The sequence below is a fragment of the Drosophila subpulchrella genome, unplaced genomic scaffold, assembly GCF_014743375.2.
Source record: "Drosophila subpulchrella strain 33 F10 #4 breed RU33 unplaced genomic scaffold, RU_Dsub_v1.1 Primary Assembly Seq90, whole genome shotgun sequence".
NCBI lineage: Eukaryota > Metazoa > Arthropoda > Insecta > Diptera > Drosophilidae > Drosophila > Drosophila subpulchrella.
This window is the reverse complement of record NW_023665724.1, coordinates 345,081-416,158: the sequence shown is the minus strand read 5'-3', so window position 1 is coordinate 416,158 and position 71,078 is coordinate 345,081. Positions and strand designations below refer to the sequence as shown.

At 41.1% G+C, this 71,078-nt stretch overlaps 4 protein-coding genes and 2 long non-coding RNA genes across 11 annotated transcripts; 3 read left to right on the top strand and 3 right to left on the bottom strand.

Annotated features, from left to right (window-relative positions):
• Positions 1–22,971: 22,971 nt before the first annotated feature.
• Positions 22,972–25,885, top strand: LOC119562743. Its single transcript, XM_037875950.1, has 3 exons — positions 22,972–23,213; positions 23,495–23,620; positions 23,798–25,885. The coding sequence occupies exons 1-3, from the start codon at positions 23,135–23,137 to the stop codon at positions 23,968–23,970; spliced, it is 378 nt and encodes a 125-aa protein (XP_037731878.1). The 5' UTR covers positions 22,972–23,134; the 3' UTR covers positions 23,971–25,885.
• Positions 24,366–26,803, bottom strand: LOC119562741. Of its 2 annotated transcripts, none has more exons than XM_037875946.1 (2): positions 26,094–26,803; positions 24,366–25,821 (listed from the first exon to the last, which is right to left on the bottom strand). In XM_037875946.1, the coding sequence occupies exons 1-2, from the start codon at positions 26,662–26,664 to the stop codon at positions 25,799–25,801; spliced, it is 594 nt and encodes a 197-aa protein (XP_037731874.1). In that variant the 5' UTR covers positions 26,665–26,803; the 3' UTR covers positions 24,366–25,798. The 2 variants fall into 2 exon arrangements, with proteins under 2 accessions (XP_037731874.1, XP_037731873.1); XM_037875945.1 differs by lacking the exon at positions 24,366–25,821 and adding an exon at positions 25,894–26,028.
• Positions 26,804–27,474: 671 nt separating this feature from the next.
• LOC119562744 lies at positions 27,475–31,124 on the top strand. Of its 2 annotated transcripts, none has more exons than XR_005222003.1 (3): positions 27,475–27,702; positions 29,695–29,806; positions 30,657–31,124. It is a non-coding gene; the product is annotated as an uncharacterized LOC119562744 (long non-coding RNA). The 2 variants fall into 2 exon arrangements; XR_005222002.1 differs by having other exon boundaries at positions 27,491–27,660; positions 30,657–31,123.
• A 3,157-nt stretch (positions 31,125–34,281) lies between these two features.
• Positions 34,282–37,033, bottom strand: LOC119562742 (INO80 complex subunit B-like). Of its 3 annotated transcripts, none has more exons than XM_037875949.1 (2): positions 36,328–37,033; positions 34,282–35,737 (listed from the first exon to the last, which is right to left on the bottom strand). In XM_037875949.1, the coding sequence occupies exons 1-2, from the start codon at positions 36,896–36,898 to the stop codon at positions 35,715–35,717; spliced, it is 594 nt and encodes a 197-aa protein (XP_037731877.1). In that variant the 5' UTR covers positions 36,899–37,033; the 3' UTR covers positions 34,282–35,714. The 3 variants fall into 3 exon arrangements, with proteins under 3 accessions (XP_037731877.1, XP_037731875.1, XP_037731876.1); XM_037875947.1 differs by lacking the exon at positions 34,282–35,737 and adding an exon at positions 35,789–35,985 and having other exon boundaries at positions 36,304–37,033; XM_037875948.1 differs by lacking the exon at positions 34,282–35,737 and adding an exon at positions 35,810–35,944.
• A 12,360-nt stretch (positions 37,034–49,393) lies between these two features.
• On the bottom strand, positions 49,394–50,361 carry LOC119562740. The gene is made up of 2 exons (XM_037875943.1): positions 49,537–50,361; positions 49,394–49,468 (listed from the first exon to the last, which is right to left on the bottom strand). Exon 1 carries the CDS (start codon positions 50,110–50,112, stop codon positions 49,738–49,740), a length of 375 nt encoding a protein of 124 aa, XP_037731871.1. The 5' UTR covers positions 50,113–50,361; the 3' UTR covers positions 49,394–49,468; positions 49,537–49,737.
• Positions 50,362–59,243: 8,882 nt separating this feature from the next.
• Positions 59,244–60,554, top strand: LOC119562739. 2 transcript variants are annotated; one of them, XR_005222001.1, is made up of 3 exons: positions 59,244–59,554; positions 59,609–59,830; positions 59,885–60,554. It is a non-coding gene; the product is annotated as an uncharacterized LOC119562739 (long non-coding RNA). The 2 variants fall into 2 exon arrangements; XR_005222000.1 differs by having other exon boundaries at positions 59,249–59,554; positions 59,891–60,552.
• The last annotated feature ends 10,524 nt before the right edge of the window (positions 60,555–71,078 follow it).

The following is a 71,078-nucleotide window of genomic DNA, read 5'->3' as shown; positions in this document are numbered from 1 at the left end:
GCTGTGCCGCTGTTGACGTCAGCAGAGAAGTCGGCGCAGCGTAGAAGACTGCCTACGAAAACGATCGTGCAACACAGAGGGGCAGATATTCGGAAGTTCCCTCTCTTTCTTTGTCTTATAATCTGCCTGCACTCGGCGCTCTCAGAGACAAATTTCGGCCGGTCCTTTTTTTTTTTTTGCGTCTCTCCGTTATGTTCGGCTAGCGACTAATATTTCGGCGGAACAATTTTCGTGGCGCAGCAACATGTGAATGCCCTAATATATTAGAATATACAATAATATATCGAAAAAAACAACTAATATTGTTTTATAAAAGTAAACTATTTGATTATAGTAAAATTTAGTAAATTGAATTTACTTATAATGTTATGTTTTCTTATTATACATTTTCATTAAAATATAATTTTTTAGTTTAGTTATAAAAATTTAGTCCGTTAAAATTGATTTAAATATTTAAAAAAATTCAGTATAAACATTTTTAAAAATTCGTATTGTATTTTTTACTCAAGAAGTAAAAATTATATATATGCAGTTGCATGCGCCAACAGCGGAGAGAAAACAAAAGAAATCAAGTAAAGGGGTGAGAAGAAGACTTGGTGCATTCTGTTTGAGTGATTGAAAGGGAAGCATCCATCTTAATTGAGCGCAGCAGAGTTTCTTCAATCGTTTCTTTAAGTTAATATAATTAAGTTTAAGATGTTTTGCATTGATCTTAATATAAGGCACGTAAATTTGGAAGGTATTCCAATGGGTTCCGTTAGCCGAAAGTGGATGATAAAATTTTTTGTGCCAAAAAAAAATCCGGCAAAGGGTTTATACACAGCTCTAAAAGGTAAATATACAAATAAACAAGTAAGTATACATTTTTTCGGGAGCGTTGGTCAAGGACTCCGAAGACCCGGACAAATGTTTAAGAACGGCGATGACTAACGTTAAAAATAAGCTTACGAAACAATAATTGACCAATTTTTGAAAATTTAAATAATACCATCTAATTAAAATGAAATTAAATATGTATGTATGTATATGTATGTGTATTAAATATGTATTTAAATATATGTAAATATGCGACAAACTCACTCACTTGCGGGATTTCGAATGGTTTGTTGATCCACATCGTGAGCAGAAAGTTGGACCAGAAGACACAAGAGAAATGGTAAGAGAATCTTCCTAGCGCAAAATTGTCAACATGGACAACAATGGCTTTATTCTTAAGGACTAGATGCCGTATGATGGAAAACTTGCCCTTCAGTTCTGCAGTAGGGACGCGGTGACATGGCTCAAGGCAAAAGGCTTTTTATACCCGTTACTCGTAGAGTAAAAGGGTATACTAGATTCGTCGGAAAGTATGTAACAGGCAGAAGGAAGCGTTTCCAACCCCATAAAGTATATACATTCTTGATCAGGATCACTAGCCGAGTCGATCTGTCCGTATGAACACTGAGATCTTGGAAACTATAAGTGCTACAATACTGGGATTAGGCATGCAGATTCCTGAGATTCCTGCGCAGCGCAAGTTTGTTTCAGCAGAGTGCCACGCCCACTCTAACGCCCACAAACCGCCCAAAACTGTGGCTCCTACAGTTTTGATGCTAGAATAAAAATGTTAACTGAAATGTATTGTTCTCATCAATACCTATCGATTGACCCAAAAAAACGCCCACAAACCGACCACAAACTTCAAAAAATCGTAAATATGAACGCGGATATCTCGGAAAATATCAGAGATAGAGAAATGGGCTTTCAGATTTAGATTCCGTAGGCTCGAGCGCAGCGCAAGTTTATTACGCGAATATGCCACGCCCACTCTAACGCCCACAAACCGCCCAAGCCTGTGGCGCCCACAATTTCCATGCTAGATAAAAAATGTTAACTGAAATGTATTGATCTCGTCAATACTTATCGATTGATTGAAACAAAATTTGCCACGCCCACTCTAACGCCCATAACGCTTAAATCTGTCTACCGCCGGTAGGTGGCGTATTTAAATCTCGCTTTGCTGTTTGCATATCTCCCTTTCCCTTTGGTCCCTTAAGCTGAGTAACGGGTATCTGATAGTCGAGGTACTCGACTATACCGTTCTCCCTTGTTTTTGTTTATTTTTGTGCCTAAGACACTGTGCCGCTGTTGACGTCAGCAGAGCAGTCGGCGCAGCGTAGAAGACTGCCCACGAAAACGATCGTGCAACAAAGAGAGGCAGATATTCGGATATTTCCCTTTCTTTCTTGTCTTATAATCTGCCTGCACTCCGCGCTCGCAGAGACAAATTTTGGCGGGTCCGTTATTTTTTTTTGCTTCTCTCCGTTATGTTCGGCTAGCGACTAATATTTCGGCGGAACAATTTTCGTGAAGCTGCGACATGTGAATGCCCTAATATTTTATGAGCATTATTGTGTATCGAAAATATACAACTTATATTGTTTTATAAAAGAAAATTAGAAAATTAGTCCGTTAAAATTGATTTCAATATTTAAAACATTAGAAGTATTAGTACTAACATTTTTAAAAAATTCGTATTGTATTTTTTACTTAAGAAGTACAAATTATATAGTCGGATATATTTCGCCTTAGAAAGGGTATAAGTGTTTGGCACGCGCCAACAGCGAAGAGAAAACAAAAGAAATCAAGTAAAGGGGTGAGAAGACTTGGTGCATTCTGTTTGAGTGATTGAAAGGGAAGCATTCATTTTAATTGTGCGCAGCAGAGTTAATATAATAAAGTCAGGTAAGTGCTACGTTAAGTTTAAGATGTTGTGCATTGGTCTTAGCTTAAAGTACGTAAATTTTGAAGGTTTTCAATGGGTTCCGTTAGCCGAAAGTGGATGACGAAATGTTTTGTGCCAATAAAAATCCTGCAAAGGGTTAAACACAGCTATAAAAGGTAAATATACAAATAATCAAATAAAACGAATTTTTAAACATATGTTTTTTCAGGAGCGTTGGCCAAGGATTCAGAAAACCCGGACAAAGGTTTAAGAACGGCGATGACTAACGTTAAAAATAAGCTTACGAAACAATAATTGACCAATTTTTGAAAATTTAAATAATACCATCTAATTAAAATGAAATGAAATATGTATGTATTTTAAATTCTATATTTTCATAATTGAAAACTCATGGAAAAATTCTGATTTTCACAAGTGATTTCACTTGGGACGTGTCACTTGCAAGTGATTTCACAAGTGAAAACTCATGGAAAAATTCTGATTTTCACAAGTGATTCACTTGGGACATGTCACAGGCACGTGACAGGCCATACGAAAAATGAGTATAAGGAACAAGTGAAAAGGGACTTCGAAAAATTTTCATTTGAATTTTCACTTGTGAAAATGCGGACATCCCATACAATTTGCTATATGGAGCGTCACTTCTTCTTTACATGTGCAAGAGGACATGTCCCACGTGATTCCCAAGGTGATTCACAAGTGAAACTTTTTTTTGGAACTAAAGGGTGGATTCGGCTATGGTGTCAAAGGTTCCTAGCAAGTGGGAAGACAAACCCCTATCGCTCCAATCAACTCCATTAATGGTCGGCTTTCACACATGTGTACTTATTGCTTACTTATTGTCTTCCCCCGTTGTAAGCCTAAACCTTCAGCCAACCCATCACGTTCTGTTAGCTACTGCCATTGTCTACATCAGAAGTCGTTATGGATCATTTATTCTTCTTCTCAGGTTGATTTTGTAACACCCAGTTTAGCTAACCAGCTGCAGTAAGATCATCGGCCGACGCGTACCCACATATCCGGCATCGGAGACTCCCTTATATCCTCTACAAAATCTGAAAACCTAGTTGCCTTTAATGCGATTGTCACTAATTCAATCACTTGAATCTAGCAGACCTCGAATTCTATAATCCCCTTGTGGTCGGTGGAGGATTTTTCCTTGATTTGATGTGCGTCGGGCAAATAAGATTATCTTCGCTGTTAACAACATTACAGAAGACCAAGTTTGGCAGTATAGTATCTAGAAATATTTGTGGCCTCATTAAGAATGCAGCCTTTGAGGATTCTTGAGGATTTTGAGATAATCTATCTCCCAAAGGCATCTCCTTCGGCATATTTAACTTCGGAGGAAGACATTCATTGTGAGGAACATTTTCTTGCCAACTGCACTTTCCTAGCCTCTGATGCCTACTTAGTCCATTTGCCACGTAAATCGACTATAGAGAATCAAGGAAAATCTTATCAGCAGGCGTTGCGTAGATTTTTGAATTGGCAGAGAAAGCTTGCTAAAAACACACAGCTCAAAGCAAAGTATTCGCCATTTCTTCAGGAATATTTTGACTTGGGCATCATGTCTCACACCATTTTGTTTAGAGGCTGGACAGTACAACAACCAAATTGCGCGTTGTGTTCGATGGGTCGGCGAAAGCGACGTCTGGAATATCACTAAATGATACACTATTGGCCGGGCCGACAATTTAACCTAAGATCTTGCTCACTCTTCGGTTTCGCAGACAGAGAAAAATAGCTCGACTTTCACGACGGCACGGAAGTAACTCGAGCGCCTTTGGAATCCCTCAATGGCCAATCTTTTGTTTAGTTTAAGTCACGTCGGAGCCGCGACAGGACCAATACCGAACGGATCTTTCATCTCGACTTCAGCTAGATTCTACGACTTCTTGGGACTCATCTCTCCCATCATCACTAAAGCTAAGATCTGTATGCAGTCGTAAGCCGCACATTATCCGGGTATGAAAGTCTTTCACAGGATTTACAACTGTCTTTCCAACTGTCAATGGTTACGAACTTTAAATTTCCTCGCTGTGTACTTCGACCGCACGCAGACGGCTTATGGGGCTTCCGTTTACATACGCTCTGCAGCATCTGTTATCGTTCGTAGTCACATGTTATGTTTGAAATCTAGAATTGAACCTATGAAAATGATTACCATTCCCAAGCTCGAATTATCAACCGCCCTCGTTTTAGCCAAGCTAGTTTCCACCATTAAAGAAGGTTTATCCTTGAACTGCAAGTTGCATTGTTGGTCAGATTCCACTATTGCCATTTCCTGCATTCGAGAATTGTCCATAAGCTTCAATGCATTCGTAGCAAACAGAGTCAAACGGATTTAGGAACTCACAGCTGGAATGATCGGTACTACGTGCCCATAAAATCGAATCCAGCGATATTGCATTTACCTTTATTTTCGATTTTGTCTTTACCTTTGACATTAACTGTGCTGCGCTTGACTGTCCTGCTAAGATAAATAAACCAATTGTCGAATATTCTGTTATCAAAAATAACATTACACAATACTGAAGTATTTTTCATAGATCGTTGATCTGGTAACACTTAAGTTCTCTCTTCCCTTTTTGCTTTTGACTGTGGCGTGCGGGTGCGACGAGAAGAGCTATAAAACAAGAAAGAACGCATAATCGAGTACCTCGACTATCAGATACCCGTTACTCAGCTATAGGGACAAAAGGGAAATGGAGATATGCAAGCAGCAAAGCGAGATTGAAATGCGCCACCTACCCGCGATGTGGGCGTGGCAAACTTTTTTTGGTTCAATCAATAGGTATTGACAAGACTAATACATCTTAGTTAAAATTTTTTTTAGCATGAAAACTGTGAGCGCCACAGTCTTAGGCGGTTTGTGGGCGTTAGAGTGGGCGTGGCACACTGACGAAACAAACTTGCGGTTAGCAGGAATCTCAGGAATCTGCATGCCTAGTCCCAGCATTGTTGCTTTTATAGTTTAAATATATAGACGGACATGGCTAGATCCGCTCGGCTAGTGATGGTGCTCAAGAATATATATATACTTTATAGGGTCGGAAGAAGGAAGCGTCTATCTACCTGTTCCATACTTTCCGAAGAATCTTGTATACCCTTTTACTCTTCGAGTAACAGGTATAAAAATTGTTTAAAAAGAAAATAAACAAGCTCAAGTCGCAACGTCGCTACACGGTGGTTGCGACTTCATGCTAAAAGCAAATAACTCGGTGCCGAATAAGTTCGGATTTATTATTGATTCTGGAGCCATAGACCACATAATCAACGATGAATCGCTATTTGCTTTTAGCGTGGAGCTGTAGTATCCGATTAAAATATCTGTGTCCAAGGAAGGCTCGTTTATTAACGCTACTTAACGTCGCAATGTGCGCCTCCACAATGGCCATGAAATAGCGTTGGAAGATGCTCTCTACTGCAAAGAGGCTTCCACACTTGATCTCTGTGAAGCGACTTCAACAGCCCCAAATGTCAATCGAGTTTGACAAGAACGGAGTAACTATATCCAAAAATGAAGTTATAGTTTTCAAAACTTCTGGTATGATGAATAATGTACCCATTATTGAATTTTTAAGCCCTTACGGTTACAAATAAAGCAGTGGCAATATATTAGAAATATAAATAAACAAGGAAGAACGCCTATTGTCGAGTACCTCGACTATTAGATACCCGTTACTCAGTTAAAGGGACCAAAGGGAAATGGAGATATGCTAGCAGCAAAGCGAGTTTGAAATGCGCCACCTACCGCCGGTAGACAGATTTAGGCGTTATGGGCGTTAGAGTGGGAGTGTCAAATTTTTTTTGGGTCAATCGATAGGTATTGATGAGAACTATACATTTCAGGTAAAACTTTTATTCTAGCATCAAAACTGTAGGAGCCACAGTTTTGGGGGGCGTGGCCCTCTGCTGAAACAAACTTGCGCTGCGCAAGAATCTCAGGAATCTGCTCGCCTAATCCTAGTATTGTAGCTTTTATAGTTTCCGAGGTCTCAGCGTTCATACGGACAGACGGACAGGCGAACTGACAGACATGGCTAGATCGACTCGGCTAGTGATCCTGATCAAGAATATATATACTTTATGGGGTCGGAAACGCTTCCTTCTGCCTGTTACATACTTTCCGACGAATCTAGTATACCCTTTTACTCTACGAGTAACGGGTATAAAAATGTATTTAGCGACAACAGTCTTTTTAATAATTTGCAATTGTCCGATGAAATATGTGAAGCTTGTTTAAATGGTTAGCAAGCCATATTGTCATTTAATCAATACGAAGATAAAAGCTATATAAAGAGGCCTTTGTTTGTAGTTCACTCAGATGTTTCTGGCCCAATTACACTTGTAACAATAGAAACCAAAAATTATTTTGTCATTTCTGTAGATCAATTTACACGTTACTGTGTAACATATTAAATAAAGAATAAATCAGATGTATTTTCTATGTTAAAGATTTCGTAGCAAAAACCGAAGCATATTTATACCCGTTACTCGTAGAGTAAAAGGGTATACTAGATTCGTGTAACTGAAATGTATTGTTCTCATCAATACCTATCGATTGATAAAAAAAAAAGTTTGCCACGCCCACTTTTAGGCCCACAAAATTCAAAAAATCGTAAATATGAACGTGGATATCTCGAAAACTATCAAGGATAGAGAATTGGGATCTCAGATTTAGATTCCGTAGCCTTGTGCGCAGCGCAAGTTTGTTACGCAAATATGCCACGCCCACTCTAACGCCCACAAACCGCCCAAGCCTTTGGCGCCCACAATTTTTATACTAGATAAAAAATTTTAACTGAACTGTATTGGTCTCGTCAATACCTATCGATTGACCCAAAAAAAATTTGCCACGCCCATTCTAACGCCCATAACGCTTAAATCTGCCTTCCGCCGATAGTTGGCGCATTTAAATCTCGCTTTGCTGCTTGCATATCTCCATTTCCCTTTGGTCCCTTAAGCTGAGTAATGGGTATCTGATAGTCGAGGTACTCGACTATAGCGTTCTCCCTTGTTTTATCTTAAGATTGTGAATCCTTACATAGACAATGGGAGGGTATATTTGTCCAACGAGATGCGTGGTTTTTGTGTTCAAAAAGGGATTTCTTACCATCTAACAGTACCACATACACACCTTAATTAAATGGGGTTTCAGAACGAATGATAAGAACTCTCACTAAAAAAGCTCGATTAATGGTGCAAAGTTACGTAAATGCTTCTGGGGTGAAGCTGTATTAACTGCCACTTATATAATTAACCGAATACCAATTAAAGCGCTAGATTTAATTGAAAAAACGCGATACGAAATGTGGCATAACAAAAAGCCTAATAGAACACACTTGAAAGTATTTGGTTCTACTGTGTAAGCTCACAATAAAACAAGAAACAGAAAATGTGATGTTAAATCCTTCAAAACCATTCTTGTTGGTTACGAACCAAATGGTTCTATGTTGTGGGATTCTATTAATCGAAAATTCATTGTTACAGGAGGTGTTGTTGTAAATGAAACCAATATGTTTAACTCTTGAGCTAGTCAAAATGATACAGAGTTCCCAAAAGACAGTAAGGAACTTGATCATGAAGAAATCTTGAAAGAAAGTAAGGATTGCGATAAAAAAGAATTCCTGAAAGATAGTAAAGAGAGTAAAATTGAAAATTTCCCGAATGAGAGTAAGGAATGTGAAGAACCAAATTTCAGGAATGAGAGTACGGGTAATGAAACAGCTTAACAGCCAAGTGAGATTGGTAATATCGACAACAACAATGGGGATGTCGAAATAATCAGTAGAAGATGTGTTAGATTAAAGAGCATGCCTTGGAAAACCTATAATGAGGAAGATATAACTTTAAATAAATATATATTAAATGCTCATAGTTTTTTTAATGATGTTCCAAATACATTTGATGAAAAAACAAGGAAGAACGCTATAGTCGAGTACCTCGACTATCAGATACCCGTTACTCAGCTAAAGGGACCAAAGGAAAATGGAGATATGCAAGCAGCAAATGCGCCACCTACCGGCGGTAGACAGATTTAAGCGTTGTGGGCATTAGAGTGGGCGTGGCAAAGTTTTTTTTAAATCAATCGATAGGTATTGACGAGACCAATACATTTAAGTTAAAATTTTTTATCTAGCACGAAAATTGTGGGCGCCACAGGCTTGGGCGGTTTGTGGGCGTTAGAGTGGGCGTGGCAAATTTTTTTTTAAATCAATCGATAGGTATTGACGAGACCAATACATTTCAGTTTAAATTTTTTATCTACCATGAAAATTGTGGGCGCCACAGACTTGGGCGGTTTGTGGGCGTTGGAGTGGGCGTGGCATATTCGCGTAATAAATTTGCGCTGCGCTCAAGCCTACGGAATCTAAATCTGAAAACTCGTTTCTCTATCTTTGATATTTCCGAGATATCCGCGTTCATATTTACGATTTTTTGAAGTTTGTGGGCGGTTTGTGGGCGTTAAAGTGGGCGTGGCAAACTTTTTTTTAGGTCAGTCGGTAGATATTGATGAGAACAATACATTTCAGTTAAAATTTTTGTTCTAGCATCAAAACTGTAGGAGCCACAGTTTTGGGCGGTTTGTGGGCGTTAGAGTGGGCGTGGCACTCTTTTTAAACAAACTTGCGCTGCGCAGGAATCTCAGGAATCTGCATGCCTAATCCCAGTATTGTAGCTCTTATAGTTTCCAAGATCTCAGCGTTCATACGGACAGACGGACAGACGGACAGACGGACATGGCTAGATCGACTCGGCTAGTGATCCTGATCAAGAATATATATACTTTATGGGGTCGGAAACGCCTGTTACATACTTTCCGACGAATCTAGTATACCCTTTTACTCTACGAGTAACGGGTATAAAAAGTAGAAATGATAGATGGTTTTGGGAGGAAGCTGTAAAATTAGAATTAAATGGTCATAAAATAAATAATACTTGGCAAATTGTAAGGAAACCTGGAAACAATAATACTGTGGACAGCAAATGGGTATTTGCTCTAAAATATGATGAACTAGGAGATCCAACAAAATACAAAGCAAGATTAGTTACACGAGGGCTTACACAAAAGTATCAAATCGACTATGTTGAAACCTTTGCCCTAGTTGCTAGGACTACGAGTTTTCGATTCATGTTATCATTAATAGTTCAATATGATTTAAAAATACATCAAATGAATGTGAAAAACGCGTTCTTAAGTGGCAAGTTGAATGAAGAAATATACATAAAAATTTCTCAGGGTATATCATGCGATGGAGAATAAAGAATAAAGAAATTTATGGGCTCAAACAAGCATTTAGATGCTAGATTAAAGTTCTTGAGCGAGTTTTTAAAGATTGTGAGCTTGTAAACTTTCCTTTAGATCGCTGTATACATGTACTTGAAATAGGTGGTGTTAAGAAAAACATATATGTATTGTTATATGTTGATGATGTTGTAATAGCAACTGGGGATATGAATAGAATGAATAATTTGAAGTTATCTAAATGAGAAGATTGAAATTATTGACTTAAATAATATACGCCATTTTATTGGGATTCGAATAAAAATGAGCGAGGATACAATTGCATGCTTTGTGGACGTCCCGTTTTAACAACTGCTGTAAATGTCTTAGGTTGATTTAGTAGCAAAAATAATTCTGAGTTGTGTCAATGTTTTAAAAGAGTTCTTATATATTTGAAAGGGAACATTAACATGAAACTGAATTTTGAAAAGAATACATTTGAAAATTGTTTAGTTGGTTATGTCGATTCTGATTGGGGTGGAAACGAAGTTGATAGAAAAAGTACAACAGGCTATTTATTTAAAATGTTTGATTCTAACCTTACTTGTTGGAACACAAAACGAAAAAATTCGTTAGCAGCTTCAGCGACTGAAGCTGGGTAGATGGCTTTATTTGAGGCCGTAAGGGAGGCTTTGTGACTAAAATCTCTCCTTAATAGTGTACAATGTACATACATACATTCAGTAGAGGATAACGTTGTTTGCATTGAGTATATTTCTTCAGATAATCAACTGGCTGACATCTTTACGAAACCTTTACCTGCTGTGACTGGACTCGTTCTCGCTGATAACAACTGATTTTTAATATATTTTTTTTTAATTTATCGGCCATTTAATGCCGAAGAATTTAATTGAATTTATACATTTATACATGTTTAAATATGAAGTTTTAATAGCTAAAATCAATATATAATTATACCCGTTTCTCGTAGAGTATACTAGATTCGCGTTCTTCCTTGTTTTATATACGAAATACCTGTGAATGAAAACTGAAAAGTAATTTAAGTTATTATAAGTGATCTGATCTGGTTTTTCTGGGTTTTCCTTGCAGCGAATGCTGGATCACATTGTATACCCCAGAAAGCACACTAGCCACATTAGAATAAGTAAATGCATACACTTTGTTAAGTCCTCGTTAATGTAATTTTTGAGGGGGAGTGTCGGATATCCCTATTATGCTATCAAAAATAATATTACACAATACTGAAGTATTTTTCATAGATCGTTGATCTGGTAACATTTAAGTTCTCTCTTCCCTTTTTGCTTTTGACTGTGGCGTGCGTGTGCAACGAAAAGACCTATAAAATAAAACATAAAATATACTTAAATATAAAACACAAGTGTTCTGTTTTGGTGTCTGCTGGGAATTATTCAATATCTGACACCAATCATTAATATAACATATATTGCGGTCCAGTTTTCAACCAACTTGCATCGGTAAGCATAAACTAATTTCACAATGGGATGCGAAAAGCATTTATTCTATAAAAAAAAATTTAAGTCCTAGAAGCTCATAAGGAAAATCTTCTGGACGTTGGATAAGATTTGAGAACTAAGAAGTCAGTATATTTCAGATTAAATCCGCGATCGGTCAATCAAAAAAGTAGAAAGCCTACAGTAGGTTGATGCAAAGATTATATAGACTACAAGATGAGTAACAACGATACAACGGGATGTAGGGCAAAACTGTTGGTGTGGATTTTCGTTGTGGATTTTCGATTTTCTTGGTGTGCGTTCACCGTTTAAGATTTTTTGGTTGTGTTAGTGTATAAATATGTGTAGTCTGCTGGAAATCTCAAGGCTCAATCTTTCATTTGACTTACGCGCCATAACAAAGCGCTGTGGGCCCTGGGTCCAATCGCTTAACTGCTGAACTTGTGGGACCTAGTTCAACTCCGAATGGAAAACCCCTTTTGATTAATGTACAATCGGGCTTTTTTTAAACAATCAATTTAAACATGGGTTAAACAAATCATCGATATTTAATACTGTATCATTTTCGGTAATCATGAGGGAAAATCATTTTTATTTCGATAGCTCTACAGATGATTTTGCTTGCAGCAATATAACGCGAGCCGACATTTTGTAGAATACATTGCAAAGGGATCGAACTGCAAAAGCTGTGAAGCAAATATTTAAAAACAGGTAGAAAAGTTAAATTCGCCTTCCGAAATTTGTATTGCTAAAAAGTTTTCTAAAGATTCGGACTTTGGAAAGTTTGCTCCTTCAGATATATTTTTTAATGTGTATAAAATACATATCAAGGTTTTTAAAAATGTTTTAATAACAATAAGAACCAGAAGACATTTTTAATGATTCATTGCGTAACATGTAAGTGAAAGAGAGATTTTTCATCGTGGTTTGATGAATATGATGAGTGCTTTTCACATAAATTGAAAATGTTAGATAAAATAATAAGTCTTTCTCTCGCTCTCTCAAAAACATGTTACGCATCGACTCACTAAAAATTGCTTTATGCGTTCTTCTTTTTATTGTTATTAAAAACATTTATAACAACCTTGATATGTATTTTAACCACATTAGAAATTATATATGAAAGAGCAATTTCTTTCTTAAGTCCTTATCGGTACATATAAAAAAAAATAAAAAAAGTCCAGCTATAAAAACCAATTTAAAATAACAAAAACTTGGCAAAACAAAACTGTATAAATAAAAAAAAATTAGAAAAAACTATATTTTTTATGGTATTTCCTTAGCTCATCTGAGTACCGCGCTGAAAAACAGACCCGACGAAAAGCTTTGGCCGCCTGTTTGCCTCTCGCTCACTCCTATGGTTAGCTTGCAGTTTTCGTCGATGTGAGTACTGGGCAAGAGCCCGTTTAGCTCCAACGTCCGATTTCGTTTAAACTTTCCATGTCGACGTGTTTTTGGGTCCTGATTACGGGAAAAATAGTCAAAGTTTGCGCAAATAACGGGATCTTGAAAAATAACGGTAAAAACCGTAAATTTTTGGTTGAAAAACACCTAAAAAAATTAATTTAAATAGGTGAACATTTAAAAATATTGCAATATACCGCCATAAAAATGGCGTCAGATAGTTAGATAACTGCATTTAAGGTGATGGGCCTATTTTGACTTTTTTTTTTTACAACATATCGTGAAAATCGCTGCGATTTTCGTTAAAAAAAATGTTTCCTTGCGACATTAGAAATGCTTTTTATATAATTTTTTTCAATACATTTTATTTTCGTTTTATAATTTGAATTTTATTTTGTTTTCTTACCTTTATTTTTAGCTACGACAACTGAAAAGCTCTTTCCAACATTTATATTTTGCTTGTACTTTTCATGGTTACGAGCCATTATAGCTCGAGCCATGATTAATGGTGCAAAGTTACGTAAATGCTTCTGGGGTGAAGCTGTATTAACTGCCATTTATTTAATTAACCGAATACCAATTAAAGCGCTAGATTTAATTGAAAAAACGCGATACGAAATGTGGCATAACAAAAAGCCTAATAGAACACACTTGAAAGTATTTGGTTCTACTGTGTAAGCTCACAATAAAACAAGAAACAGTAAATGTGATGTTAAATCCTTCAAAACCATTCTTATTGGTTACGAACCAAATGGTTCTATGTTGTGGGATTCTATTAATCGAAAATTCATTGTTACAGGAGGTGTTGTTGTAAATGAAACCAATATGTTTAACTCTTGAGCTAGTCAAAATGATACAGAGTTCCCAAAAGACAGTAAGGAACTTGATCATGAAGAAATCTTGAAAGAAAGTAAGGATTGCGATAAAAAAGAATTCCTGAAAGATAGTAAAGAGAGTAAAATTGAAAATTTCCCGAATGAGAGTAAGGAATGTGAAGAACCAAATTTCAGGAATGAGAGTACGGGTAATGAAACAGCTTAACAGCCAAGTGAGATTGGTAATATCGACAACAACAATGGGGATGTCGAAATAATCAGTAGAAGATGTGTTAGATTAAAGAGCATGCCTTTGAAAACCTATAATGAGGAAGATATAACTTTAAATAAATATATATTAAATGCTCATAGTTTTTTTAATGATGTTCCAAATACATTTGATGAAAAAAAAAGTAGAAATGATAGATGGTTTTGGGAGGAAGCTGTAAAATTAGAATTAAATGGTCATAAAATAAATAATACTTGGAAAATTGTAAGGAAACCTGGAAACAAAAATACTGTGGACAGCAAATAGGTATTTTCTCTAAAATATGATGAACTAGGAAATCCAACAAAATACAAATCAAGATTAGTTACACGAGGGCTTACACAAAAGTATCAAATCGACTATGTTGAAACCTTTGCCCTAGTTGCTAGGACTTCGAGTTTTCGATTCATGCTATCATTAATAGTTCAATATGATTTAAAAATACATCAAATGGATGTGAAAAACGCGTTCTTAAGTGGCAAGTTGAATGAAGAAATATACATGAAAACTCCTCAGGGTATATCATGCGATGGAGAATAAAGAATAAAGAAATTTATGGGCTCAAACAAGCATTTAGATGCTAGATTAAAGTTCTTGAGCGAGTGTTAAAAGATTGTGGGCTTGTAAACTTTCCTTTAGATCGCTGTATACATGTACTTGAAATAGGTGGTGTTAAGAAAAACATATATGTATTGTTATATGTTGATGATGTTGTAATAGCAACTGGGGATATGAATAGAATGAATAATTTGAAGTTATCTAAAGGAGAAGTTTGAAATTATTGACTTAAATGAAATACGCCATTTTATTGGGATTCGAATAAAAATGAGCGAGGATACAATTACATGCTTTGTGGACGTCCCGTTTTAACAACTGCTGTAAATGTCTTAGGTTGACTTAGTAGCAAAAATAATTCTGAGTTGTGTCAATGTTTTAAAAGAGTTCTTATATATTTGAAAGGGAACATTAACATGAAACTGAATTTTGAAAAGAATACATTTGAAAATTTTTTAGTTGGTTATGTCGATTCTGATTGGGGTGGAAACGAAGTTGATAGAAAAAGTACAACAGGCTATTTATTTAAAATGTTTGATTCTAACCTTACTTGTTGGAACACAAAACGAAAAAATTCGTTAGCAGCTTCAGCGACTGAAGCTGGGTAGATGGCTTTATTTGAGGCCGTAAGAGAGGCTTTGTGGCTAAAATCTCTCCTTAATAGTGTACAATGTACATACATACATTCAGTAGAGGATAACGTTGTTTGCATTGAGTATATTTCTTCAGATAATCAACTGGCTGACATCTTTACGAAACCTTTACCTGCTATGACTGGACTCGTTCTCGCTAATAACAACTGATTTTTAATATATTTTTTTTTAATTTATCGGCCATTTAGTGCCGAAGAATTTAATTGAATTTATACATTTATACATGTTTAAATATGAAGTTTTAATAGCTAAAATCAATATATAATTATACCCGTTACTCGTAGAGTAAAAGGTTATACTAGATTCGTCGGAAAGTATGTAACAGGCAGAAGGAAGCGTTTCCGACCCCATAAAGTATATATATTCTTGATCAGGATCACTAGCCGAGTCGATCTAGCCATGTCCGTCTGTCCGTCTGACCGTCTGTCCGTCTGTCTGTCCGTCCGGATGAACGCTGAGATCTCGGAAAATATAAGAGCTAGGCTATTGAGATTAGGCGTGCAGATTCCTGAGCTTCTTACGCAGCGCAAGTTTGTTTCAGCAGAGTGCCACGCCCACTCTAACGCCCACAAACCGCAAAAAACTGTGGCTCCTACAGTTTTCATGCTAGAATAAAAATTTTAACTGAAATGTATTGTTCTCATCAATACCTATCGATTGACCTAAAAAACTTTGCCAGGCCCACTCTAACGCCCACAGCGCTTAAATCTTTCTACCGCCGGTAGGTGGCGCGTTTCAATCTCGCTTTGCTGCTTGCATATCTCCATTTTCCTTTGGTCCCTTTAGCTGAGTAACGGGTATCTGATAGTCGAGGTACTCGACCATAGCGTTCTTCCTTGTTTTATATACGAAATACCTGTGAATGAAAACTGAAAAGTAATTTAAGTTATTATAAGTGATCTGATCTGGTTTTTCTGGGTTTTCCTTGCAGCGAATGCTGGATCACATTGTATACCCCAGAAAGCACACTAGCCACATTAGAATAAGTAAATGCATACACTTTGTTAAGTCCTCGTTAATGTAATTTTTGAGGGGGAGTGTCGGATATCCCTATTATGCTATCAAAAATAATATTACACAATACTGAAGTATTTTTCATAGATCGTTGATCTGGTAACATTTAAGTTCTCTCTTCCCTTTTTGCTTTTGACTGTGGCGTGCGTGTGCAACGAAAAGACCTATAAAATAAAACATAAAATATACTTAAATATAAAACACAAGTGTTCTGTTTTGGTGTCTGCTGGGAATTATTCAATATCTGACACCAATCATTAATATAACATATATTGCGGTCCAGTTTTCAACCAACTTGCATCGGTAAGCATAAACTAATTTCACAATGGGATGCGAAAAGCATTTATTCTATAAAAAAAAATTTAAGTCCTAGAAGCTCATAAGGAAAATCTTCTGGACGTTGGATAAGATTTGAGAACTAAGAAGTCAGTATATTTCAGATTAAATCCGCGATCGGTCAATCAAAAAAGTAGAAAGCCTACAGTAGGTTGATGCAAAGATTATATAGACTACAAGATGAGTAACAACGATACAACGGGATGTAGGGCAAAACTGTTGGTGTGGATTTTCGTTGTGGATTTTCGATTTTCTTGGTGTGCGTTCACCGTTTAAGATTTTTTGGTTGTGTTAGTGTATAAATATGTGTAGTCTGCTGGAAATCTCAAGGCTCAATCTTTCATTTGACTTACGCGCCATAACAAAGCGCTGTGGGCCCTGGGTCCAATCGCTTAACTGCTGAACTTGTGGGACCTAGTTCAACTCCGAATGGAAAACCCCTTTTGATTAATGTACAATCGGGCTTTTTTTAAACAATCAATTTAAACATGGGTTAAACAAATCATCGATATTTAATACTGTATCATTTTCGGTAATCATGAGGGAAAATCATTTTTATTTCGATAGCTCTACAGATGATTTTGCTTGCAGCAATATAACGCGAGCCGACATTTTGTAGAATACATTGCAAAGGGATCGAACTGCAAAAGCTGTGAAGCAAATATTTAAAAACAGGTAGAAAAGTTAAATTCGCCTTCCGAAATTTGTATTGCTAAAAAGTTTTCTAAAGATTCGGACTTTGGAAAGTTTGCTCCTTCAGATATATTTTTTAATGTGTATAAAATACATATCAAGGTTTTTAAAAATGTTTTAATAACAATAAGAACCAGAAGACATTTTTAATGATTCATTGCGTAACATGTAAGTGAAAGAGAGATTTTTCATCGTGGTTTGATGAATATGATGAGTGCTTTTCACATAAATTGAAAATGTTAGATAAAATAATAAGTCTTTCTCTCGCTCTCTCAAAAACATGTTACGCATCGACTCACTAAAAATTGCTTTATGCGTTCTTCTTTTTATTGTTATTAAAAACATTTATAACAACCTTGATATGTATTTTAACCACATTAGAAATTATATATGAAAGAGCAATTTCTTTCTTAAGTCCTTATCGGTACATATAAAAAAAAATAAAAAAAGTCCAGCTATAAAAACCAATTTAAAATAACAAAAACTTGGCAAAACAAAACTGTATAAATAAAAAAAAATTAGAAAAAACTATATTTTTTATGGTATTTCCTTAGCTCATCTGAGTACCGCGCTGAAAAACAGACCCGACGAAAAGCTTTGGCCGCCTGTTTGCCTCTCGCTCACTCCTATGGTTAGCTTGCAGTTTTCGTCGATGTGAGTACTGGGCAAGAGCCCGTTTAGCTCCAACGTCCGATTTCGTTTAAACTTTCCATGTCGACGTGTTTTTGGGTCCTGATTACGGGAAAAATAGTCAAAGTTTGCGCAAATAACGGGATCTTGAAAAATAACGGTAAAAACCGTAAATTTTTGGTTGAAAAACACCTAAAAAAATTAATTTAAATAGGTGAACATTTAAAAATATTGCAATATACCGCCATAAAAATGGCGTCAGATAGTTAGATAACTGCATTTAAGGTGATGGGCCTATTTTGACTTTTTTTTTTACAACATATCGTGAAAATCGCTGCGATTTTCGTTAAAAAAAATGTTTCCTTGCGACATTAGAAATGCTTTTTATATAATTTTTTTCAATACATTTTATTTTCGTTTTATAATTTGAATTTTATTTTGTTTTCTTACCTTTATTTTTAGCTACGACAACTGAAAAGCTCTTTCCAACATTTATATTTTGCTTGTACTTTTCATGGTTACGAGCCATCATAGCTCGAGCCATGATTAATGGTGCAAAGTTACGTAAATGCTTCTGGGGTGAAGCTGTATTAACTGCCATTTATTTAATTAACCGAATACCAATTAAAGCGCTAGATTTAATTGAAAAAACGCGATACGAAATGTGGCATAACAAAAAGCCTAATAGAACACACTTGAAAGTATTTGGTTCTACTGTGTAAGCTCACAATAAAACAAGAAACAGTAAATGTGATGTTAAATCCTTCAAAACCATTCTTATTGGTTACGAACCAAATGGTTCTATGTTGTGGGATTCTATTAATCGAAAATTCATTGTTACAGGAGGTGTTGTTGTAAATGAAACCAATATGTTTAACTCTTGAGCTAGTCAAAATGATACAGAGTTCCCAAAAGACAGTAAGGAACTTGATCATGAAGAAATCTTGAAAGAAAGTAAGGATTGCGATAAAAAAGAATTCCTGAAAGATAGTAAAGAGAGTAAAATTGAAAATTTCCCGAATGAGAGTAAGGAATGTGAAGAACCAAATTTCAGGAATGAGAGTACGGGTAATGAAACAGCTTAACAGCCAAGTGAGATTGGTAATATCGACAACAACAATGGGGATGTCGAAATAATCAGTAGAAGATGTGTTAGATTAAAGAGCATGCCTTTGAAAACCTATAATGAGGAAGATATAACTTTAAATAAATATATATTAAATGCTCATAGTTTTTTTAATGATGTTCCAAATACATTTGTTGAAAAAAAAAGTAGAAATGATAGATGGTTTTGGGAGGAAGCTGTAAAATTAGAATTAAATGGTCATAAAATAAATAATACTTGGCAAATTGTAAGGAAACCTGGAAACAATAATACTGTGGACAGCAAATGGGTATTTGCTCTAAAATATGATGAACTAGGAGATCCAACAAAATACAAAGCAAGATTAGTTACACGAGGGCTTACACAAAAGTATCAAATCGACTATGTTGAAACCTTTGCCCTAGTTGCTAGGACTACGAGTTTTCGATTCATGTTATCATTAATAGTTCAATATGATTTAAAAATACATCAAATGAATGTGAAAAACGCGTTCTTAAGTGGCAAGTTGAATGAAGAAATATACATAAAAATTTCTCAGGGTATATCATGCGATGGAGAATAAAGAATAAAGAAATTTATGGGCTCAAACAAGCATTTAGATGCTAGATTAAAGTTCTTGAGCGAGTTTTTAAAGATTGTGAGCTTGTAAACTTTCCTTTAGATCGCTGTATACATGTACTTGAAATAGGTGGTGTTAAGAAAAACATATATGTATTGTTATATGTTGATGATGTTGTAATAGCAACTGGGGATATGAATAGAATGAATAATTTGAAGTTATCTAAATGAGAAGTTTGAAATTATTGACTTAAATGAAATACGCCATTTTATTGGGATTCGAATAAAAATGAGCGAGGATACAATTACATGCTTTGTGGACGTTTTAACAACTGCTGTAAATATCTTAGGTTGATTTAGTAGCAAAATTAATTCTGAGTTGTGTCAATGTTTTAAAAGAGTTCTTTTATATTTGAAAGGGAAGATTAACATGAAACTGAATTTTGAAAAGAATACATTTGAAAATTTTTTAGTTGGTTATGTCGATTCTGATTGGGGTGGAAACGAAGTTGATAGAAAAAGTACAACAGGCTATTTATTTAAAATGTTTGATTCTAACCTTACTTGTTGGAACACAAAGGAAAAAATTCGTTAGCAGCTTCAGCGACTGAAGCTGGGTAGATGGCTTTATTTGAGGCCGTAAGAGAGGCTTTGTGGCTAAAATCTCTCCTTAATAGTGTACAATGTACATACATACATTCAGTAGAGGATAACGTTGTTTGCATTGAGTATATTTCTTCAGATAATCAACTGGCTGACATCTTTACGAAACATTTACCTGCTGTGACTGGACTCGTTCTCGCTGATAAAACTGATTTTTAATATATTTTTTTTTAATTTATCGGCCATTTAATGCCGAAGAATTTAGTTGAATTTATACATTTATACATGTTTATATATGAAGTTTTAATAGCTAAAATCAATATATAATTTTACCCGTTACTTGTAGAGTAAAAGGGTATACTAGATTCGTCGAAAAGTATGTAACAGGCAGAAGGAAGCGTTTCCGACCCCATAAAGTATATATATTCTTGATCAGGATCACTAGCCGAGTCGATCTAGCCATGTCCGTCTGTCCGTCTGTCTGTCCGTCCGGATGAACGCTGAGATCTCGAAAAATATAAGAGCTAGGCTATTGAGATTAGGCGTGCAGATTCCTGAGCTTCTTACGCAGCGCAAGTTTGTTTCAGCAGAGTGCCACGCCCACAAATCGCGAAAAACTGTGGCTCCTACAGTTTTTATGCTAGAATAAAAATTTTAACTGAAATGTATTGTTCTCATCAATACCTATCTATTGACCTAAAAAACGTTTGCCACGCCCAATTGAACGCCCACAAACCGCCCACAAACTGCAAAAAATCCTAAATATGAACGCGGATATCTCGGAAAATATCAAAGATAGAGAAATGGGATTTCAGATTTAGATTCCGTAGGCTTGAGCGCAGCGCAAGTTTGTTACGCGAATATGCCACGCCCACTCTAACGCCCAAAAACCGCCCAAGCCTGTGGCGCCCACAATTTTCGTGCTAGATAAACAATTTTAACTGAAATGTATTGGTCTTATCAATACCTATCGATTGATCCAAAAAAACTTTGCCACGCCCACTCTAACGCCCACAACGCTTAAATCTGTCTACCGCCGGTAGGTGGCGCGTTTCAATCTCGCTTTGCTGCTTGCATATCTCCATTTTCCTTTGGTCCCTTTAGCTGAGTAACGGGTATCTGATAGTCGAGGTACTCGACTATAGCGTTCTTCCTTGTTTTATATACGAAATACCTGTGAATGAAAACTGAAAAGTAATTTAAGTTATTGTAAGTGATCTGATCTGGTTTTTCCTTGCAGCGAATGCTGGATCACATTGTATACCCCAGAAAGCACACTAGCCACATTAGAATAAGTAAATGCATACACTTTGTTAAGTTCTCGTTAATGTAATTTTTGAGGGGGAGTGTCGGATATCCCTATTATGCTATCAAAAATAACATTACACAATACTGAAGTATTTTTCATAGATCGTTGATCTGGTAACATTTAAGTTCTCTCTTCCCTTTTTGCTTTTGACTGTGGCGTGCGTGTGCAACGAAAAGATCTATAAAATAAAACATAAAATATACTTAAATATAAAACACAAGTGTTCTGTTTTGGTGTCTGCTGGGAATTATTCAATATCTGATACCAATCATTAATATAACATTTATTGCGGTCTAGTTTTCAACCAACTTGCATCGGTTAGCATAAACTAATTTCACAATGGAATGCGAAAAGCATTTATTCTATAAAAAAAATTAAAGTCCTAGAAGCTCATAAGGAAAATCTTCTGGACGTTGGATAAGATTTGAGAACTAAGAAGTCAGTATATTTCAGATTAAATCCGCGATCGGTCAATCAATAAAGTAGAAAGCCTACAGTAGGTTGATGCAAAGATTATATAGACTACAAGATGAGTAACAACGATACAACGGGATGTAGGGCAAAACTGTTGGTGTGGATTTTCGTTGTGGATTTTCGATTTTCTTGGTGTGCGTTCACCGTTTAAGATTTTTTGGTTGTGTTAGTGTATAAATATGTGTAGTCTGCTGGAAATCTCAAGGCTCAATCTTTCATTTGACTTACGCGCCCTAACAAAACGCTGTGGGCTGGGGGTCCAATCGCTTAACTGCTGAACTTGTGGGACCTAGTTCAACTCCGAATGGAAAACCCCTTTTGATTAATGTACAATCGGGCTTTTTTTAAACAATCAATTTAAACATGGGTTAAACAAATCATCGATATTTAATACTGTATCATTTTCGGTAATCATGAGGGAAAATCATTTTTATTTCGATAGCTCTACAGATGATTTTGCTTGCAGCAATATAACGCGAGCCGACATTTTGTAGAATACATTGCAAAGGGATCGAACTGCAAAAGCTGTGAAGCAACAAAAAACAGGTAGAATTGTTAAATTCGCCATCCGAAATTTGTATTGCTAAAAAGTTTTCTAAAGATTCGGACTTCGGAAAGTTGATTGCTCCTTCAGATATATTGTTAAATGTGTGTAAAATACATATCAAGGTCTTAAAAAATGTTTTAATAACAATAAGAACCAGAAGACATTTTTAATGATTCATTGCGTAACATGTACGTGAAAGAGAGATTTTTCATCGTGGTTTGATGAATATGATGAGTGCTTTTCACATAAATTGAAAATGTTAGATAAAATAATAAGTCTTTCTGAACAAACATTGCAAGTGGCTAGACCCCCAGATAAATGTAAAAGTTCTTCTTTTTATTGTTATTAAAAACATTTATAACAACCTTGATATGTATTTTAACGACATTAGAAATTATATATGAAAGAGCAATTTCTTTCTTAAGTCCTTATCGAAACATATAAAAAAAAATAAAAAAAGTCCAGCTATAAAAACCAATTTAAAATAACAAAAACTTGGCAAAACAAAACTGTATACATAAAAAAAAATTAGAAAAAACTATATTTTTTATGGTATTTCCTTAGCTCATCTGAGTACCGCGCTGATAAACAGACCCGACGAAAAGCTTTGGCCGCCTGTTTGCCTCTCGCTCACTCCTATGGTTAGCTTGCAGTTTTCGTCGATGTGAGTACTGGGCAAGAGCCCGTTTAGCTTCAACGTCCGATTTCGTTTAAACTTTCCATGTTGACGTGTTTTTGGGTCCTGATTACGGGAAAAATAGTCAAAGTTGGCGCAAATAACGGGATCTTGAAAAATAACGGTAAAAACCGTAAATTTTTGGTTGAAAAACACCTAAAAAAATTTATTTAAATAGGTGAACATTTAAAAATATTGCAATATACAGATAGTTAGATAACTGCATTTAAGGTGATGGGCCTATTTTGACTTTTTTTTACAACATATCGTGAAAATCGCTGCGATTTTCGTTAAAAAAATTTTTCCTTGTGACATTAGGAATGCTTTTTATATAATTTTTTTCAATACATTTTATTTTCGTTTTATAATTTGAATTTAATTTTGTTTTCTTACCTTTATTTTTAGCTACGACAACTGAAAAGCTCTTTCCAACATTTATATTTTGCTTGTACTTTTCATGGTTACGTCCCAAAATAGGACTACGTATGGCCGCGAGTGGTCAGCGCCGGCTAGCTCTAGAGCACTTGGGGTGTGGGTACTCCAACCCTGCCCACACACACGCAACAATAAACAAACAGATGTTTGTACTTCACAACTGCAACAGCTGTCTTACTGCTGGGCCAAAACATTGACGAAATGTGCACAACTATAAGACTATCAAAACACGTGATTATCACAAAACTAACTCCCCCACTTGTTCCCTTCTAGGTCACAGGACACCATTTGATATATTGTGGGCTTTTGGGGGCAACCCCAAAGCCTCTGCGCTCCCACCCGACCTTAGCAGCTGTAGATGTCTCCGACTGCTCCTTGGACCGGTTACCGTAGTTTACCTTGGGACTGTCTACATGTTCCCTCCTCTTCGAGAGATAGGTCTATAAACCTAACTTATTTACAGAATTGCTTCAGCTTTCCGTAAGTAAACCCACCAACCACCGCCCGCCGGGTGCAACAGTCCCACACAGGGATTTGTGTAGACGGATAGAATGTCTGTTTTCGGTTTTTCGGTCCCTACCTAAAAGAACTCTCTTAAGTGGATCCCAGACTTTATGATAATACGCGACCTACTCGACGGTCACTGGAGAGGATTCCCCGTGGGATTAACAAGGGTCCCGCTATACAGTTGCGGTTATGTTTGTTTATGTATTTTTTTTTTGTTTTTGGTTACTTGTTCTTCGGCTTTGATGGTTTAAGTCCTATGCCTCGCCCAGAAGGAGCGATACGTGATAAATAATAGACACAAATATAAAAACATTCGCAGTGAATTGTTGACATACGGCAATAAATAAATTGATTTAAATTAGTGATATAAATAAATAAATAATCGTACAATAAATAGGTTAATTTTTAAGAGTAATAAAAATCCCCTCCCCAACATATACATATTATACAAAAAATATAAATAAATAAATAGCTAAATTAATGGACGACACAACATAAATATAAAAGAATTGTTACGCGCTAAGCCGCTGATCTCTTCCAGCTCCGGTTGGTGACGTAACTCCACCACGTGCTGTTACGCTCGATCGAGTCACTCCAGTCCGGCTTCAGAGACCGTTCTTAGGCGTCGGCGACCGGCGAAAACTTTGAACGAGCGGGTCACTCCTTTTTAATTGACGGCACTGCGTTCGAAATTTTAATTGCAAGTGTCTTGGCGCTGGTCACTTAAACACCGCGACTTCTGTAAGGAGATTGCTATTTCAACGAACCCGCTGCGACTGCGCGCCACCGACACCAAATCTGAACTGATGTAATGTCGGCCATTTGCCTTCCGCCAACCCATGCCGATTACGGACCTCTGTTCCCTGCATTCTGGGTCAATGTCCCTATAACCTACATTCGTCCGGTTTGAATTTGAATTCGCCCCCAACCGACTCCAGTTTTTACGTTGTCCGTCACTGGACCCTAAGCCCACTTTGCATCCCTGGTTTTTCCGATTACTCGATTATTGAGGGATGACGACATAACATCATTTAGACTTTATTATTTTAATTTAGTGTTCTTAAAAATTTTAATGCCGTTAAATGTTAAGCGCAATGTGCCTTTTAGTTCAATTTCTTTTCCTCAGCATAATTCAAGAATCGACGATTGAGCCAACAATTTATTTTTAAATATTTGACAGCGTGAAGAGTCGGGAGCGAGCGAGCAAGTGAGAGAAACAAAGAAACGGCACTCTAAAAACAGGTTCCTATGCAAAAATTAATGTTTGAATTTTAAACCACGAATTCTCATTAAATTAATTAAATGGTCGGAAACGACTCTTTCAGTGCGTTGCAAACTTTTGCCTGAAAAAACGACCTATTCCTATAATTGTCTCTCTCTCTGTAATGCTTTGCCCATCATACTATACCTGGGGCTGCATTTTAAGGAGCCGCAAAAATAAAATCCTTTTGTTCGGACCCTTATGTTCTTATCCACACCGACTCTCAATAGATGAACGATAAACGGTTTCCTTCGAAACGAGCGGTCAGAAAGGGACCGATTCGTGTCCTACGGTCTACCAAAAACCTGAGACCTAGATCACGAACAATACGAGAAATCGGGTTTTTGCTCAGACCCTAAGTGATAGAATATTAATTTTTATGGTCTTCTGACTGAGCAGCCCGATTAGAAAGACCATATCTAATTTGTGCCAGAGAAAGCAGCTAGTCGGTCAGTACGAGGTTGTTGAAATAAAAAAGTGAAACTAGAACGTTTAAAGACCAAAATTCAGTATTTGCGTCGAATCGAAACTGCGAAAAATAAAATAATTATCAATTTCTTTATGGACCATTATAAAAATCTTTTAAACGCCTATTCATATATTTTATTTATTGCTCAGAATTGAGTAAAATGTTCTTACGATAACATGTAAGACTGCATATGGGAACTTTTGTGGTTGAGCACATGTAAGCTTTGCGATTTCCACAACCGCTTACATGGCATAACTGCGAAAGAGGCTGTGCGCGAGGTAATTGAGTCATTAGTGGAAAGTCATGGCCTGGTGGAATTATTATGGTGTTACCTTTTAGAGCGCTTATATAGGTTACTTTTGGATATGACGACTTTTGAAACTTCCTGTTACGAATCAAAGGTCGATGTTTGTTAGTTTCCTGTTTTTTTAATAAGCGTTCCATTGTTTTTTGTTTATCTTTTTCTCGCCGTGCGTTAGCTTGCTGCTTTCGCTTCTGTGATTTGAGTATAGCCTTCTGAATTTCCTCCGCCGTTTGGGGCTTTTCCTTTTCTTTATAGCCACTTGGAAGAGCAAAAAGCTCTTCAACAAAGCCATCAGTTCGTTCATACATAGCACGTTGACGAGCGGTCATTAGTTTGGGGTCTTTTATTTTCTTCAGTTCATCATCAACATTGTCCAGTTTTCCAGTTTCAATGGCAGTAAGCCAACGTTCTTCATCACTGGAAGTTTCGCTATTGTGTCTCCTTTTAACTTTCTTTGCAACAGCGTTGGGCGAAGTAGCAATATGTGCCGACTTTTTAGAGTAAATATTTCTTGAGCGAATGTACGGTAGTTCGAGGATATGGCTGGTTTGTAACTCTGGGGTATCGTAATGCCCCTTTGACTGCGCAGAATGCGACATCAAAAAAGCTTATGATTTTTAGTAGTGCGGCTTGGACGATTTAAAAAGTGATATTTATCAATATTTACTACCTTTTTTCTCCATTAATTCACTTAAATTCATTAAATGTTTAAAGCAGTGTGACCGCCATGTGGAAAAGAATACATTTTTATTTATCGAGAGTGGTCAGCCTGGAAGCAATACAAAATCAAGGCGCTTAAGTAATAGCCTCTGCACACACCCTCTTTAAAATCGCTGTTGTAACTTTAACCAGGTTCCTGTTCCTACAGAGAACCGCTGAAGCGAACAGCTGATAGAGGTAAGCAAACCGTATCCGAAGGAGGAGTGCAAATTTAGTTTGAACGCTACCAAATGGAATATTTTGGAATTATTAATGGCTTTTTATTTAGATAAATAATGTACGTTTTGGTGCAACAAGTGCCAGGTCTTGCCAAGAAAATGTTAATAGCAATATTTAATTTATAGAGCAGATCAATTGCTGGGTTCCGAGTCGTTGGGAGGCACCTTGGCCTGCACCATTCACAATTTCCTTATAACCGCGCCATTGCAGTTCAATTGCATTTCCTTCTCTAAAAAATACCGAAACGCTAAGTACAAAAATCACTTAAACACTTGAAGAAAATACTGAATAGGACACTGGAATACTGAATCGATTTTCGTGTGCGTTCCCATTTTTCGCTTAAGAGAGTTGTACCGACTTTTTTCTGTCTCTTTTCAACACGTGTGTTTCATATGAATGAAAAAGTCGCTGAAGCGGAATTCGGTCGCTGGAGCAAAAGCCCCCACTGTCTGAATAGGGTATAACACACACACGCTGGATTCTTGTTTACAGAGAGAATCGCTGAATTCAAATCCGCTGATTGGCATAAGCAAACTGAAATTGAAGGAGTCAGACGTGCAAATTTAGTTTTCCTTAACAAATAAATCGGATTACAACGCAAAACTAATGATCGGTTGTGCTTATCTTGTGCTTCGTGATGTTTGCCAAATTTGATGGTTGTCAAATGCTTTGTTTTAAACAAGTTCAGCTTAACCGCCGTGCGGTTTTTATTTGGTTATTCCTTTATCCCTTTTTTTGTGTTGTTCCCAACCCTCTGTAGTCTTTCTCCCACCTTTTTCGTCAATAACTGTTGTCTTGCATAGCTTAATTTTTGTCTCTTCGCACAAGCCACGCTCAATCAATAGGAGAGTTTTTCTCTCGCTTTTACTTTGTGATTTTGTATGCTAACATTTTGCTTTGTTTATTCCTGTTTCAAATTGACTGATGAATTTATAATTTTTATACATTTATATTTGTTTTGTTTTTTGTTTTTTCTTTGTGCCTAAAACGCTGTGCCGCTGTTGACGTCAGCAGAGCAGTCGGCGCAGCGTAGAAGCGTGCAATAAAGAGAGGCAGATATTCGGAGATTTCCCTCTCTTTCTTGTCTTATAATCTGCCTTCACTCCGCGCTCGCAGAGACAAATTTCGGCCGGTCCGTTTTTTTTTTTGCGTCTCTCCGTTATGTTCGTCTAGCGACTAATATTTCGGCGGAAAATTTTCGTGGAGCAGCGACATGTGAATGCCCTAATATATTAGAAGCATTATTGTATATCGAAAAAAACAACAGATATTGTTTTATAAAAGTAAATTATTTGATAATAGTAAAATTTAATAAATTGAATTTATTTTACTTATTATAGATTTTTATTACAATATAATTTTTTAGATAAGTTATAGAAATTTAGTCCGTTAAAACTGATTTAAATACTTAAAACATTTTAGTATTAACATTTAAAAAAAATGCATCACTGTGGACGGCAGTACACGTAGTGGCGAAGCGCGCAAGAGAGCGTGTGAAGACAACTACTATATATAGCCGCAGAATAGAAAATCTGCCATTATGGTCCGATCGTAACGAGTGATACACCAATCGAAAGGTATTGCAAAAACCAAGAAGATTGCATACCAAGAATTTAGAAATATAGATTTGTTTGGGAGAAAATGTGGTGAAAGTGTAAAAATAAAATTTTAGAAAATTGGAGCTGCTGGATGCGGTGGGGCTAAAAACCCCCGGCTTTTTGGCTAGTTTTTTCTTACTAAGAATACGCGTCGAATGACACCTCATTTGCTGATATCCGATGTCCCGTTCAAAAGTAATTCAAAAAACAAGATTTTCTTCTTCCCAAAATGAAAATGTTTGTCCATTTGCTTGTGGGTTTGTATGCATCCCATCTTAGTTTTAGGGTTTTGGAAGCCCTATGGGTGTATAAAGTAGCTTGAAATAGATAACGTTTGTTCTTCGACTTTTGGAAAAACCCGCTAGTTTAGCGGAAAAAAAAGCCTGATTTAATATGGTTATAGTATCTAAACAACTAATGCTACAGAAACGTGCTATACTAAACTATAATAAATTTATGTATTCGGCACGCTACAAAAGAAAATTTAAGTGTAGGTAAATAAATATTTACTGTTACGGGCCGAAATCATAAATTTAATATAGGCTATTTATTTTATCGAATGTAATATAATTTTTCGTCACAATTGTTGATATCAGAAATTTTTGTTAAAGGCGCGTTTGCCACTACTTTTTACCTCGTCAAGAGTTGTTTTTGTTTGATATCAGAAGTTATTTTTTGCTCAGAAGTTTAAGCTGTCAAAGAAACGGTCAGAGAAATAATGAAATAATTATTTTTAAAAAAAGTTTGCTTTGTTGATTTTGATCGTATTTTCTTTTACTCTGGGATAAAGAATATTTTAACTTTTCAGAATTACGAAATTAATTTTACACAAATATCACTGAAGCTAGCAACAATCCTTAAAAATTTAACATGGTGTTACTATCATTGATTATTTCTTATAGCTGCAAGGGTATACAAACTTCGACATGCCGAAGTTAAATTTCTTTCTTGTTTTTGTTTTAATTTCTGTTTCCACCAGCAGACTCATCTTTTTAAAGTTACTCCAATTGATTTGTTTCCTTTTCAGACCCTTTGTTGATTCTGAACGTATTTTCTTTTACTCTGGGCTATAGAATATTTTTTACTTTTCAGAATTACGATTTTAATTTTACACAAAAATCTGACGACTATAATATTTTGCTGAATGCGGTGGTGTCAGGACACGAATAACATGGAACCGGTGTACAAGTGTTCAAATTTTAAGGTAGGCTACCTAGGTATACCCGTTTTTCCTATTTTACATTACAGAAAAAACCATATTACTAACATTGATTATTTCTTATAACTGCAAGGGTATACAAACTTCGGCTTGCCGAAGTAAACTTCGTTTCTTGTTTTTTTTTACTTTTTGTCATCCGACAGATTCTTTTGGTTTTATTTGATTTCATTTTGTCAAAAAACACAGCTGCTTGACAGTAAGACCATGATACATGCATTGCTGGTGAAGTTTGAAAACTTCGGTCACACTACAAAGAATACGATTTTTCAACTAGTAAAACTCTTACTAGGCATAAGCCTAGTACTCACATCGACGAAAACCGCGAGCTAACCATAGGAGTGAGCGAGAGGCAAATACGCGGCTAACGCTTTTCGTCGGGTCTGTCTCTACCAGAAAAAATACCAGATTTAGCGAGTGAATTTCGATGAACGCCGTTAGCCGCGGCCCAATGAATAAGAAATTTAATCTTTGGCGGTGTGCGGGCAAAGGCGGTGTGGAAACTTAGAATTAACAAGAAAGGAATTTAACTTCGGCAAGCCCAAGTTTGTATACCCCTGCAGTTAAAAATATTAAATTTAAAAATAGAAAAAATGATATTCCCAATAGTATAAGATAATGTGTCAAGAAACACCGAAGCTATAATTTGTTTCATATTATTTTCCCACCATTTTTCCAATCGTTTCTATGGAAGCTATATGGTATAGTCGTCCGATTTTGATAACATTAAATTCGAAATTCAGAACTAATTTAAAATTGTTATTTCCAAGCGAAGGAGGTTTTATGTTAAAAAAACACCGAAGCTATAATTTGTTTCATATTATTTTCCCACTGCAAGGGTATAAAAATGGAATTAAAGCCCCAAAATCGACTGCAGGAGGTCAGTGCATATGAAATAGGACGCCTTATACAAGCTGTTGCCCGTGATTGCGGGACTTCACCGACAGCAAGCAATACCACAATAGGCAAATTCGCAGAATAGTTGAAGTGAAGTAGAGAATCCCAGTGGGAAGGAACATGCCGAGTGTGACCTCGCTCCCTTTAGCGGAGCTGGAGGACGCGCTGGCTTCTACAGGAATGAGGAAAATAGAGCGCCCGCTAAGGAACAATTGGAGAATCTATAGCCAGCCATTGCCAGGAAGCTGGGCGGAACAACCCCCGTTTTCAATCCGGCTCCCATTTCCTCAAGGTCCAATATGCTCATTGGGACTCGGAGCTGGATTGAGGTGACGCGGGAAAGATGGCGAAGCATCCGTGGGACAAGAAGGAAGCTTTAAACTACTAATTTACATAAATAAAATCATTCGTTGAACATTCCATTTATTTATATTTTTATTTCTTTGTGCACCAGCAGACTTTTCTTTTTTAAATTGCTCCAAGTGATTTGTTTTCCGTTTGTCAACAAACCAAGCTGCTTGACAGTAAGACCATGCTAGACGCATTGCGGGTAACCTTTAAATACGTCGGTGACACTACAAAGAATAGGATTTTTAGTCGATCTCAGATCGTATTCAAGTTTTCAAAGTTCTACCACAGTGTATGCACCATGTTCTTACTGTCAAGCAGCTGGGTTTGTTGACAAACGGAAAAGAAATCAACTGGAGCAATTTAAAAAAGAAGAGTCAAGACTCAAGAGCTATACTATTGAGATTTGGCGTGCAGATTCCTGAGCTTCCTACGCAGCGCAAGTTTGTTTCAGCAGAGTGCCACGCCCACAAACCGCCCAAAACTGTGGCTCCTACAGTTTTGATGCTAGAATAAAAATTAACTTTAACTGAAAAGTATTGCTCTCTTCAATACCTATCGATTGATTTAAAAAAAAGTTTGCCACGCCCACTTTAACGCCCACAAACTTCAAAAAATCGTAAGTATGAACGTGGATATCTCGGAAACTATCAAAGATAGAGAATTGGGATTTTCGATTGAGATTTCGTAGCCTTGTACGCAGCGCAAGTTTATTACGAAAATATGCCACGCCCACAAACCGCCCAAACCTGTGGCGCCCACAATTTTCATGCTAGATAAAAAATTTTAACAAAAATTTGCCACGCCCACTCTAACGCCCATAACGCTTAAATCTGTCTACCGGCGGTAGGTGGCTCATTTCAATCTCGCTTTGCTGCTTGCATATCTCCATTTCCCTTTGGTCCCTTTAGCTGAGTAACGGGTATCTGATAGTCGAGGTTCTTCGAAATTCACTCGCTAAATCAGGTATTTTTTCTGGTATTTCCTTAGCTCATCTGAGTACCAAGCTTAAAAACAGACCCGACGAAAAGCTTTATACGCGTATTTGCCTCTCGCACATTCCTATGGTTAGCTCGCAGTTTTCGTCGATGTGAGTACTAGGTTTTAAGAGTGGAGTTGTAGAGCAGATAGCGGTTCCACTCAAATAACTTATGAGTGTTTTCTGGCAGTAATGTTATGATATAATGCATACGGCCTTTGATCCAAACTCGGTCAAATTTTTGGGAGACATGGAGGAATGTCGCACTACAATTTGAATTTGTAAAGGCTTTACTAATTTCTGCTGCTGACCTACTCGATAGTTCCGTGCCTTTCCCGGAACTATTTGGACAGGCGCGATAATAAACTTATTGGCCTGTACGATGAGGGAATCGTGTGGTTGGGAAAGACCACACGATTCCCTCATCGCACAGCTTCGGTATCATTATGACCATAGATTTTTTTAATTTTTTTTGGAAAGTACCCAAGCTTGTGATCCCGATCCACTGCTCAGTTTGGAAGTTCAATTATCATTTTTGGGGCTATAAAGTCCCCTCCTGGCGCCATTTTGGTTCCAGTTGCTTTCTAATGACATTTACGATTTCACGTGTTTGAAAGAAAATCGGCTCTCTTGCATTTTTAGTGCGAAGCGAAGGTAGATCGAAACAGATTGTGGCGGAGTTTGGCTGAAATACATTTCATAGGTGTTGAGCAAAGCTTTCTTCTCTGTCATCGCCGCTGTGGGTTCAAGTACTCAAAAGTTTCTAATCGGAGTGACATGCTTTGTTCTGGTCGGCGACAATTTCTCAATGTACCGGCGCTGGGCAAGCTATTCTGTTTCGCATTGTAGCCTTTTACTGCTATAAAGCAATCTCCGAGTGCTTTACCATCCGGATGATCAGTGCAATACGAATTGAGTCATTTCAAGAAACCGTGAAACGCCTCTGGAAACGCTTTCCAAATAGATGTCCAAAGACAAGACATCCATTATTTAGATGGTTGGGATTCGATCATCTTTATTAGAGTGTTTGGATTTTGCATAAGGTTTTGCAGTGTTGTCTTAATGAAGGACATAAAGACCATCATTCTTTGTTGTAAGGTTAACAACACGGCTTCGATATTATTCGGTATTTGTCCAATTGTTAGAGGTGCAGAAACATCGATGTTTTTCGATGTTACATCGATGTTTGCCTGTTAAAACATCGGAAAAGCATTGTTTTCTGCACCTCTACTATCCATGTCAATCAGTATAGCCGGTTCCGCTTGTTGTTTGTTGTTATAGCCGATTTTGGTCCTCGTACTTAAATTTGTTTTGTATCTTTAATGGGCGCTGCAGAAGTTGACAAAGCTTCTGAATTCGACCAATTGGTGACGGTGACCGTTGATGTTGTTGTTGCCGTTGCTGTTGTTGCTGAAATTAACGAGGTCACTGCGCTCTTGGCTGGTGAGACATTTCTCGAAGCTGCTGGTGGTGTTCTACACAGCAAGCTCCATGAAGTGGGAGTTCGGGTAAGAGGGTGGGAGAACAAGATCGCGCTCCTTTACTGTCAGTATTCAGTAGGGTGTTATGTCCCAAAATAAGACTACGTGTGTCCGCGAGTGGGCAGCGTCGGCTAGCTCTAGAGCACTTGGGGTGTGGGTACTCCAACCCTGCCCACACACACGCAACAATAAACAAACAGATGTTTGTATATTGTGGGCTTTTGGGGGCAAACCCAAAGCCTCTGCGCTCCCACCCGACCTTAGCAGCTGTAGATGTCTCCGACTGCTCCTTGGACCGGTTACCGTAGTTTACCTTGGGACTGTCTACATGTTCCCTCCTCTTCGAGGGATAGGTCTATAAACCTAACTTATTTACAGAATTGCTTCAGCTTTCCGTAAGTAAACCCACCAACCACCGCCCGCCGGGTGCAACAGTCCCACACAGGGATTTGTGTAGACGGATAGAATGTCTGTTTTCTGTTTTTCGGTCCCTACCTAAAAGAACTCTCTTAAGTGGATCCCAGACTTTATGATAATACGCGACCTACTCGACGGTCACTGGAGAGGATTCCCCGTGGGATTAACAAGGGTCCCGCTATACAATTGCGGTTATGTTTGTTTATGTATTTTTTTTTTTTGTTTTTGGTTATTTGTTCTTCGGCTTTGATGATTTAAGTCCTATGCCTCGCCCAGAAGAAGCGATACGTGATAAATAATAGACACAAATATAAAAACATTCGCAGTGAATTGTTGACATACGGCAATAAATAAATTGATTTAAATTAGTGATATAAATAAATAAATAATCGTACAATAAATAGGTTAATTTTTAAGAGTAATAAAAATCCCCTCCCCAACATATACATATTATACAAAAAATATAAATAAATAAATAGCTAAAGTAATGGACGACACAACATAAATATAAAAGAATTGTTACGCGCTAAGCCGCTGATCTCTTCCAGCTCCGGTTGGTGACGTAACTCCACCACGTGCTGTTACGCTCGATCGAGTCACTCCAGTCCGGCTTCAGAGACCGTTCTTAGGCGTCGGCGACCGGCGAAAACTTTGAACGAGCGGGTCACTCCTTTTTAATTGACGGCACTGCGTTCGAAATTTTAATTGCAAGTGTCTTGGCGCTGGTCACTTAAACACCGCGACTTCTGTAAGGAGATTGCTATTTCAACGAACCCGCTGCGACTGCGCGCCACCGACACCAAATCTGAACTGATGTAATGTCGGCCATTTGCCTTCCGCCAACCCATGCCGATTACGGACCTCTGTTCCCTGCATTCTGGGTCAATGTCCCTATAACCTACATTCGTCCGGTTTGAATTTGAATTCGCCCCCAACCGACTCCAGTTTTTACGTTGTCCGTCACTGGACCCTAAGCCCACTTTGCATCCCTGGTTTTTCCGATTACTCGATTATTGAGGGATGACGACATAACATCATTTAGACTTTATTATTTTAATTTAGTGTTCTTAAAAATTTTAATGCCGTTAAATGTTAAGCGCAATGTGCCTTTTAGCTCAATTTCTTTTCCTCAGCATAATTCAAGAATCGACGATTGAGCCAACAATTTATTTTTAAATATTTGACAGCGTGAAGAGTCGGGAGCGAGCGAGCAAGTGAGAGAAACAAAGAAACGGCACTCTAAAAACAGGTTCCTATGCAAAAATTAATGTTTGAATTTTAAACCACGAATTCTCATTAAATTAATTAAATGGTCGGAAACGACTCTTTCAGTGCGTTGCAAACTTTTGCCTGAAAAAACGACCTATTCCTATAATTGTCTCTCTCTCTGTAATGCTTTGCCCATCATACTATACCTGGGGCTGCATTTTAAGGAGCCGCAAAAATAAAATCCTTTTGTTCGGACCCTTATGTTCTTATCCACACCGACTCTCAATAGATGAACGATAAACGGTTTCCTTCGAAACGAGCGGTCAGAAAGGGACCGATTCGTGTCCTACGGTCTACCAAAAACCTGAGACCTAGATCACGAACAATACGAGAAATCGGGTTTTTGCTCAGACCCTAAGTGATAGAATATTAATTTTTATGGTCTTCTGACTGAGCAGCCCGATTAGAAAGACCATATCTAATTTGTGCCAGAGAAAGCAGCTAGTCGGTCAGTACGAGGTTGTTGAAATAAAAAAGTGAAACTAGAACGTTTAAAGACCAAAATTCAGTATTTGCGTCGAATCGAAACTGCGAAAAATAAAATAATTATCAATTTCTTTATGGACCATTATAAAAATCTTTTAAACGCCTATTCATATATTTTATTTATTGCTCAGAATTGAGTAAAATGTTCTTACGATAACATGTAAGACTGCATATGGGAACTTTTGTGGTTGAGCACATGTAAGCTTTGCGATTTCCACAACCGCTTACATGGCATAACTGCGAAAGAGGCTGTGCGCGAGGTAATTGAGTCATTAGTGGAAAGTCATGGCCTGGTCATAGAGTAATTATGTATAGAGGCGCCATTTGCTCTGTCCCTCTCTTTCGAAATTGAGGCTATGATGCCACCTAGGCGAAAAAAGCTTATTTCCCCTCTTTTTAAAAGTTTGATCGAACTTGTAATTCTTTCCCACCTCATTCTGCACCGCTCTCGCTCACTGTTTTGGTTTTGTAATTAATCGTAAACCCTATTGCTGTTGCTTCGCACCTAAGTTAGCTTCAAACTTGGCCTTGAATTGGCTCGTAGCAAAGGTTGGGCAGAGGTTCGGGCAGAGCTATTGGCGCCTCTATATAGATTCTTACTCTATGGCCTGGTGGAATTATTATGCTGTTACCTTTTAGAGCGCTTATATAGGTTACTTTTGGATATGACGACTTTTGAAACTTCCTGTTACGAATCAAAGGTCGATGTTTGTTAGTTTCCTGTTTTTTTAATAAGCGTTCCATTGTTTTTTGTTTATCTTTTTCTCGCCGTGCGTTAGCTTGCTGCTTTCGCTTCTGTGATTTGAGTATAGCCTTCTGAATTTCCTCCGCCGTTTGGGGCTTTTCCTTTTCTTTATAGCCACTTGGAAGAGCAAAAAGCTCTTCAACAAAGCCATCAGTTCGTTCATACATAGCACGTTGACGAGCGGTCATTAGTTTGGGGTCTTTTATTTTCTTCAGTTCATCATCAACATTGTCCAGTTTTCCAGTTTCAATGGCAGTAAGCCAACGTTCTTCATCACTGGAAGTTTCGCTATTGTGTCTCCTTTTAACTTTCTTTGCAACAGCGTTGGGCAAAGTAGCAATATGTGCCGACTTTTTAGAGTAAATATTTCTTGAGCGAATGTACGGTAGTTCGAGGATATGGCTGGTTTGTAACTCTGGGGTATCGTAATGCCCCTTTGACTGCGCAGAATGCGACATCAAAAAAGCTTATGATTTTTAGTAGTGCGGCTTGGACGATTTAAAAAGTGATATTTATCAATATTTACTACCTTTTTTCTCCATTAATTCACTTAAATTCATTAAATGTTTAAAGCAGTGTGACCGCCATGTGGAAAAGAATACATTTTTATTTATCGAGAGTGGTCAGCCTGGAAGCAATACAAAATCAAGACGCTTAAGTAATAGCCTCTGCACACACCCTCTTTAAAATCGCTGTTGTAACTTTAACCAGGTTCCTGTTCCTACAGAGAACCGCTGAAGCGAACAGCTGATAGAGGTAAGCAAACCGTATCCGAAGGAGGAGTGCAAATTTAGTTTGAACGCTACCAAATGGAATATTTTCAGCGCTTAATGAATATTTTATTACTATTAATGGCTTTTTATTTAGATAAATAATGTACGTTTTGGTGCAACAAGTGCCAGGTCTTGCCAAGAAAATGTTAATAGCAATATTTAATTTATAGAGCAGATCAATTGCTGGGTTCCGAGTCGTTGGGAGGCACCTTGGCCTGCACCATTCACAATTTCCTTATAACCGCGCCATTGCAGTTCAATTGCATTTCCTTCTCTACAAAATACCGAAACGCTAAGTACAAAAATCACTTAAACACTTGAAGAAAATACTGAATAGGACACTGGAATACTGAATCGATTTTCGTGTGCGTTCCCATTTTTCGCTTAAAGCCTAGTACTCACATCGACGAAAACCGCGAGCTAACCATAGGAGTGAGCGAGAGGCAAACAGGCGGCTAAAGGTTTTCGTCGGGTCTGTTTTTCAGCGTGGTACTCAGATGAGCTAAGGAAATACCAGAAAAAATACCAGATTTCGGGAGTGAATTTTCGATGAACGCCGTTAGCCGCGGCCCAAAGAATAAGAAATTTAATCTTTGGCGGTGTTCGTGCAGAAGCGGTGGGGAATTTAAAAATTTTAAATGGAAGAAAAACCCCAAAAACGGTTAAAGGAGGTCAGTGCAGATGGAAAAGGACGCCTAATCCAAGCTATTGCCCATTATTGTGGGATTTGACCGACAGGAAGCAATACCACAACAGGGGCAAATCCGCAGAATAGTTGAAGTGCTAGAGGAGATCCACTAGAGAATCCCAGTGGGAAGGAACATGCCGAGTGGGACTTCGCTCTCTACATGGACATCCTGCCGGGCGTGTCCTGGCAAAGAAAGTAAGATCTAGCCAAAATAATTCGGTTGCGTTTTACTAATAGAAGTATCTTTTCAGCAGAACCACCAGTAATATGATCTCCGAAGACCTCTCCATTAGGACTCCGTACACCATATCCACCAGCTACTTGGCAGCTTAAGCGGAGCTGGAGGACGCGCTGCCTTCGACAGGAAGGAGGAAAATAGGGCGCCCGCTATGGAACAGTTGGAGAAGCCATGTCCAGCCACTGCCAGGATGCTGGGGGATTCCTGCAGCATCAGCGGATCAACCCTGTTCCCAATCCGGCTCCCATTTCCTCAAGGTCCAATATGCCTTGGGACTCGGAGCTGGACTGCGGTGGCGCGGGAAAGATGGCGAAGCATCCGTGGGACGAAAAGGAGGCTTTAAACAACTAATTTACATAAATAAAAACATTCGTTGAACATTCCATCTATTTTTAATTTAATTTCTTTGTGTACCAGCAGACTCCTCCTTTTTAAATTTCTCAAATTGTTTTGTTTTCCGTTTGACAACAAACCCAACTGCTTGTCAGTAAGACCATGCTACATGCATTGCGGGTGAACTTTGAAAACTTCGGTCACACTACAAAGAATAAGATTTTTCGACTAGTGAAACTCTTAGCCGATCTGAGTACTAGGCTTAAGAGAGTTGTACCGACTTTTTTCCGTCTCTTTTCAACACGTGTGTTTCATATGAATGAAAAAGTCGCTGAAGCGGAATTCGGTCGCTGGAGCAAAAGCCCCCACTGTCTGAATAGGGTATAACACACACACGCTGGATTCTTGTTTAAAGAGAGAATCGCTGAATTCAAATCCGCTGATTGGCATAAGCAAACTGAAATTGAAGGAGTCAGACGTGCAAATTTAGTTTTCCTTAACAAATAAAACAACTTCAGCGCCAGCGTGTGAAATGTTTTCAGCTGTCAATGTTTATACCCGTTACTCGTAGAGTAAAAGGGTATACTAGATTCGTCGGAAAGTATGTAACAGGCAGAAGGAAGCGTTTCCGACCCCATAAAGTATATATATTCTTGATCAGGATCACTAGCCGAGTCGATCTAGCCATGTCCGTCTGTCCGTCTGTCCGTCTGTCCGTCTGTCTGTCCGTCCGGATGAACGCTGAGATCTTGGAAACTATAAGAGCTAGGCTATTGAGATTAGGCGTGCAGATTCCTGAGCTTCTTACGCAGCGCAAGTTTGTTTCAGCAGAGTGCCACGCCCACTCTAACGCCCACAAACCGCCCAAAACTGTGGCTCCTACAGTTTTTATGCTAGAATAAAAATTTTAACTGAAATGTATTGTTCCCATCAATACCTATCTATTGACCTAAAAAACGTTTGCCACGCCCAATTGAACGCCCACAAACCGCCCACAAACTGCAAAAAATCCTAAATATGAACGCGGATATCTCGGAAAATATCAAAGATAGAGAAATGGGATTTCAGATTTAGATTCCGTAGGCTTGAGCGCAGCGCAAGTTTGTTACGCGAATATGCCACGCCCACTCTAACGCCCACAAACCGCCCAAGCCTGTGGCGCCCACAATTTTCGTGCTAGATAAACAATTTTAACTGAAATGTATTGGTCTTATCAATACCTATCGATTGATCCAAAAAAACTTTGCCACGCCCACTCTAACGCCCACAACGCTTAAATCTGTCTACCGCCTGTAGGTGGCGCGTTTCAATCTCGCTTTGCTGCTTGCATATCTCCATTTTCCTTTGGTCCCTTTAGCTGAGTAACGGGTATCTGATAGTCGAGGTACTCGACTATAGCGTTCTTCCTTGTTTCTTTATTGCTATTAACAAATAGGTCAAAGATACGAGTTCCATTCATGGTGAATTCAATAGGACACTTTGTGGGCAAACAGTGGCCCCAAGAGAATTTTCACAAATTCTAGCCATTCTAACCATTGTGGCCAATTCTGGGAGATACACATGTGTTTTTAAGCTTGAGCAAACTAATATATCTTTTCATTATGATCTGTTGACTCCTGAGCCCGATTTGGCGGTGCTCATGATCGGTTGTGCTTATCTTGTGCTTCGTGATGTTTGCCAAATTTGATGTTTGTCAAATGCTTTGTTTTAAACAAAGTTCAGCTTAACCGCCGTGCGGTTTTTATTTGCTTATTCCTTTATCCCTTTTTTTGTGTTGTTCCCAACCCTCTGTGGTCTTCTCCCACCTTTTTCGTCAATAACTGTTGTCTTGCATAGCTTAATTTTTGTCTCTTCGCACAAGCCACGCTCAATCAATAGGAGAGTTTTTCTCTCGCTTTTACTTTGTGATTTTGTATGCTAACATCTTGCTTTGTTTATTCCTGTTTCAAATTGACTGATGAATTTATAATTTTTATACATTTATATTTGTTTTGTTTTTTGTTTTTTCTTTGTGCCTAAAACGCTGTGCCGCTGTTGACGTCAGCAGAGCAGTCGGCGCAGCGTAGAAGCGTGCAATAAAGAGAGGCAGATATTCGGAGATTTCCCTCTCTTTCTTGTCTTATAATCTGCCTGCACTCCGCGCTCGCAGAGACAAATTTCGGCCGGTCCGTTTTTTTTTTTGCGTCTCTCCGTTATGTTCGTCTAGCGACTAATATTTCGGCGGAAAATTTTCGTGGAGCAGCGACATGTGAATGCCCTAATATATTAGAAGCATTATTGTATATCGAAAAAAAACAACAGATATTGTTTTATAAAAGAAAATTATTTGATAATAGTAAAATTTAATAAATTGAATTTATTTTACTTATTATAGATTTTTATTACAATATAGTTTTTTAGATAAGTTATAGAAATTTAGTCCGTTAAAACTGATTTAAATACTTAAAACATTTTAGTATTAAGCCTAGTACTCAGATCGGCTAAGAGTTTCACTAGTCGAAAAATCTTATTCTTTGTAGTGTTACCGAAGTTTTCAAAGTTCACCCGCCATGCATGTGGCATGGTCGTACTATCAAGCAGCTGGGCTTGTTGTCGAACGGAAAACAAATCAATTGGAGCAATTTAAAAAAGAAGAGTCTGCTGGTGCATAAAGAAATTAAAATTAAAATAAATTAAATTATTAAATTAAATGTTTTTATGTATGTAAATTAGAAGTTAAAGGCTTCCTTCTCGTCCCACGGATGCTCCGCCATCTGTAGTCCAACTCCGAGCTGGCCAATAATGGCTGGTGATAGCTCCTCCAGCTGTCCCTTAGCGGGCGACCTTATTTCCTCCTCCCTATAGAAGCCGGCGCATCCTCTATCTCCGCTCCATCACCAGCTGCCAAGTAGCTGGTGAAGGAGGAGTCCTTAATGGAGCTCATCGGAGATCGTGCGATGTCCCATGTTCCTTCCCACTGGGATTCTCTAGTGGATCTCCTCCAGCGCTTCAACTATTCTGCGGAATAGAAGCCGGCGCATCCTCTATCTCCGCTCCATCACCAGCCGCCAAGTAGCTGGTGAAGGAGGAGTCCTTAATGGAGCTCATCGGAGATCGTGCGATGTCCCATGTTCCTTCCCACTGGGATTCTCTAGTGGATCTCCTCCAGCGCTTCAACTATTCTGCGGATTTGACCCGTTGTGGAACTGCTTCCTGCCGGTCAAGTCCCACAATAATGGGCAACAGCTTGGATTAGGCGTCCTTTTTCATTAAAATTAAATTAAATTTTTTAAATTCCCCACCGCTTCTGCACGAACACTGCCAAAGATTAAATTTCTTATTCTTTGGGCCGCGGCTAACGGCGTTCATCGAAAATTCACTCGGAAATCTGGTATTTTTTCTGGTGTTTCCTTAGCTCATGTGAGTACCGCGCTGAAAAACAGACCCGACGAAAACCTTTAGCCGCGTATTTGCCTCTCGCTCACTCCTATGGTTAGCTCGCGGTTTTCGTCGATGTGAGTACTAGGCTTTAACATTTAAAAAAATGCATCACTGTGGACGGCAGTACACGTAGTGGCGAAGCGCGCAAGAGAGCGTGTGAAGACAACTACTATATATAGCCGCAGAATAGGAAATATGCCATTATGGTCCGATCATTAAAATTAAATTAAAATTTTTAAATTCCCCACCGCTTCTGCACGAACACTGCCAAAGATTAAATTTCTTATTCTTTGGGCCGCGGCTAACGGCGTTCATCGAAAATTCACTCGGAAATCTGGTATTTTTTCTGGTGTTTCCTTAGCTCATGTGAGTACCGCGCTGAAAAACAGACCCGACGAAAACCTTTAGCCGCGTATTTGCCTCTCGCTCACTCCTATGGTTAGCTCGCGGTTTTCGTCGATGTGAGTACTAGGCTTTAACATTTAAAAAAATTCATCACTGTGGACGGCAGTACACGTAGTGGCGAAGCGCGCAAGAGAGCGTGTGAAGACAACTACTATATATAGCCGCAGAATAGAAAATCTGCCATTATGGTCCGATCGTAACGAGTGATACACCAATCGAAAGGTATTGCAAAAACCAAGAAGATTGCATACCAAGAATTTCCAAATATAGATTTGTTTGGGAAAAAATGTGGTGAAAGTGTAAAAATAAAATTTTAGAAAATTGGAACAAAAACAAGATTTTCTTCTTCCCAAAATGAAAATGTTTGTCCCTTTGTTTGTGGGTTTGTATGCATCCCATCTTAGTTTTAGGGTTTTGGAAGCCCTATGGGTGTATAAAGTAGCTTGAAATAGATAACGTTTGTTCTTCGACTTTTGGAAAAACCCGCTAGTTTAGCGGAAAAAAAGCCAGATTTAATATGGTTATAGTATCTAAACAACTAATGCTACAGAAACGTGCTATACTAAACTATACAAAATTTATGTATTCGGCACGCTACAAAGGAAATTTAAGTGTAGGTAAATAAATATTTACTGTTACGGGCCGAAATCATAAATTTAATATAGGCTATTTATTTTATCGAATGTAATATCATTTTTCGTCACAATTGTTGATATCAGAAATTTTTGTTAAAGGCGCGTTTGCCACTACTTTTTACCTCGTTAAGAGTTGCTTTTGTTTTTGCTCAGAAGTTTAAGCTGTCAAAGAAACGGTCAGAGAAATAATGAAATAATTATTTTTAAAAAAAGTTTGCTTTGTTGATTTTGATCGTATTTTCTTTTACTCTGGGATAAAGAATATTTTAACTTTTCAGAATTACGAAATTAATTTTACACAAATATCACTGAAGCTAGCAACAATCCTTAAAAATTTAACATGGTGTTACCATCATTGATTATTTCTTATAGCTGCAAGGGTATACAAACTTCGACATGCCGAAGTTAAATTTCTTTCTTGTTTTTGTTTTAATTTCTGTTTCCACCAGCAGACTCATATTTTTAAAGTTACTCCAATTGATTTGTTTCCTTTTCAGACCCTTTGTTGATTCTGAACGTATTTTCTTTTACTCTGGGCTATAGAATATTTTTTACTTTTCAGAATTACGATTTTAATTTTACACAAACATCTGACGACTATAATATTTTGCTGAATGCGGTGGTGTCAGGACACGAATAACATGGAACCGGTGTACAAGTGTTCAAATTTTAAGGTAGGCTACCTAGGTATACCCGTTTTTCCTATTTTACATTACAGAAAAAACCATATTACTAACATTGATTATTTCTTATAACTGCAAGGGTATACAATCTTCGGCTTGCCGAAGTAAACTTCGTTTCTTGTTTTTTTTTACTTTTTGTCATCCGACAGATTCTTTTGGTTTTATTTGATTTCATTTTGTCAAAAAACACAGCTGCTTGACAGTAAGACCATGATACATGCATTGCTGGTGAAGTTTGAAAACTTCGGTCACACTACAAAGAATACGATTTTTCAACTAGTAAAACTCTTACTAGGCATAAACCTAGTACTCACATCGACGAAAACCGCGAGCTAACCATAGGAGTGAGCGAGAGGCAAATACGCGGCTAACGCTTTTCGTCGGGTCTGTCTCTACCATAAGCCTAGTACTCACATCGACGAAAACCGCGAGCTAACCATACGAGTGAGCGAGAGGCAAATACGCGGCTAACGCTTTTCGTCGGGTCTGTCTCTACCAGAAAAAATACCAGATTTAGCGAGTGAATTTCGATGAACGCCGTTAGCCGCGGCCCAATGAATAAGAAATTTAATCTTTGGCGGTGTGCGGGCAAAGGCGGTGTGGAAACTTAGAATTAACAAGAAAGGAATTTAACTTCGGCAAGCCCAAGTTTGTATACCCCTGCAGTTAAAAATATTAAATTTAAAAATAGAAAAAATGATATTCCCAATAGTATAAGATAATATGTCAAGAAACACCGAAGCTATAATTTGTTTCATATTATTTTCCCACCATTTTTCCAATCATTTCTATGGAAGCTATATGGTATAGTCGTCCGATTTTGATAACATTAAATTCGAAATTCAGAACTAATTTAAAAATGTTATTTCCAAGCGAAGGAGGTTTTATGTTAAAAAAACACCGAAGCTATAATTTGTTTCATATTATTTTCCCACTGCAAGTGTATAAAAATGGAATTAAAGCCCCAAAATCGACTGCAGGAGGTCAGTGCATATGAAATAGGACGCCTTATACAAGCTGTTGCCCGTGATTGCGGGACTTCACCGACAGCAAGCAATACCACAATAGGCAAATTCGCAGAATAGTTGAAGTGAAGTAGAGAATCCCAGTGGGAAGGAACATGCCGAGTGTGACCTCGCTCCCTACATGGACATCCTGCCGGGCGTGTCCTCGCAAAGAATCTGGCCAAAAGAATTTGCTAACGTTGTACTAATTGAAGTATTTTTGAGAACTCCACCACCAGTAATACGATCTCTGACGACCTCGCCATTAGGACTCTGTACACCACCACCACCACTACTTGGCAGCTTTAGCGGAGCTGGAGGACGCGCTGGCTTCTACAGGAATGAGGAAAATAGAGCGCCCGCTAAGGAACAATTGGAGAATCTATAGCCAGCCATTGCCAGGAAGCTGGGCGGAACAACCCCCGTTTTCAATCCGGCTCCCATTTCCTCAAGGTCCAATATGCTCATTGGGACTCGGAGCTGGATTGAGGTGACGCGGGAAAGATGGCGAAGCATCCGTGGGACAAGAAGGAAGCTTTAAACTACTAATTTACATAAATAAAATCATTCGTTGAACATTCCATTTATTTATATTTTTATTTCTTTGTGCACCAGCAGACTTTTCTTTTTTAAATTGCTCCAAGTGATTTGTTTTCCGTTTGTCAACAAACCAAGCTGCTTGACAGTAAGACCATGCTAGACGCATTGCGGGTAAACTTTGAATACGTCGGTGACACTACAAAGAATAGGATTTTTAGTCGATCTCAGATCGTATTCAAGTTTTCAAAGTTCTATCGCAGTGTATGCACCATGTTCTTACTGACAAGCAGCTGGGTTTGTTGACAAACGGAAAAGAAATCAACTGGAGCAATTTAAAAAAGAAGAGTCAAGACTCAAGAGCTATACTATTGAGATTTGGCGTGCAGATTCCTGAGCTTCCTACGCAGCGCAAGTTTGTTTCAGCAGAGTGCCACGCCCACAAACCGCCCAAAATTGTGGCTCCTACAGTTTTGATGCTAGAATAAAAATTAACTTTAACTGAAAAGTATTGCTCTCTTCAATACCTATCGATTGATTTAAAAAATGTTTGCCACGCCCACTTTAACGCCCACAAACTTCAAAAAATCGTAAGTATGAACGTGGATATCTCGGAAACTATCAAAGATAGAGAATTGGGATTTTCGATTGAGATTCCGTAGCCTTGTACGCAGCGCAAGTTTATTACGAAAATATGCCACGCCCACAAACCGCCCAAACCTGTGGCGCCCACAATTTTCATGCTAGATAAAAAATTTTAACAAAAATTTGCCACGCCCACTCTAACGCCCATAACGCTTAAATCTGTCTACCGGCGGTAGGTGGCTCATTTCAATCTCGCTTTGCTGCTTGCATATCTCCATTTCCCTTTGGTCCCTTTAGCTGAGTAACGGGTATCTGATAGTCGAGGTACTCGACTATAGCGTTCTACCTTGTTAGTTTTTAAATTCCACACCGATATTGCACGAAAGCCTCCAAAGATTAAATTTCTTATTCTTCGGGCCGCGGCAAACGGCGTTCTTCGAAATTCACTCGCTAAATCAGGTATTTTTTCTGGTATTTCCTTAGCTCATCTGAGTACCAAGCTTAAAAACAGACCCGACGAAAAGCTTTATCCGCGTATTTGCCTCTCGCTCATTCCTATGGTTAGCTCGCAGTTTTCGTCGATGTGAGTACTAGGTTTTAAGAGTGGAGTTGTAGAGCAGATAGAGGTTCCACTCAAATAACTTATGAGTGTTTTCTGGCAGTAATGTTATGATATAATGCATACGGCCTTTGATCCAAACTCGGTCAAATTTTTGGGAGACATGGAGGAATGTCGCACTACAATTTGAATTTGTAAAGGCTTTACTAATTTCTGCTGCTGACCTGCTCGATAGTTCCGTGCCTTTCCCGGAACTATTTGGACAGGCGCGATAATAAACTTATTGGCCTGTACGATGAGGGAATCGTGTGGTTGGGAAAGACCACACGATTCCCTCATCGCACAGCTTCGGTATCATTATGACCATAGATTTTTTTAATTTTTTTTGGAAAGTACCCAAGCTTGTGATTCCGATCCACTGCTCAGTTTGGAAGTTCAATTATCATTTTTGGGGCTATAAAGTCCCCTCCTGGCGCCATTTTGGTTCCAGTTGCTTTCTAATGACATTTACGATTTCACGTGTTTGAAAGAAAATCGGCTCTCTTGCATTTTTAGTGCGAAGCGAAGGTAGATCGAAACAGATTGTGGCGGAGTTTGGCTGAAATACATTTCATAGGTGTTGAGCAAAGCTTTCTTCTCTGTCATCGCCGCTGTGGGTTCAAGTACTCAAAAGTTTCTAATCGGAGTGACATGCTTTGTTCTGGTCGGCGACAATTTCTCAATGTACCGGCGCTGGGCAAGCTATTCTGTTTCGCATTGTAGCCTTTTACTGCTATAAAGCAATCTCCGAGTGCTTTACCATCCGGATGATCAGTGCAATACGAATTGAGTCATTTCAAGAAACCGTGAAACGCCTCTGGAAACGCTTTCCAAATAGATGTCCAAAGACAAGACATCCATTATTTAGATGGTTGGGATTCGATCATCTTTATTAGAGTGTTTGGATTTTGCATAAGGTTTTGCAGTGTTGTCTTAATGAAGGACATAAAGACCATCATTCTTTGTTGTAAGGTTAACAACACGGCTTCGATATTATTTGGTATTTGTCCAATTGTTAGAGGTGCAGAAACATCGATGTTTTTCGATGTTACATAGATGTTTGCCTGTTAAAACATCGGAAAAGCATTTTTTTCTGCACCTCTACTATCCATGTCAATCAGTATAGCCGGTTCCGCTTGTTGTTTGTTGTTATAGCCGATTTTGGTCCTCGTACTTAAATTTGTTTTGTATCTTTAATGGGCGCTGCAGAAGTTGACAAAGCTTCTGAAATCGACCAATTGGTGACGGTGACCGTTGATGTTGTTGTTGCCGTTGCTGTTGTTGCTGAAATTAACGAGGTCACTGCGCTCTTGGTTGGTGAGACATTTCTCGAAGCTGCTGGTGGTGTTCTACACAGCAAGCTCCATGAAGTGGGAGTTCGGGTAAGAGGGTGGGAGAACAAGACCGCGCTCCTTTACTGTCAGTATTCAGTAGGGTGTTATGTCCCAAAATAAGACTACGTGTGTCCGCGAGTGGGCAGCGTCGGCTAGCTCTAGAGCACTTGGGGTGTGGGTACTCCAACCCTGCCCACACACACGCAACAATAAACAAACAGATGTTTGTACTTCACAACACTTCACGCTGCAACAGCTGTCTTATGACTGGACCAAAACATTGACGAAATATGCGAAACTATAAAACTAACACAACACGTGATTATCACAAAACTAATTCCCCGACTTGTTCCTTTCCAGGTCACAGGACGCCATCAGATATATTGTGAGCTTTTGGGGGCAAACCCAAAGCCTCTGCGCTCCCACCCAACCGTAGCAGCCGTAGGTGTCTCCGACTGCCCCTTGGACCGGTCACCGTGAGATACCCTGGAACCGTTTACATGTCCCCTCCCCTCTGAAAGATATGTCTACTCCATATTAAATATTAAATATTAAATTAATAATTATAATTATATTAAATTATTTACAGAGCTTCAGCTACCCGTAAGGAAACCCATCAACCACCGCCCGCCGGGTGCCACAGTCACACAAAGGGATTTACGTAGACTGGTCTGTTATCTTTATTTCGGTCCCTACCTAAAAGAGCTCTCTTAAGTGGATCCCAGACCCAATTATAACACGCGAACCTATTCGAAGCGGTCGCTGGAGAGGATTCCCCGTGGGATTAACAAGTGCTTGGCTTTGACGGTTTAAATGTCAAGCCTCGCCCAGAAGGATCTATAAGTGGCAAATAACTAAATAACAAATGTGAAAAAACACTCGCCGTGAATTGTTCACATCCGGCAATAAACAGTTTAAAATTGGTGATATGATAAATAAGTAATAGTGCAATATGGGTAGTATCTATGTGCAATATATAGGTTAATTTTTAAATGCTATATAAGATCCCCTCCCCCGACAAATTTTATATGAAAAGAATATAAATAATTAAATAAACAAATAACTAAATAAATTAAGGGACAACACAACATAAAGATAAAATGATTATCTCGCGTTAAGCCGCCGATCTTTTCCAGGTCCGGTTGGTGACGTAATTCCACGTGCTGTTACGCGCAATCGAATCCTCCACCGAATTCTGGGGAGGATTATGCCCCCTCCTGGAGTGAATTCGCCACGCGCACGGATGACTTCTCGCAGGCACGACAGGTTCCTCCAGGTAGCTAGCGGCTGGAGGCACCGGACTCGCCGATGACGTAATCTCCGGCCGAGAACCGGGGTTACTCCAAGAAAAAACTTGGCCAGGCCCTAATTAATGGAACCTGGCCACTACCTTCCTCGTCTCTTCTCGCTGGCCTGAAATGGGATTCCTATTGGAATTTTCTCTTTCCCCCCACTAACTGGAACGCACTCACCGTAGGGTCTTGGCCAGTCCGGCTTCAGAGACCGTTCTCCGGCGTCGGCGACCGGCGAAAACTTTGCACGAGCGGGCTCACTCCTTTTTAGTTATCGGTACTGCGTTCGAAATTTTGGCTGCACTTATCTAGGCGCTGATGGCCACTTGAACACCACGACCGCGTGAGGAGATAGTTAATTCACCGAACCCGCTGCGACTGCGCGCCGCCGACACCAAATCTGAACTGATCTAGTGTCGGCCATTTTCCTTCCGCCAACCCATGCAGATTACGGACATCCCTCCTATGGACATCTTCCAGACATCAGTAAATCCGGAACTACCCTGAAAACACGGAGGATCATTTTGGGACATCAGGACAAGGCCCAACGAGGGATCACACCCACACATACTACCGAACAGCTCGTTGCGATGTCTTCTTCTTCCCCAGCTGGACATCGGATTGTGTTTGTTTTGGTTTATTTTTGGGTGGATGACCACTAATGGACTCGGAATCTCGTCGCGGGAGCCAGGTGAGTACATAATCGCAGCAAACTTTTCTCACCAACACCTTCTCTTCCAGTGCTCGTCGTGGGTCGCTTGTATGTCCGTTCTTACTGCTTCAAATCCTTCGCGTGATATATTCCACTAGGTTTCCCTTGTAATGTCTCGGTCTCATACATGTTGTTCCCTATCCTTGACTTGATTCGACACTTAACAAATTTCTTCGCGAATTTGGCATTATAGTTCTGGCCGAAATTACTCAAAGTAAAATTCTTCCGGTATACTTCCTGTCCGACTGCGAATCGTACATTTCGTGACCTCTGGTTGTACACAGCTGCGCTTCTTTCGTATGCCTTGTTTGAATTCTTCCGGATTTCTTCGCGCATCAGGACGATCTTAGATTCTCTTGGCAGGACATACAGTTCGTTGTCTTCTAATGCCTTCAAACGTCTCGCCAGTTGGTAATCTGCCCCGTTGGTGAACATATTTTGCCCAAACAGAGCGAAATATGGAGATACTCCAGTAGCCTGATGAACCGCTCCTCTAAGCGCACACTCAATCTCCGACAGATACAGATCCCAATCTCGGTGATCGTCCTCTAAATAGGCTCGAATTGCATTTAGAACAGACTGGTTGACTCTTTCCGCCGCATTTGACTGAGGTGAGTAAACAGCGGTCCGAATGTGCTTAACTCCATATTCCTTCAGAAATTCCGAGAACTGTTTGGAAACAAATTGTTTCCCGTTATCGGAATGTAACAATTCCGGAACCCCAAACTTGTTAAACACCTCCTGCCTTAAAAATCGAATTACTCCCGCAGAGGTTGCTTCCTGCATGCCTTTAAGGAGTGTGAACTTCGAGAAATGATCAACTACTATGAACACATATGAATTCCCTCCTCGAGACCTCGGATACTTTCCCAATTCGTTGGCTTGGTTTCTTTGCATACTGTACAATCCCTAACATAAGCTCGGACCTGGCTCACCATCCCCGGCCAGTGAAATCTCTGACGCAGCCAACTCAATGTTTTCGCCATTCCACCATGAGCTCTATTTTTCGGGCTATGCGCTTGCTCTATCAGAGTGCGTGTGAGGCTAGCAGGTATCCACAGTTTCCAGGAGTATTCCCCTAATTCGGGTTTATTATCATCTCGTTTAGACCACAGAAACACATAATCTCCATCCACAACGAGATCTGGGAAACGTTCTTCATGTGCCAACACCTCCTTCCTAAACTCAGCGTACTCTGGAGACTTGAATTCTGTCGTCTCGAGCCCCAGCAAGGGTTCTAAGTCAATTGACTGTATCATCCTGGAAAGAGTGTCAGCCACTACATTTTCTGAGCCCTTCCTGTGTTCTATAACAAAGTCATGGATCTGCAACTTTAACGACCAACGAGCAAGCCGCCCATCCAGGTCCTTTAATGACATCAGCCACTTCAGGCTGGCGTGGTCTGTTATAATAGTAAAGGGCATCATTTCGACGTACGGTCTGAATCGTTTCACTCCGAGGACGGCCGCCAGACATTCCTTTTCTGTGACGCTGTAATTCTTTTGGTATTTGTTCAGCTTCTGTGAGAAGTATTCAATGGGTCTTTCGTTTCCTTGATCATCCAGCTGGAATAGCACTGCCCCCACTCCCGTGTCGGACGCATCGCACTGTATGTAAAAACGCCGTGAGAAATCTGGATGGTTTAGCACGGGCGCCGTTACGAGTGCAGTTTTCAGGGTTTCTATGGCTTGCTGAGCCGCGGGGGTTAGGTGGAATTTCCCACTCTTCTTCAAGATAAGAGGGGCGGAAATTTCTGCGAAATTATGGATGAACCTGCGGTACCATCCTGCTGTACCCAACAGACTACGAACCTCCCGCGGATTACGGGGATTACTTAGCTTTCGAATAGCTTCTACCTTCTTGGGATCTGTTCTTAATTCCCCTCCGCCAATTACGAAACCCAAATAGCGCAATTCTTTGAAGCAGAAATGTGATTTTTGTAACCCGATTGTGAGTCCGGCTGCCTTCAAACATTCTCCTACTTCTTTCAAAATGGACAGATGTGATTCGAAGTCTGGGGTTACTATCAGTAGATCTTCGAGATAAACAAAGACTTTCTCCCGTAGTTTGGATGGGATGACCTTATCCTGATGATGATTGTCGGTTGATACCGACACAGGCTTTGACCCGCGTTACAGAGCCCAAAGGGCATTACGACGAATTGGTACAAGGGCCTTCCCGGGACAGTAAATGCCGTGATCGGTCGACTCTCTTCCTTCAGCTCGATTTGCCAATAAGCATGTTTCAGGTCGACACTGCTGATAAATATGGTTGAGGCAATTCTGCTTAGGATTCCATCTATGTTTTGAAGCGGATACGCGTCCTTCTTTGTCACCTTGTTCACCCTGCGCGCGTCCAAACAAAGCCTATTTTTCCCAGGTTTCATGACCAACGTCACAGGATTGTTCCAAGCACTTTCACTTTCCTCGATGACGCCTAGTCGCAACATCTCATCCACTTCAGCATAGACCGCCGCCTGTTTTGCCGGTGACATCGGATAGTGCCTTGACTTCACTGGTACCGCTCCTTCTTCCAGTTCTATCCTGTGCTTTAGAAGCTTAGTTCGTCCCAATCCAACCTTTTCGTAAGAAAGAAACACTCCTCGGACTTCAGCGAGTCGGGATTCCTGGGACGCCGATAGTTGATGACGCTCGGGCTCGACAGTTGTAACTTCCTGCGACTCTACCAATTCCTCGACGCCACCTCCAAATAGTTCCGGAGCAATATTGAACTCCTTGCAAAAGTCTACCCCCAAATACAACTGTTGCTTTAAAGCAGGACATAGATACAAACACATGCTGGCCTCTCGTCCCCAGAAAACCACTCTCACGATGACCTTGCCTAGTATCCGTTGATCTTCACCGTTCGCTGTCTTCACGTTTCCCCTGTATGGTAACCAATCCAATCCAAGTCGATCCATCAACTCCTGGCAGCCGGCACCTAAGACGCTAATAGAAGCTCCGGAATCCAGCAGTCCTTCTATCTCCTGATCTGCTATAGTCACTGTCGCGTAGGGCCTTGGACCGTCGTTAGTATACTTAAGGGATTCTATTTGTGATATCGTGCGCTGGACCTCCTGCCTTTCCATTTTCCTCTTTTTGAAGCGCTGCCTAGCGTTGTGAATCCGTCTGGTTACAGCTGTCATTCTCTCCAGTTGGTGGTCCTTAAAAATGCGTTCCCGAGCCTCCTTGTATCGACGCCATCTCTCCTCCAGTGGTATAGCCAGTCTTCCTTGCCATTCTACCCTTGATCCTGCGTTTACTTCGCACGACTCTGGGTCATTGGGGTTACACCGACCGACTCCCGTCCGGAACGCAACTCCACTGGGTTTATTACGTTCCCCTTCGAGTTTCCCGGATTGCAGTTTGGACATTTCGGCGTCAACGTGTCGGCTCGCCCGCATTTGAAACAGAAGTAGGACTTTTGCGGTGTTTCACATTGCTTGTAGACGTGCCCGGCTTGTTTGCAGTTCCAACATACCACGGCTTTCCGCTGGCTGACAGATTGGATGGCCTCTACTAGTCCTCCCTCGCTTTCATCTTCGACTACTGTCCGGAAATTCTGGTCTGGAATGCTACTGTACTGGACCCTCGAAATTCTAGTCGTCTGGGGGGTACCGCTCGTGGTGTCTGTCTGGTTCGTCCCACTTCCTCCGCGAAAGCTCTTTCGGCTTCTCGACATTCGTCTCTGAGATGCTCCAAGGTGTATGCCCGAATCGGAAACACGTACTGCTTCAAGGGCTCGCACAGATTACGCTTGACGGTCTTGATCATCCATTCTTCCGTAATTGGAGTACCCACACCCCAAGTGCTCTAGAGCTAGCCGGCGCTGCACAATCGCGGACACACGTAGTCCTATTTTGGGACATAACAAGGGCTGAGTTGCTCCTTAAAGACGTTTTTTCTACTTCTATATCATGGGTTCAGAAATATGAGAGACAAGCATTTCTCTGGCTATTTTGTCCTTTTTGGATCGCCGCTTATCGAGCTCAGTATTATTCGTGGCCCTTCTTATTTATAATAATTTGGGTAGATTTTTTTAAATTCATAGCACTAATTATTTTATGAACGTGAATTACTTATATTTGTATTTAACGTCTTTTCGCCTTTCTTAGACTACTCCAGTATTTAAAGATACTTGTTTATAACTATTTTTAGAGGTTTTTCCCAGAGCTCGCGAAAAACACTTCCGCTCTCTTAGGCAGTTAGGTTTCGTTGCTTTAACTCTTTAGGATAGGGTCAACTCGGTTGTTTTTAGATATTTTTTCCATAAAGCCTAGTACTCACATCGACGAAAACTTCGAGCTAACCATAGGAGTGAGCGAGAGGCAAACAGGCGGTTAAAGCTTTTCGTCGGGTCTGTTTTTCAGCGCGGTACTCAGATGAGCTAAGGAAATACCAGAAAAAATACCAGATTTCGAGAGTGAATTTTCGATGAACGCCGTTAGCGGCGGCCCAAAGAATAAGAAATTTAATCTTTGGCGGTGTTCGTGCAGCTGGTGATGGAGCGAAAATAGAGGATGCGCTGGCTTCTATAGGGAGGAGGAAATAAGGTCGCCCGCGACAACTGGAGGATCCATCCCCAGCCATTATTGGCCAGCCTATTGGCACTCGGAGCTGGACTACAGATGGCGCGGGAAAGATGGCGAAGCATCCGTGGGACGAGAAGGAAGCCTTAAACTTATAATTTACATAAATAAAAACAATCGTTGAACATTTAATTTATTTTTATTTTAATTTCTTTGTGCACCAGCAGACTTTTCTTTTTTAAATTGCTCAAATTGATTTGTTTTCCGTTTGGCAACAAACCCAGCCGCTTGACAGTAAGACCATGCTTCATGCATTGCGGATGAACTTAAAAAACTTCGGTCACACTACAAAGAATAAGATTTTTCGACTAGTGAAACTCTTAGCCGATCTGAGTACTAGGCTTAAGGCTAGTACTCAGATCAGCTAAGAGTTTCACTAGTCGAAAAATCTTATTCTTTGTAGTGTGGCCGCAGTTTTCAAAGTTCACCCGCTAAGCATGTAGCATGGTCTTACTGTCAAGCAGCTGGGTGTGTTGCCAAACGGAAAACAAATCAATTGGCGAAATTTTAAAAGGAGGAGTCTGCTGGTACACAAAGAAAGTAAAATAAAAATAAATAGAATGTTCAATTAATATTTTTATTTATGTAAATTAGTAGTTTAAAGCTTCTCTCTCGTCCCAGGGATGCTTCGCCATCTTTCCCGCGCCACCGCTGTTCAGCTCCGAGTCCCGCGGGGTTGATCCGCTTATGCAGCAGGAAGTCGCCCAGCATCCTGGCAGTAGCTGGCTATGGCTTCTCCAACTGTTCCTTAGCGGGCGCCCTATTTTCCTCCTCCCTATAGAAGCCTAAAGGAGAGGTCGTCGGAGATCGTATTACTGGCGGTTCTGTTAAAAAGATATTTCTATTAGTACAACGTATCCATATTCTTTTGGCCAAATCTTACTTTCTTTACGAGGACACGCCCGGCAGGATGTCCATGTAGAGAGCGAAGTCCCACTCCACATGTTTCTTCGCACTGGGATTCTCTAGTGGATCTCCTCCCGCACTTCAACTATTCTGCGGATTTGCCCCTGTTGTGGTATTGCTTCCTGTCGGTGAAATCCCACAATAAAGGAACACAGCTTGGATTAGGCGTCCTATTTCATCAGCACTGACCTCCTGCAGTCGATTTTGGGATTTTCCTTCCATTTTTAATTTTTATACCCGTTACTCGTAGAGTAAAAGGGTAAACTAGATTCGTCGGAAAGTATGTAACAGGCAGAAGGAAGCGTTTCCGACCCCATAAGGTATATAAGTTAGCACGCCTAGTTCCCATGAGCAGAATTTGCCGAGTTGCAGGCCATATCCGGTGGCCAACACTCGCAGTAAGGAAACTGCCGAATCCACATCACCCCATCATCTGATACCAAGTGCTGACCCGGCTCTTCAGCGGCAGTGCGGGAAACACGCGCTCAGCGGATGATCGCCGGATACCAAATGCTGACCTTGCATTTTGGTGACGGCGCTGCCGGCAGGCAAAGGCCTCAAGCTGTGGCCGGATCGGACCCTTAAGTCAGTCTAAAATTGGTACTCCACAGCCATAGCTGTGTTTATTAACCCATTGTAAATTTATCAACCCTTTGCCTAAACAGGCGTAGGAATAATAAATAATCAAAATTTAATAACTCTTCTTCTCATTTGCCTAAACAGGCTGGGAGGAATCGGTTTAAAATAATTTATATATTCTTGATCAGGATCACTAACCGAGTCGATCTAGCCATGACCGTCTGTCCGTCTGTCCGGATGAACGCTGAGATATCGGAAACTATAGGAGCTAGGCTATTAAGATATAGCGTGCATACTCCTGAGCTTCTCACGCAGCTCAAGTTTGTTTCAGCAGAGTGCCACGCCCACTCCAACGCCCACAAACCGCCCAAAACTGTGCCTCCTACAGTTTTGATGCTAGAATACAATTTTAACTGAAATGTATTGCTCTCGTCAATACCTATCGATTGACCCAAAAAAAGTTTGCCACGCCAACTTAAACGCCCACAAGCCGCCCACAAACTTCAAAAAATCGTAAGTATGAACGTGGATATCTCGGAAACTATCAAAGATAGAGAATTGGGATTTTCGATTGAGATTCCGTAGCCTTGTACGCAGCGCAAGTTTGTTATGCGAATATGCCACGCCATCTCTAACGCCCACAAACCACCCAAGGCTGTGGCGCCCTCAATCTTCATGCTAGATAAAAATTTTAACTGAAATGTATTGGTCTCGTCAATACCTATCGATTGATCCAAAAAAAAATTTGCCACGCCCACTCTGTCTGACAAATCTGTCTACCGCTGGTAGCTTTGCTGCTTGCATATCTCCATTTCCCTTTGGTCCCTTTAGCTGAGTAACGGGTATCTGATAATCGAGGTACTCGACTTTAGCGTTCTTCCTTGTTAGTTTCCACATCGCCCTTGCACGAACACCGCCAAAGATTAAATTGCTTATTTTTTGGGCCGCGGCTAACGGCGTTCATCGAAATTCACTCGCTAATCTGGTATTTTTTCTGGTATTTCCTTAGCTCATCTGAGTACCGCTCTGAGAAACAGACCCGGCGAAAAGCGTTAGCCACGTATTTGCCTCACTCACTATGGTTACTCACTCCTACCCTTCAGTTCCAAAAAAAAAGTTTCACTTGTGAATCACCTTGGGAATCACCTGGGACGTGTCCTCGTGCACAAGTGAAGAACAAGTGACGCTCCATATAGAAAATTGTATGGGATGTCCGCATTTTCACAAGTGAAAATTCAAATGAAAATTTGTCGAAGTCCTACGGGATTTCACTTGTTCCTTATACTCATTTTTCGTATGGCCTGTCACGTGCCGGTGACTCGTCCCAAGTGAATCACTTGGGAAAATCAGAATTTTTCCTTGAGTTTTCACTTGTGAAATCACTTGCAAGGGACACTTCCCAAGTGAAACACTTGGGAAAATCAGAATTTTTCCTTGAGTTTTCACTTGTGAAATCACTTGCAAGGGACACGTCCCAAGTGAATCACTTGTGAAAATCAGAATTTTTCCTTCAGTTTTCAATAAAAAAAATATAGAATTTAATTCATTTCATTTTAATTCATTTTAATTATATGGTACTATTTAGATTTTCAAAAATTGTACAATTATTGTTTCTGTTTTTTTGCTTCGTAAGCTTATTTTTAACGTTAGACATCGCCGTTCTTAAACCTTTGTCCGGGTCCTCTGAATCCTTGGCCAACGCTCCTGAAAAAACATTTGTATGTTTAAAAAATGCGTTTTATTTGTTTAATTGTATATTTACCTTTTATAACTTGTTGCAGAATTTTTATTGGCACAAAACATTTCGTCATCCACTTTCGGCTAACGGAACCCATTGAATACCTTCAAAATTTACGTACTTTAAACTAAGATCAATGCACAACATCTTAAACTTAATGTAGCACTTACCTGACTTTATTATATTAACTAAACGATTAAAGTTACTTCTTGAGTAAAAAATACAATACGATTTTTTTTTAAACGTTAATACTTAAATGTTTTAAATACTTAAATCAATTTTAACGGACTAAATTTCTATAACTTAACTAAAAAATTATATTGTAATAAAAATGTATAATAAGTAAATATAACATTATAAGTAAATTCAATTTACTAAATTTTACTATAATCAAATAGTTTACTTTTATAAAACAATATTAGTTGTTTTTTTCGATACACAATAATGCTCCTAAAATATTAGGGCATTCACATGTCGCTTCTCCACGAAAATTTTTCCGCCGAAATATTAGTCGCTAGCCGAACATAACGGAGAGACGCAAAAAAAAATAACGGACCAGCCGAAATTTGTCTCTGCGAGCGCGGAGTCCAGGCAGATTATAAGACAAGAAAGAGAGGGAAATATCCGAATATCTGCCTCTCTTTGTTGCACGATCGTTTTCGTGGGCAGTCTTCTACGCTGCGCCGACTGCTCTGCTGACGTCAACAGCGGCACAGCGTTTTAGGCACAAAAAAAAAACAAAAAAAGCTTTTTGCCTTGAGCCATGTCACCGCGTCCCTACTGCAGAACTGAAGGGTATGGTTAGCTCGCGGTTTTTGTCGATGTGAGTACTAGGCTATAGGCAACTAGAGGTGGTAATTGTTCTGAATATTCGGTATCTTTAAAATTTTTTGACAAATAATCTATGCCAAACAAACTGGACCCAGTTCTGTAATCCGACAAAAAACCAACTATAGTCAAGGACAGTAGCAATATAATTTTATGTCTATCGCTTAAAAATGAGTTCCAGATTTAGTTTGTGTCAGGAAACATATTTAGAAACATATGCCGCAAGGGGAGGTTCTGGTATGAGTTAGAGCGGTCCAAAATGAGGAAATCTTGTTCTCACCCCCTCTCATTATTAATTAAAGTGTGCAAAAAAGGTACGAAGTAACTAAAAATTTTTTTGTCATACAGAATTGCGCTACGTCCCAAAAGATTTCTTAAAAATTGTTACTGTGGTAGTGATGTAAATTTGGGTCGAAACTTCGATGTCGATGCTCATCGGTGCTTGCAAAATTATATATCGATGTGGTCTGAAACATCGGTTAGAAACATCGATGCCTCGATTTTTTCAACCCACTCCGTTATTTTTCGTAAATTCAATTTGTTGGGGAGGATCAGATTTAAGCCTAGTACTCACAAATACGCGGCTAACGCTTTTCGTCGGGTCTGTTTTTAAGCGCGGTACTCAGATGAGCTAAGGAAAAACCAGGAAAAATACCAGATTTCGCGAGTGAATTTTCGATGAACAACGTTAGCCGCGGCCCAAAGAATAAGAAATTTAATTTTTGGCGGTGTTCGTGCAGAAGCGGTGGCGAATTTAAAAATTATAAAAGGAAGAAAAACACCCAAAACTGCTAAGGAAGGTCAGGGCAGATGAAAAAGGACGCCTAATCCAAGCTGTTGCCCATTGTTGTGGGACTTTGTTACGAACTGCTTTTTTCGGTGGCAGTGCCGCTAGCTCAGTCTTTTCTCAGGGCAGAGTACCCCTAATGCCACAGCTCGCAACATAAATATCGATAACTTCACGGTCTCACATTACTAAACTATCGGTCATCACTAAGACAAAAACGTAAACAAAGCCAAAAATTTACAAATATTGACGGAAAAATGGATTACATTTGGTGGCTACCGGTGACCTAGCCAAGCGCTCCCACCCAACCATGGGTGCCCTCGAGGTGCTGCAGGGCACCATCCATTCTCTGTCGGCAGGAACCCCCTCCTCGCGACTACGGTGGTTCCATCTCCCTCACTGGGAAAGTTTACTCACACATTGTGGGTTTTACAAAGGTTTAATAAATATCGTAAGTACAATCGTTTATATACATGCTCCTCTTAACAGATCTATCCTTCCTCAGCCTTCAAGACCGAAACCTGGCCGCCGTCTTCAACATTTACGCGGTCAAAGCAGAGGATTGGTTTTGCTGGAAAAGGGTACAGGCGGAAACTATGCTCTACCAGTCATGTATTGGTAGAGCTCGCATGGAAACGCGGCCCTCAAAGGAACATACGCGATGCGTATGTGTATGGTCACCTAATCCTGAGGAGCTCCAAGGGAAAAGAAGGGACAGGCCAAAAAGGTACGTACTGCACTGTAAGCTATACCACTTAACTAATGCTCGTGACCTTTTTAGTTTTAGGCAAACAACGAGGACAAATAAGGCTCTCGGGTCTAACTCCGGATAAATTCACAAACAGGGAAGTAGATATCAATATATATATAATCAAGGTACACGTGTATTTAAATTTTCCTAAGTTTCAGCCACTATTGGGCCGGGCCTGGAGGCAATGATAGCCCGGGCGGAAGACTTCTCGCCGGAGGCCAGCAGCGATACGGATCTCCACACAGGAAAACGGCGCTCTCCGGTGAGTTGTGCAATGGCAGTCCGAGATTCGGCTGCCAGACAAAATGGCGATACCTCTCAGCGCCGCGATGCGACCTCTGGAAGTTCCCGAGATGAGGAGGACGCGGCACACCGGAACGGACTCACCGGGAAATTCCTGATGTCGTCGGCGTCGACTGTGAAAGGCTTCTCTTGCTGGTCGTTGATACGGGTCGAACGGACACCGTTTGCTGGGCAGCCAAGTCGGACTGGCAGGTATGGCGAAGTCGCGCAGATGTCGGCAGAACTCCAAATAAATATTCCGGGGCCCTTTGTATTGGGACCCCGGCTGCCTTTATAAATTATAAATATTAAACACTGAACTACTATCTAACATTAACCTCACTCACTATTTAATTTTAAGCACAAAGACAAATTTGAAGTTTCCCGTCTAGCTGCATCTACCTGGCTGGACAGTATGGCCGCGACTATCTCGACATCTGCTGATCATTGTTCATACCCCCCGCCATATTACATGGCCTCTCTCAAATGGGGTCATTGGATACATGGTCCATTTAAAGTAATCCCAGAGCGAACCGGGATTAATCTTCAAATGGCCAGATCGCCCGCCAGACTCATCCCGCTGCTGCAACTATCGCCCTATCGACCTAACCTATCGATAAAGTCCCTCTCATCCGACTCCAACTGCAACATCAACCAAAGATTTCGAGAGGCGCTGCCCGGAGTTTCAACAGAACGATGAAATAATTGGTAGCTTTGGAGGTGCGATGGGATTCAACACGGCACTGCTATCATCCTGCAGTTCGATCGGCGCCTAACGCGGGGCCCACGCATGACGGGAAGTATTGCAGATGTGATCGCGATGCTCGTATACTTAGTTTTGTCCTTTCAGATCACAACCGGATGTCTTTGGCGTGATTGTTGCAATTGGAGTCGAGTGGGAGCGACGTTATCGATAGGTTAGGTCGATAGGGCGATAGCTGCAGCAGCGGGATGAGTCTGGCGGGCGATCTGGCCATTTGAAGATTAATCCCGGTTCGCTCTGAGATTACTTCAAATGGCCCATGTATCCAATGACCCAATGCTGAGAGAGGCCATGTAATATGGCGGGGGGCGATGATCAGCAGATATCGTGATAGTCGCGGCCATACTGTCCAGCCAGGTAGTTCCACCTAGCACCGTGGTACTACATTTTTCTTTGTGCTTACAATTATAAATAGTGAGTGAAGTTAAAGTATAGTAGTTCAGTGTGTAATATTTATTATTTATGAAGGCAACCGGGGTCCCAATTCAAAGGGCCCCGGAAGATTTATTTGGAGTTTTACCGACATCGCATACTTCGCCATACCTACCAGCCCGACTTGGCTGCCCAGCAACCGGTGTCCGTCTGACCTGTGCCGACGACCATCCAGGAAGGCCTTGCGCAGTCGACGCCGACGACGTCAACATTTCCGGGTGAGTCCGTTCCGGCGTACCGCGTCATCCTCCTCTCGGGAACTTCCAGAGGTCGCATTGCGGCGCTGAGAAGGATCGCCATTTTGTCTGGCAGCCGAATCTCGGACTGCTCTTACACAACTCACCGGAGAGCGCCTTTTCCCTGTGTGGAGATCCGGATCACTGCTGGCCTCCGGCGAGAAGCCTTCCGCCCGGGCTATCATTGCCTCCAGGCCCGGCCCAATAGTGGCTGAAATTTAGAAAAATTTAAATACATGTGTACCTTCATTAATATATATATACTGATATCTACTTCCCTGTTTGTGAATTTATCCGGAGTTAGTCCCGAGAGCCTTATTTGTCCTCGTTGTTTGCCTAAAATTTAAAAGGTCGCGAGCATTAGTTTTAAATGGTATAGTTTACAGTGCAGTTACGTACCTTTTCGGCCTGTCCCTTCTTTTCCCTTGGAGCTCCTCAGGATTAGGTGACCACCCACACGCGCATCGCGTATGTTACTTTGAGGGCCGCGTTTCCATGCGAGCTCTACCAATACATGACTGGTAGAGCATAGTTTCCGCGGCACCTGTACCCTTTTCCAGCAAAACAAAATCCTCTGCTTTGACCGCGTAAATGTTGAAGACGGCGGCCAGGTTTCGGTCTTAAAGGCTGAGGAAGGATAAATCTGTTAAGAGGAGCATGTATATAAACGATTGTACTTACGATATTTATTAAACCTTTGTAAACCCCACAATGTGTGAGTAAACTTTCCCAATGGGGGAGATGGAACCGCAGTAGTCGCGAGGAGGGGGCTCCTGCCGACTGAGAATGGGTGGTGCCCGGCAGCATCTCGAGGGCACCCATGGTTGGGTGGGAGCGCTTGGCTAGGTCACCGATAGCCACCAAACGTAATCCATTTTTCCGTCATTATTTGTAGTTTTGTTGGTTTGTTTACGTTTTTGTCATTAGTGATGACCGATAATTTAGCAATGTGAGACCGTGAAGTTATCGATATTTATGTTGCGAGCTGTGGCATTAGGGGTACTCTGCCCTGAGAAAAGACTGAGCTAGCGGCACTGCCACCGAAAAAAACAGTTCGTAACATGATACACTCCCAGACTGCGGCCTTGGAGGTCCTCCAGCAAGTATGCATTGCTGCGGACGGATTTGACCACCCTGGCTTTAAGAAACTTGCGAGCAAATTTGGCGTTAAAAGATTAGCTGAAATCACTAAGCACGAAGTTGCGGCGGAAGACTTCTTGGCCTGGCTTGGCGAGCAGCGTACGGGCTCGCTTATCGTAGCGCTGCCGGCTCATCTGGTATGCACCCTCCAGTTGCTTCTGCACCTTGGCGTGGATTACCCGAAGCTTGTCCTTGGTCTGCATTCCGGCCATTTCATGATCGACCAGAGACCTGAGTCGTCTGGCTAGTTTGTAGCTGGAACCGTTGAGGAACATGTGATGGCCGAATACGGTGAAGAACGGCGCTTCCCCTGTGGCTGAGTGGACAGAGTTTCGGATGGCCACCTCAATCTCCGGCAGATGTGCATCCCATTCCCGGTGATCTTCGTCCAAGAAGATGAATTGCGGCCAAGACATTCCGGTTTACCCTCTCCGCGGCATTGCTCTGTGGTGAATATACTGGAGTCTTCATGTGTTGGATGCCGAAGCCATCAACCATCTCCTCAAACGCCTTGGATACGAACTGTTTGCCGTTGTCCGAATGTATCGTCTCAGGCACCCCGAACTTGTAAAATACCTCGTTTACCAGGAAATTTACAACGTTCGACGCCGTCGCCTCCTTCATCGCCTTCAAGAAGGTGTACTTGGAGAAGTGGTCCACCACGATGAATATCCAGGCGTGTCCACTCTTGGACCTCGGATACTTGCCCAGGAAATCGATGTACAGTTTCTGGAATGGCCTCTCCGTCTCTACCCTTCTTCCGATTCCGACCTGCATCCGGAAGTTTGGCGCTTTGGATTCCTTGCAAACCTCGCAACGCCGGACGTATTCCCGTACCTGGATAGTCATCTCTGGCCAATAGAACTGGCGTCGCAGGATCTCCAAGGTCTTCGTCATCCCACCATGGCCAGCCTTGGGGTCCGAATGAGCACGCTCTACCAAGCTGTGCGTCAGGCTTTGCGGAATCCACAGCTTCCATTCGGATCCTTCCAATTCCTCGTCCATTTTGGGATTACTCATGCGCTTGAAGATGAGTCCGTCGTCCACCTTGAGGTCCGGTAAGTGCTCCCTGTTGGACTCCACGTCTTGCACTAATTCCTTGTAGTCCTCCGCAGCAAAGTCGGTCGTCTCGAATCCCAGTAACTCCGTTGGATCTATCCGGACTTCCTCGATGATGCGGGATAGAGTGTCGGCGACTACGTTCTCGCTGCCTTTGCGATGTTCAATGCTGAAATCGTAGCCCTGCAGCTGGAGAGACCACCTTGCGAGTCGTCCGGACAGATCCTTCATTGTCATCAACCACTTAAGGCTGGCGTGATCAGTGATGCATGTGAAGGGCATCCCTTCCACATACGGTCTGAACTTCCGAATAGCTAGGATGGCCGCCAGACATTCCTTTTCCGTGACCGAGTAGTTAACCTGGTGTTTGTTCATCTTGGCCGAGAAGAACGCGATGGGCTGCTCGTCTCCGTCCTGGTTCCGCTGAAACAATACCGCGCCGACGCCAACGTGGGATGCGTCGCACTGGATGTAGAAATGCTTCTTGAAATCCGCATGAATCCGCAGGACCGGCGCGCTCGTCAAGGCCAACTTCAGGCCATCCACTGCCTGGGTGGCGCTGGGACTTAAGGAAAACTTTGTGTTTCCAGCCTTCTTCAAGGACTCGGAGAGTGGTGCGGCTAGTGTAGCGAAGTTCTTTACGAACCGTCGATACCATCCCGCTGTGCCGAAGAAGGCACGTACTTCCTTCATGGATTTCGGGTAAGGCATCTTCTGGATTGCCGAAACACGTCCAGGATCCATCCGCAGCAGTCCACCTCCGACTATAAACCCTAGGTAAGTCAAAGATTTGAAGCAAAACTTCGACTTCTTTAACCCTATGGTCAATCCGGCTGCTTTCAGACTGTGGGCTACTCGACTCAAGTATTTCAAGTGCGTCTGAAAATCTGGAGCGAGGATTAGCAGGTCGTCCAAATAGACGAAGACGTTGGATCTGAGCTCTGTTGGTATCACCCGATCCATGAGCCGCACCAAGCGTTGTGCCGCGTTCCACAGCCCGAACGGCATCATTCGGAACTGGTACAACGGTCTGCCTGGAACCGTGAACGCAGTGTACTCCTTGCTTTTCTCATCCAGTTCGATCTGCCAAAACGCAAACTTCAGGTCAACGCTGGAGATGTAATGCGTCTGATCTATTCTGGAGAGGATTCCCTCAATGCTGGGCAGAGGGTATGAATCCTTAATCGTCAAGGCGTTCAACTTCCGGGCATCCAGGCAGAATCGGTCTTTCCCTGGCTTCGACACCACTGTTGTGCGATTGCTCCACGGGCTTTTGCTCTCCTCAATGACACCCAGCTCCAACATCTTGTCGATTTCATCTTCAACCACCTTCTGCTTCGCCGGAGACATCGGATACGGACGATCCTTAAAGACCCGAGCTCCTTCCATTAGCTCAATGGAATGCCTCTCCATGCTGGTGACTCCGAGGCCGTCCCTTTCAAAGGTAAGGAACTCCTCCTTGACCTTGCCTAACGCCAGCTTTTCCTCCGCAGAAAGGCTCCAGGATTCGGGTTCCTCCTTTGCCTCGTCCTCATCTTCCTGGTCGGCATAGTGCTCCATCTGGCTGGCATGGATTTCCTCCGCTGCCTTGACGCCTCTCGTCACCGGCTTCCCCACGACGGCTGGAGCTAGTCCGAAGGCTCGCCAGAAGTCGACTCCGAAGTACGCTGCTTGTTCCAGGTATGGGCACAGGTAGAACGTGACCGGCTTACTTACGCCTTTGTATCTCACAGGCAGCTCCAAGCGTCCGATGATGGATCGATCCTCGCCAGAAGCCGTCCGGACTACCGAAAAATACGGTTGGACGGTAACTCCCAGCGTCTCCACGAGCTCTCGACAGCCTTTGCCCAGCACACTTACGCTGGCGCCTGTATCCAACAAGCCGGTGAGCTGCTTGCCCAAGGTCTCCACGTCGGCGAAGGGTCGAGGTTCGGCGAAATCTATGCGTTTAACGGCCGCCACCACCTCTTGTCGTCTGAATCTCCTCATCCTGAAGCGCTCCCTTGCTTTCTGGACTCTCCGCGAGGCTAGACGCATGCCGCTCAGCTGATGTTCAGCAAAGATCCGGTTCCGTGCCTCCATATAACGGCGAAGCCTCTCATCCTCCGGTAGGTATCTTAACAAATACTTATGACTATTAGACGGACTATGTATATTCTTGTTTTCGTCTTCTTTCTTTGGAACTACTTCGCGGGATTCCAACCTGGGCGAGTCCCTCCCGCTTTCGGCCTGCCCAGCCGATCGTTTTCCGCGCAATCGGGACACTTCGGAGAAATCACGCCCGGCTTGCCGCACCGAAAACAGAATCTCCTCCACTCCGTGGCCTCGCAATCCTGGAATCCGTGCTCCGCAGCCCCGCAATTCCAGCAACTTGGCCTGAACGGATTTCGTACTCGCCCACGTAGCTCGTCCACTTCCAGGTTTCGCGGCTCGTCGACTTCGTCCTGTACGTGCGCCTCGCTGACCCGTAACTTGCTCTGCTGCAAGTAAGCAGCACGCCCTCGACGACCGAAGCTCCTCTCTATTCGACGCACTCCTCCCGAAGTTCGTCAACCGTTAGTACGTCCATCGCTTAAACATACCTAGCGATGCCGTCCCTCAAGCCCTTTTTCACCACCTTCACCAACTGTCGCTCTGGCATTGGTTTTTTCAGGCGTGAGGCGAGTTGCTGCATCGAATGGATGTAGTCATCCGCGCTCTCTTCCGGCTGTTGCTCAAGTTGCAGAAGCTCATGCATCCTTTCGTGTTCCATCTGGTGACCACGGAACCGATCCATCAGAGCCCTGCGCAGCTGGGCCCAAGTGTCCACTCTGGACTGGCGTACGTGTACCCAGTACCACTCCTTCGCTCTTCCCGATAGGAGTACGTGGAAGTTGCGCAGAACTTCACTCCACGGACACTGATGCTGCCGCTGCAGGAACTCTAGACGGAACACGAAGTCGTCCACGGAATGGCCATCGTCCTCGCCGCTGAAAGAGAGGTTCCAGCGGTCCACTCTGATGTAGTGGTTCCCGTTGCCGGCTCCAGCGTTTGCGTACCACAGCGGCTCGTCCCGAAAATCCACCGTTCTTCGGTCCTCGCGTCACGGCCGTGCATGGCGATCACTCCTGCCTGTCGGATGGTACTCGGGTTCCTGGCTCAGGCTGCCGTCGATCCCTGGAGAGTCATTTACCGGCAGTCGAGGTCGCTGCCTGGGTGGTAATTCCGGTGGTCTTCGGTAGCCTCCTCCTGACTCCTGCCGCTACTGAACTTCCGCTGGACCATTTGCGCCGCCTTCCGGACACGACGGAGTGGGCACCATTGACACTTGGCGACTCGCGCCCTCCTGGAGCGGCTGCGGCTTGCCATCGGCTGGCCTAAGGACATCGTTCAGCAACTTCATCATGTCCATGAAGCCGTTCTGAATTTCCTCCCTCAACGCCTGGCTCACTCCCGACTCCTGCGATGCACGATACGTTTGGGCCGCTTGTGCAAGAGCTGCGTTCATCGCCGACTCCGCCGCTGTATCCCGTCCCAGGCTCAGCTTTTGCGGACTCTTCTGCTCCGGACCCAGAAGTCGATCCTGCGCCTCGACAATTGCCTTGAAATCCAGGACCCTGGGCGACCGATGGTGCTCCAGATCCGCCGGTTGATCCCTGATCCGATCCACCGCACTACCGCCTACCGGCGTTCTGGGTAAACCCCCAGCCAGCGACATCCGCGGCAACTCCGCAGCACCCTCTACGTCCGTGGACCAAAAATCGTCCTTGTCGTCGCCAGGAAGACCCATCGACCTGAGCTGGTGGCCGTGCCTATCCCTGGCGTCCTTACCCTCGGACATACTTCCCAAGAATTTTTAAATAAATACTTAACTAATAATATGATAATAAATAATATGATAAATAAATAAATAATTAAGACAACAAATAAATACAATTATAAATAATATAATAATTATCAAAATAAATACGAAAATATCTAATAGCCAAAATAAATAACAATAAACAAATCTTCCTCACTTTCCAACACCTTTCTAAATCTCCTATTTTTTCTTATTATGTTTTGCTTCCTACTACTCTGTACTTGGGGAGATGGAACTGACCCTCGCCGGTGGGCTTCCGACCTAACTTTCTTGCGCTTTCTCCAAACTCCTATTTTCCCGTCACCGCCTAGCCGTTCGTCAACTGGACTAGCTATCACCCGTGGTGATAGCCGCCAGTTAAGGACATTGGCTGGTTTGGCTCCTGTTGGCCTTTCTTTCCCGCCCTCTTTTTCTATTTCAAATCGAGGTAACCGTGCAGCGCGTAGGGTTACTACGGGTCACGATTACGCAATTAAGTTTACAACCGACATAAAATTAGAAATCCAGGACGGGGAGAAAAACCCAGGAACCCAACATCCTAACAAAAAACATTTCAAATAAATAAATAACAAAATCCAAGCTTAAACTACTCTATCACAGAAATTATCACAGATTTTCCTCAGTGCAAACCCTGATGCAAATCTTGGTTTGCTCAAAGATGCCTGTGACCAGGAGCAAATCGTCGGCAATGTCCGCCGACCCGCCTCCCGTTCTACTTCCAACTTCCCTAGACAGCTGACTTCCCCGTCACCACTCCCTTGCAATCTATGTTGCAAGACATAGGTCGTGATGGCGGGGGCGTCAGGGTCATAAATGGGCGAGACGTCGTCGCCTCGACAATTTATTTTGTTTAAATTGGGCGCCAATATGTTACGAACTGCTTTTTTCGGTGGCAGTGCCGATAGCTCAGTCTTTTCTCAGGGCAGAGTACCCCTAATGCCACAGCTCGCAACATAAATATCGATAACTTCACGGTCTCACATTACTAAACTATCGGTCATCACTAAGACAAAAACGTAAACAAAGCCAAAAATTTACAAATATTGACGGAAAAATGGATTACATTTGGTGGCTACCGGTGACCTAGCCAAGCGCTCCCACCCAACCATGGGTGCCCTCGAGGTGCTGCAGGGCACCACCCATTCTCTGTCGGCAGGAGCCCCCTCCTCGCGACTACGGTGGTTCCATCTCCCTCACTGGGAAAGTTTACTCACACATTGTGGGTTTTACAAAGGTTTAATAAATATCGTAAGTACAATCGTTTATATACATGCTCCTCTTAACAGATCTATCCTTCCTCAGCCTTTAAGACCGAAACCTGGCTGCCGTCTTCAACATTTACGCGGTCAAAGCAGAGGATTGGTTTTGCTGGAAAAGGGTACAGGCGGAAACTATGCTCTACCAGTCATGTATTGGTAGAGCTCGCATGGAAACGCGGCCCTCAAAGGAACATACGCGATGCGTATGTGTATGGTCACCTAATCCTGAGGAGCTCCAAGGGAAAAGAAGGGACAGGCCAAAAAGGTACGTACTGCACTGTAAGCTATACCACTTAACTAATGCTCGCGACCTTTTTAGTTTTAGGCAAACAACGAGGACAAATAAGGCTCTCGGGTCTAACTCCGGATAAATTCACAAACAGGGAAGTAGATATCAATATATAAGTTAACTAAGTAAGTTAACCGGGCGACGGCAATGACCGATCGTCCGAAAGCTCGCTCCGGCCAAATTGCTGACACAGCGTCTGGCCGGAAGCCCGTGCATAGCCGGCAAGCACTACCCATTGGAGTGGCCGCTATGAGTCCCTTTTTATGTTAGCTTTAAGTTTAGTTCTCATTTTGATTTGAAAGAATAAAGAGCTAACGCTCACGAATTGAAACTCCGGCCATCGCCGTATTTGATTTATTGAAATTACACCCAGTCTGAGTCTCTAGGCCAGCGGGCTAAAAGAGGGCAGTTACCCTCTCAACCTAATCGTCATATATTTACTGTTGATGACGCAGGCCAACCGGCCAACTACAACACACACAGCGGCTGATATTACCAGCTACAACTACGGTCAACCGACCTCCTGCTACAGACGTCCTGCCAGCCAGCTTCACCCCCTCTACAGACGGACGGCCAGCCGGCACACGGATTAATTAATTATTTAATTGGCGCTCAACGTAAAAGTACCCACAGCGGTATAGGAGGGATTATGTAAGTGAGCAATTCAATTCATACCCTTCTTCATCTGCATTGTGTAACTTTTGATAAATAAAAATAAACCGCGGCCAGAATATTTTCTGCGGCTCCGCTTCTATAAATTTGTGTCAAATAAACATACTCACTAATTGGTTGACAATTTTATTGCTGTAATCACAAGTGACATTATTTGTGTTTTTCATTGTTTGCATTTTTTAAAATTCTTTCAATAAATATCTCGGTGCCGAATATTATCGCCAATATAACTACCAGATTACATAATTAATATATTTACATATATTTACATATTTAATATTTAATACCCAGCCTGGACGCAAAGGCGCCGCCGGGAAATAAATTTATTAATTGTGCATTTATTGATATATTTTTATTGGCGACGGATACTGTCTCATTTAAATTTGTGCATTTAATTTACCCCTTATATGTAGTCGTCTTTTTGCTTACACCGAAATTCTTTGTGTTAGCTTCGCAACAGTCTTGGGTTTGTTTTTGTTTCCATCGCTTACCCACTCCACTACGACACTCGAACTTGACACCGCGACGTTTGTGTTCCGACTTTGTTTAGCTTCGCTTCTTTGTCTTTCAGAACGGCAGCTTAGCCACCACGAATCTTTACTGTGTCAATTTTTGTTGTTTATATTTTCGTTTGCCATAGCGGAGACCCAGTCCCCGCGATCCCCTTCCCCTTGTCACTGCTTGGCAAGGCAACAGCTCAGTTTTCCAACGAGCTCTCGTCCATTGTTACCGAGCGGCATCTCAGCCCCCGCGGCCCCCTCGCCATATCCGTGGGCAAGACCGCTTGGGCATGCATTAAATCGCTGGGCCGATTTAGCTTGCACAGCTCCATATGAGCAACCCATTCCAACAATATAGGAACAGCAAGCAGGTCCCCAGTGACTCTGAATCCGAGACCGAAGGGCCGGCAAGAACTTCTACACCGAAAAGTGTAAGCGTCGGCACTCCCTCAGACAGAAACATGGCATTTAACCCAGACCAAATAAAGGCGGTAGTAGAGGCTGCCGTCAACCATGCCCTACAGGACAGCCAGCGCAGGGAAAATGAATTGCGCCAGACTATCCAACAACTAGCCAACCAGGTGGCGGCGATGCAGGTCGCACCCGCCCCAACAGTAACTCCTCAGATTAAAGTTTATGCACCCATAGACATTAATAACGCCGTCATTTGTAATGAGCCACTAGACGCCGTCAAATGCCTGCCCGAATTTTCGGGTGCCCAGGAAACATACGTCTCCTGGCGGCAGGCGGC

Bases quoted from the DNA above. Each gene is read 5' to 3' on its own strand.
- LOC119562743 (XM_037875950.1), top strand. From the start codon at position 23,135: ATGTTGACGTGTTTTTGGGTCCTGATTACGGGAAAAATAGTCAAAGTT. The intron at 23,214-23,494 runs GTAAAAACCGTA...CTTTATTTTTAG, and splicing joins CGGGATCTTGAAAAATAACG to CTACGACAACTGAAAAGCTC. The intron at 23,621-23,797 runs GTGGGTACTCCA...GTTCCCTTCTAG, and splicing joins AGCTCTAGAGCACTTGGGGT to GTCACAGGACACCATTTGAT.
- LOC119562742 (XM_037875947.1), bottom strand. From the start codon at position 36,898: ATGTCGCATTCTGCGCAGTCAAAGGGGCATTACGATACCCCAGAGTTA. The intron at 35,986-36,303 runs GCCATAGAGTAA...CTCTATGACCAG, and splicing joins CAGCATAATAATTCCACCAG to GCCATGACTTTCCACTAATG.
- LOC119562740 (XM_037875943.1), bottom strand. From the start codon at position 50,112: ATGTTCACCAACGGGGCAGATTACCAACTGGCGAGACGTTTGAAGGCA.
- LOC119562741 (XM_037875945.1), bottom strand. From the start codon at position 26,664: ATGTCGCATTCTGCGCAGTCAAAGGGGCATTACGATACCCCAGAGTTA. The intron at 26,029-26,093 runs GTAACACCATAA...CCTCGCGCACAG, and splicing joins CTATATAAGCGCTCTAAAAG to CCTCTTTCGCAGTTATGCCA.